The sequence below is a fragment of the Tasmannia lanceolata genome, unplaced genomic scaffold (assembly GCF_043159265.1).
Source record: "Tasmannia lanceolata isolate RefF3 unplaced genomic scaffold, GAP_Taslan_0.1 ptg000037l, whole genome shotgun sequence".
Lineage (NCBI taxonomy): Eukaryota > Viridiplantae > Streptophyta > Magnoliopsida > Canellales > Winteraceae > Tasmannia > Tasmannia lanceolata.
This window is the reverse complement of record NW_027518714.1, coordinates 16873394-16945269: the sequence shown is the minus strand read 5'-3', so window position 1 is coordinate 16945269 and position 71876 is coordinate 16873394. Positions and strand designations below refer to the sequence as shown.

The following is a 71876-nucleotide window of genomic DNA, read 5'->3' as shown; positions in this document are numbered from 1 at the left end:
CTGGCTGGTATAGGGGGCCTCCTTAGAGATGAATTGGGTATGACTCGCTGGTCCTTTTTTTTCTGATTGGGATTAAGGAATCTAACGAAGTAGAGCTAAGGGCTTTTTTGCAAGGTATCAGATATTTAGTGAGAGGCAACTTGGATAGGCTTGTAGTGGAAGGGGACTCCTTCAATGTGATAAGGTGGCTCAAGGGGAGCAGCTCCTACCCTTGGAGATTTGCAAACTCAATTGACGAGATTTGTGATAGGATAGAAGAGTCCATGGTTCGATTTTGTCATATTAAGAGATCAGCGAGTATCGAGGCAGACCGGCTGGCCCGATCAGGGTGGACTATGCTTCTCTGGAGTTTTTTTATTTCCTTCCACCTTGATTGTATTTTTCCGGTCTGGTTGTTGGCTTTGTTTATTTTGGTTTCTTTGAGTTGTACTGACCTCCTCGGTCACCTCTTTTTGTTATTATAATTCACCATCTTTCAAGAAAAAGCATGCGAGACCGTACCAGTATTTAGTTACTAGAAATTTCAAGATGTAGGGGGCAAGAGCAAGGTTTTAAATTTTGGTTTCGGAATGTGTTTGGTCCTCACCGAAACTGGAATTTCAGTCGAAATTTCGAAATTCCGGATGAAATCTCTCAAAATCAAATAACGTATTATTTTATCCGCTAAAAAATTTCGGCGAAATCGCCGAAATTTTAGTAATTTCGGGATAATATTAAATAATGAATAAAGCTCAGATTTTTTGGTGATTTTCCTTAAATTTTGGCCCGAAATTTCGAGAAATTTCACTCCAAATTTTGTAACGTTTCGAGTTTACCCCATTTCAGTTTCGGTCTCAACCGAAACCCAAAATTTCGGACCGAAATTTCAGATTTCGGTCGAAATGTAAAACCTTGGGTAAGAGCAAGAACAACGAGTGCCTAGAAATTGTGAGATTCTGAAGAGCTGTGGTTATGCCTAGGATTAAGGGCTCATAAAAAAATTCAGACTTAATGAGGGAACAACTCTTCTCAAAACATGGGTTAATACTCAATTGAGTTTAAATCAAATATTATTCGGTACTATGAATCTTTGATTTTTCAAGACGTTGACTCAAGTTTTCAAATTCCAGCTACGTAAGAGTTGAAGTTTGAATCATATTTAGGCAAGGCTCTGACTTTGCATTTTATAACATGTTTTAGCCTTCCTTTTAGAAAAATAACATGTTTTAGCATTACCATTAAAAAAAAACATGTTTTAGCATTCTGGGGGATGTCTTTTTGGAGGGTTATTCTATATTTCACAGCTGTTATCAAACTTTGATGGGCACCACCAATGTGAAGAGAAGGGAACCCAAGATAAGGTGTGTTAACATATGTTCTAGTGGGGCCCTGTAGCTCAATAGTTGAGGCTTTGTTTCTCAACCTTGAGGTCACATGTTCGATCCCGGCTTACCTACCAAAAAAAAATGTGGGGCCCGCATGGAGCATCCACCCACTGTTAGGCCTCGAGTTGAAGTCGCAAGAGCAGATGGGGACATATTTGCCGTCTTGACTAGTTTTACTTTGGCCAACAACCGAAAGGGGGAATTTCCTTTTTCCTCGGGTTTTCATACCCACTAGGACCCACATGAGTTGCTCGCATTAATTTAGTTTTATTTTGTAAAGTTACTTAAGTTATTGATAGTTTTTTTTTATGACATAGGGTATCCCCACCCCAATTTTAGGGCGGGACTATTCCCTACGGATGCGCGTGATCACCCGTAAACCATGCGCATCAGGTAAGCCTGAGAGAGGAGGGGGGGTGGGGGGGGGGGGGGGGAGAGAAGTATGGTTTTTTTATTTTTTAGAAAAAAGGTTAATGTTAAGTTAGCTCCTATTTGAGTTGGTCTTGTTTTAGTTAATTGAGTTGATTAGATAGTATCATAGTTTCCTAATTCAAATAGTCTTGTTAGGAGTCGTAAGGTAGAAGTCTCGGGAGGAGCTTAACAACTCAAGGTTTGGGAGTAATATGCTTCCAATTTTAGGAGGGAACTCCCTACGCAAGTCGAGGGAAACCTGTATATGTAGGCTTATCGTCATTGCTTTTACATGATGAATATGAATAAAGAATAATGCTTGCAAAATCTTGGATGCTATATCCTCAACTTCTTTACATGACGAATATGAATAAAGAATAATGCTTGCAAAATCTTGGATGCTATATCCTCAACTTCTTGGTGTGATGTCTTGACAGCCGTAGTGATGTGATGCGCTAGGTAGACCTTGGTGTGATGCCTTGGTAGTTCTATCCTTCTTCTATTCCCTCTATCAAAGGTATATGTACATTCCTCTTTAAGCTTGTATCATCTTCTTGCTTCTGATCCTGGCATCTTCTCTAGAATTCTAGTTCACTTACTTGACTGGACTGTTCCCTAAGGTTTTCTTTCAATCTTTGAGTGTTGAATTTTGTTTCCAATCCTCCGGTTAGATTGAGGATGGTTTTCTGTTCTCTCTAGATATCATCTCAACTTCGAAGGTTAAGAATACTGTTTTGCTAGATACGAACAGATTTGGACGCTCGATCAGGTCTAGAATTCCTGGTTAGTTCAGATTTGCCTTAAAGATTCCTAATCATCCATTAACAGGCCTATATGAACTCTGATTTCAAAATTCCCTACAAATTGTTTTGGATTCCATCTAGTTTATCTTTCTATTTTTGTTTCCCCAGTCATTAATCCATATAGTTTATGAAAATTCCCTCCCATTGATCCAACCTATAACTAACCTTTTGGTACCCTTTCTCACATTTTTAAGTTCTCGGTCCTATTACGGATCGCTGGCTAGAGATTTTTGGATTTGCTTGCAGTCAAGTTCTTGTGTGAAATTAAGTGCACTGTGGCCTAAAATCATGTGCGAGGAAGAGGAGAGCTCCTATAAATGGCAAGAAGCAGGCACAGTAGCAAGAGCAAGAACTGCAAGTGTAGAAATTCTAAGATACCAAGGCAAGAATGCACTTGTATCCTTGAAAACCCAGGTAGAAATTCTAAGATACCAAGACAAGAATGCACTTGTATCCTTGAAAACCCCAGACTCGGGTACATTTATACCTGCCTGTGTATGCGTTGTATTTTTATATAACAATACTTCATTTTCGTGCATAAATATAAAACTTTAGGAATGATGCAGAGAAATGAACGGGAAGAGAAAAAATGTCATTCTGATGTCGTAGTGTGGCCCACGCAGTCAAACAAAATGGCTAATGTCATATGGGTTGATGGGAGCACCGAAGTGTTTCTTTTAATTTTGTTGCATCTCACAAAGTCATTTCCCTATAAACTTATAACCAATTATTTAGGCCACACATTGATCGATTTTCTGAATGCCGTGTTGATATTAATACCACTGTTTAAAAACGTGGATGCCGGTCAAAATGCGGCCCAGAAACATCCTTGCCGACTCGGTGCGGATTCGGCTAAGAATGCGGTTGAAGCAGCTGAGTACTCCGTTGACGCGGTCATAACTCGGGAGATTCGAAGGAGCTTTTATTGACTCAATAAAGCAAAACACGGAACGCGGCCGAGGCAAAAGGGAGTCGACTCTGGGGAGTCCACGATGACACGGGGGATTTTTGAAACTATTATCAGTACAACTGTTGACTGGAAGTCCTTCCATCGACTGGAAATCCTTCCCAGAAGAAAAGAATATTGTTCAAAAAACCTCCTTCCAGTTAACTAGTAGTCCTTCTCGAAGATTGGCATGGTAGAGAATGCGGTTACCACAACTTTAAGCGTCGTTTGTAGTGCAGATGGTGTCAAAAAAGGACCAGCTCTGAGAAAAGACGATAACTAGTTTACGGGATAACTAGACTAAAGAGGGTCGTTGCTGCGTTGGAATATTTATGGAGCCCTCCTATTTTTGTTCAATTTTTACATTGAAGGATGTTGATGGGAATCCAACATCGGCCGACCTAAGTGATTGTAGGGGCATCTGCTCTCTAGAATCGCCCGGGAATCTTTTTGAAAATTTACCTGTCCAAGTGAAGGAGAAAAGGGGGACCACCAGTCAAGAAGAGGGGTTAGTGGTGTATAGTAAGCAGGACATAAGAGAGGATCCACAATCATCCGAACTGAGGTTGGCCTTCCTAAAACTACCAAAAAACGAACCAAGAAACATTGAGGAGTAAGACCTGTTAGAGATAGACATGAGAGAGACACCCGATGCGGCACTATCTCCGTCGAATCAGGGACACTCCAAGCCTAGCCAAGATCCACATATGGTTCCGCCAATGTCTCCGTATGTAGCAACTAATCCACACAATACACCCATCCTTAGGCCTAGCATGTCTCCCCAATGCATTACAACATGACTGTGCACCTATCACAGGAAGTTGTTCAATTTTTCTGTAAATTTCCCCCACCTGATACTTCTGCATTGAGAAATCTCTTCCACAGCTCCATGATAGTAAACTATTCGGCCTCATTGAGAACATATCTCTCTAATTTTCGTTCTTTGACAACTTGGTTTTTCTCACCCAATCTTGTCCCTCCAGCACCGCACACTGCTAAAAACTCTAAAATCATCGTCTTCTCTTCAACTCCTCAAGTCGTCATCAAAATCACTGGTTCAATGCCCTTTGATCTTCTTGACTTTGCTTCATCACCAGTTCCTCCTCAAAGTAATGTTGGTTTCCACTGAACATCATCAAAGTAAGAGGGTTGAGCGGCCTGACTTGAATTCCTTTAAGCAATCGACTAATTCTCTTCAACTTCACAATGGTTGAGCGACCTGACTTGAATTCCTTTTAGCAATCGACTAAATCTCTTCAACTTCACTAAGGTTAGAGTAGTCATCATAAACACACTTACTCGACTTCAGATCCAACCGATGCAATCATTTGTGCATTCTCAACTTTAAGACCTCTTTGGTGCTTCTCGCCTCAGAAATCATTAACCTCTGCCTACCCTTAAGACAAGCCCAAAGAACCACCCCAATGGTCTTAATGAGTCCCCGTACAGGGATCCTCAACTCCACACTTAGCCTTGCATCCTTCACTAAAGTGTTAACCTTCTTGTCTGAACACACCAACAATCACTAATGGTATTCTTGGGCACTTGATGACTCATTGAATTTCGACGCCTTCACTATTTGGAATGCTTTTCGGATCTATTTTCACTCACACTACTAGCCCACCCAAGTCTTCCATCACTTGTATGAAAAGTTGTGTCTGCTTCATGTTGTAGTACATCGAACTGGCAAAAAACACGAGCTAATCACACTGTTCTATACACCAACACAACTAACTCACCTGCTGAGCTAAGCGCCTCTGAAGCACACATCAAGACCTCCTTAAGAGTATCTCTCATGGTCAATTCATCTTGCAAACTGCCACCCAAGTGCCTCAGCTAAAGCCCTGTTTTTCAACTATGGGATGTATCTTTAGTGCCTTGAGATAACGGGCACCTTCACCCTTTTACAGCTCTGTGCCTAATTGCCTCAATATTCTCTTTGTTAAGACAATCTCAGTTCCCTCAGCTGATGAATATATATTATAAATTTATAAGACACCGAGGCGTTGGCTCTTCGGCAGAAAGTCACGGGTTTGCTCCCTGTTGACGAGTGTTCGAATCCCGCCCCCGACTTACCTGATACACGTGGTGAATGGGTCGTTGCGTGTATCCGTAGGGACTAGTCCTACTCCCCAAGGGGGTGGGGACATCCTACGTCATCAAAAAAAAAAAAAAATTATAAGACAATATTATTTGTAATTTCTTACAAGTAATATATATTATAAAATTATATTTACTTTTTTGAATTATACATTTTATTTGTTTCTATGTTTGGTTTCTTTATATTTTCTTGATAAAAACATCAAATTTTAAAATTACCCTGATAAATATCCACGATGATAAATTGTCAAGAGCAATAGCTATGATTATGGTAATCTAGGACTGGCAATTAGTACTTAGTGATAAGAGCTCTCTCGGAAAACCATTAATCACGGAGCTAATGTGGATCAAGCAATTGTTTGATCGTTAATCATTATTGTAGGAACACTCGTGCATGTGAAGTACACATACAGCTCCACTTGGTAGTCATAAAAAGTAAGGAAGTAAAAAGGAAAACAGGGGAAAATTGCATTTTTTTTTTCCAAGAAAAACGGTTGAATGGGTGTTCGGCTATCAGTGAAAGTAATGCTTTAAACGCCGTTATGTTTCGACCAGTTGTCGGTGGCACCGAAAATGAGCATCCAATTCTGTCTAAATTTATTGGATTTAGGCTCTCTCTCTCTCTCTCTCTCTCTCTCTCTCTCCTCTTTAAATTGAAAGGAGATGACTATTAGGAATTAACAACGCAACAGAATAACGATGCAAAGATAAAACGAAAGATCACACACTGAACACACAGATTTACGTGGTTCACCCAACCAGTTTGGTATGGGCTACGTCCACGGCAGAGCGACAAGCTAACGATTCCACTATTCTGAAGAAAAGATTACAAACCCTCACACCTCTCTATGGTGTCTCCTGATATCACATCCCTTTTATATGGTGTTCAGAAACGCGTTACAATAAGGAAAAATCCTAATTCATGAAAGTACAAAATTACCCCTAGTATAAAAATAGCTTAAAAAATTCGGAACCGCCGCTGTCAGGGTAAAGTGTACAGTACTTTCCAGATTAGACTGAGATTAGGCTTCACCAATAACAAGGACATGCTGGACTAGAATCTTTAATGGGGGTTAGTCGAAAGGGATTTCAGCGACATTTGGCGGACTTGGCTTGTCACCTGTTAGTCGTGGGCGTCAATTTTCGGGAACTATGAAATCATCCGTTAGTCGCAAATTCTCCAAAAGCGCGAATTTCTAACGGGACGGGACCTTAAAGTTCCGCATATAAATAAGAGCGAGCAACCAATTGTCACGTTGAAATTGAAATAGGTGGTATTTGAAAGATCCCCACCTATCGACCATTTCCTTCCATCTTCTCAAGCCTCAGCGCCCTCTCCCATCCACCAAGCTGAACAAATCATTGCTCTCTTTTCTGGGTTGGTGAAGTTGAGATTTCTCTTTTTCTTCTCCTGTTTCAAAGCTCTAGACTCTGAAACCCTAATTCCCTCTTTCCCTTTCAGTACTTTTTTTTCTTCTTTGATTCTCTTTATGTTTGAGAGAGAAACCCTAATTCCTTCTTCTTGGTTTTCCATAGGGTTTTCCTCCTTAGTTTCTCTAATTTTTTGAAATTTGCCTTTTTCATTTTTAGGATTTGGTTTCAGAAACCCTAGATTATTTATTGATGGAGGCTTGCACCGATCAAACAACACAAAATGAAGTAGCAAAGTGATTTGCACTCTTCATCCAACCTAATTCGATTTTATACCTTCTTCCTCTTTTATTCTATCTGACTGTGCTGAAATGTATCATTATACATTAGATCTGGGCCAACATAAAAATCAATAATTTTTGGCAAAATTTGATGATGGCAAGAACCTCTTTTTCTTAAGTAATCATTGACTAGCTCTTTCTAATGGATTGTTTTGGACGGCTTGGCATCCAATTTGGAGACAAATAAAGAGACAAGCATATTATAAATCATGAACTTGCTACCAGCAACCCTCTTCTCAACTAGTTGAATCAGAGCAAATTTTACCTAACAAACAAGTGTCACGGACAATTTCCAGAGCCTTGATGTCTGCACATTCAAAGTCCAAGTTCTCAAGTGTCACAGACAATTTGTGAGAGGTCACACAACCTTTAAAATCCTCCATGACTAAGCCCCCCTTAATAGATTGGTTAAATTGCTTTTAAAACCCTCAAGTTGTTTATTACATCCCTCTTCTTATGCGCAATATAACAATATTGGATAAAAGGAAAAAGAAAGAGAAGTAAAGAAGATTAAGTTTTTCCCTCTTGAAATGCATAGAAGGAAGAGGAATCCATGCCTTCCAAACTCTCCAGACAAATCGGTTTCAGAAGAGAGAAGCAGCTTTCTTTTAGACCGAGAAAAAGATAATTCAAAACCCCTAGCTCTATTTGGTTGCCGGGTTTTTTTTGTTGCTGGGAGTTATGTGGGAGAAAAAAATACCCTGGGAGATAGGTGGGGAAAAAAAAGTCCTAGAAGTATCCTGGTAAAATAAAAATCCCATGTTTGGTTGACCGGATTGACCGGATCATGGTGGGAAAAAAAAAACCTTTGTTTGGTTGCTTGAACTGTTGGGTAGAAAAAAACTCTTCTCAAGCTTATTTTTGGTTCCTGAGTTTATTTTTGTTCCTGGGGTTATCTTGGGATGGGATGAAAAGGCAATCATTACAAATGTGGGATTAAAAAATTCACCCCACAAGTAATCATTACAAGAGTGGGATTAAAATAAACCTAGTGCTAAAAGGCAACCAAACATGGGATGGGACCAAAATTTAACTAACTCTCCCACATAATTCCCAGGAACAAAAAAAACCCGGCAACCAAACTGAGCAAGGCTTTAGAAAAATGTGGGTTTTGTGACCCTATCGGTCCCCTTTACATTTAGATGAAGCTAAGTTCAACCCCAACCCCCTCCATCTTTTCTTTTCAACATTTTAAATGAAGCTCCTACACATTTAACGAGAAGCCAAAGTAGAAACGAACGCAATTCTGGTGGGTCAGTTTCCTCATCTTGTTTGTTATTTTGATAACCCCAGTTTAATGGATTGGGGCTGCTCCACCACCCTTCTTCATCTTCAGCCTCCTCCAATCTGGTGGTGGTGGTAGTTTCCATTGCGACTGCCCATGTTCTCAGTTTTGGTGGAGAGAGTGTGTGATAGAGAGAGAATGGGTTGGTTTAATAAGGTTTGTGGATAGATATAGATATAGATATAGATGTAGGTATGTGCCTGGCTCCCAGCGTGCCATTTCCAGAGCATCGGCATATCGATTGCTTCCACGGATGGCGTGCGAGAAGCCATGCATATTGCAACTCCATATACTATACAGGGCCTTTTGGATACAAGGATTTTATAATCTAGGATTTAGATTTTACAAGCTAAAACCTGGATTATACATTTTCAGGATTGTAAGATCCAAGTTTTAACTAATAAAATCCAGGTTTTACCTTGTAAAATTCAGGATTGTTTTTTGCTAAAACAATCCTAGATTTTAAAATCCATGTTTTCCAACAGTCCCCCTATTTCGAATGCATTTTCATTTGGGTCGCATCTCTCTCTCTCTCTAGCCAAGTCCATGCACCTACAGCTTGATCTACGAGCGCTCTCTTCGATCCTTCCAGTTTAAGACCTTCGCTTTAAGACCAAATTTTTAAAAAGCAGATGTTTGGCTCAATTACAATCCATACTCATACTTGTTCGTTGGAGGTGACAATATGGTCTTGGTCTCCTACCAAACGAACATCCGTTTGTAGGATAAAATCAATGGTTTAGGATACGTTCTTCAACTATTCTCATTCTTTGTCATTTACTGAGAAAGGATATGGATCCCCTCTCAACCGCAAATCCCTTGGTGTTGCTCAATCAAACCATATGAGGCCATGTGGTTATCATCTCAACATCTCTCTCTTGGCCAATACGGCCGACTGGATTCCTTTTGTGTTTAGTTTAGTTTTTTGCAATATAATTGGTACTGTCATATGGTGGGGCATTTTATGGATGGACAATGATTTAAGAACCACATTGACCATCCTTCAATCTAACTCTTACAAAAGAGATTTGATCATCCTTTCTAAATATCCGTTATCAATTAGCTTATCCAACCGATGAGATATTTGGTCATTTTTAAAATTTAGTAGCTCAGTAATCAAAGAATAAGTTACTCTCTAAAGGTTTTAGAGAGATTGTTTTCATGAAAAAAAAATGGGAAGAATGAAGGAAGGCTTGGGATTTTAAAATTAAGTTTCTAATCTCTATCTACGGTCGAAATTAGTTGTCTCACTTGGCACTTAAGTGGGATGTTTCTTTCTTCTCATATATAAGGTTGGTGTAGGCAAGAAAAGAGCATTTAAAAGGCAAGAAAGGGGTTTTCCATATACTAGGGAAGAAAAGAGAAGAGAAGAGAAGAGAAGAGAAGAGAGGAGAAAGCTATGGCAAGAAAAGAGGGGTTTTCTCTTGGGCTCTAGAAGGGCTTTTGTGGAGAAGCAAAAGCAACGTTCATCTACTGAAGGTTGAAGAGGAAGATTAGGGCAACAAAAGAAAGTTTCTCTTGGTGCTCTTGGAGGGATTTTGTGGCATAGCAAAGCAAGTGTTTTTCTTCTTTTTCTTGGCTGCTTAAGGTGTGTTCTTCTTTCATTCTTCTTCTCCATTGAATTTTTTTTTTATTATTTGCGTTGGAGGATTTTTCAACTACTTCTCGAAAGGGGTTTTATCTTTTTACCCGGTATAGAGAATTGGAGGCTATTTTGTGGCTACATAGAAGGTTGGAGAAAAGGGTTTTCGGATAGATTTTACCAGTGGAGGTAACATTGTACTATTGGTTCTAAATAGTGGATTGTGTGTTGTCTTGTCTGTGGATGTAGCCTATTGTAGTGAACCATATATATTTTTGTCTTCTTTTGGTTGCTTGTTTTGCTTCCCTTTATGGTTGTGGTTTGTTGGTATATATTTTCTCCATCTTATTTGTGCAAGATCTAGGATTTTTCCGTGTATTCACCGGTGGACGATTGACTAGTGTTATTGGCGGTGAATTTTGGCCACTACAATTTACGCTCTTGATTTCATTATATAACCTCTAATATTTGGCAAATGTTCTCCCTTACCTCTTGATTTCATTATATAACCTCTAATATTTGGCAAATGTTGTCCCGTACTCACTTGCAATCCCCTCTTCAGTGTCTGAATGAATGTGAAAAGAAGTTGTCGATTTTGGGAAACTCTTCATATATTGATAGGATTACATATATCACCTCTTTTCAGCATTGCCACCCGCTCTTGTTTGTATTTTCTTAAAAATTGTTGCTTTCTTACCTCCTTTTTTATGACCTAGGGTATCCCTACCCCAATTTTTAGAGCGGGACTATTCTCTACGGATGCGCGCAATCACCAATAAACCACGCGCATCGGGTAGCCCGGTGGGATTTGAACTCATGTCAATGGGGATCACGGCCATGACTTTAAGCCAAAGAGCCACACCCATACGGGTTTTTACCTCTTTGTTTGTGTTTTTTCTTCAATTTAAGGAAAAGACAAAATAAAGGGGATGGAAATTCCGAAAACGGGTAGGGTATGAAAATGATTCACACCATTTCACATACATGTATGTCAGTAAGCATATATGAATACATGTATTTAACTATTTATTGGAAAAAATATATTTTAGAGCCCAAAGTAGTTGAGACATGGAACCTACTTCTTCCTTCAATCATTCAAATGGCATGGGGGATTCTATTTTGCTACTTAGAGATTGGTATAAAGTTAAGAGGATAAATCTAAAGATTTATGCATTGCTTGGTTGGTAGTGAGTCATAAGATTCATAGACTAAACAATGGAGAAACTTTTTGTTCCCTGTCAAATCCGTGCTAAATGTTGTTCATTAGAAGGAGCTCATACCGACTACCGCCCCGAAAATTACTTCCCAACTTGAAATGCTACTTGCTAACCTTTTAAAAGCTTGTACACAGATTTTTTTTCCTTTTTCTTTGGACGGTTAAAGCAAAATGCATAATAACTAAAGTGGGATAGCTGTGATACCCATTAATAAAATGAATAGGTATGGCTCACAGGTGCAACAAGTTTGTCAAGGACTGCTCAGCGGTTCCTTTTTGTTGGCCTGGAATAGTCCTTTTTAAGCTAATGGGCCTGTTCTCCATGGGGATAGAAACCCTTGGATAAGCTGTTCCTGGATTGGCTACCTCACTTGGATAATTTTATCTTGAATAAAAGCCTATGAATGGTTACCCTGCTTGTATACCCACTGGGGCTGTTCTCGACATGAAAGGAGGATAGCAAGCCTATCCAAGGATAACATGTTGGGATTTATAAGAATTTAATGTTTTTTGTCTTTTGGTTTGACTTTTGAATCAAAGTTTAATCTTTATATTCGTTCCATACACCTTTTATTTCAGCTGTTACGTATCTTAACATTGATCACATAAGTTTAACCAAACGTAGCATCAATGAAACACCTTTTTTCTTTAATCAAGGGGAGATCCTATACTCACATGAAGACTGGTGAGCTAGTATGATGGTGACCCACTCGAACAACAGCCCGGGCCATACAAGTGATCTTTGAAGCACTCTCATCGAAAACCGTCGATTGTCCCGATGACATATTGATAATGGCACGACCATGTTTATATAATGAGGCGAGCTCACCTTGTTATTTATTGTTTAACCAGTTGTCAAAGGCTATTACAATTCCCAAAAAGCTCTCACCAGCCAATTTAAATAGTGTAAGACAAGGTGAGCTCGCCCTATGATCAAAACATGGTTGGTTAGATATCAGTAGCCTTCCTATGTAGTTTAAATAGAAAATTGCCCATCAACTAATTCAAGAACTGGGCTTGATTTTCTGTCTGATCAAATAGGATAGACTGAGTTTTAGTCATTCAAGGACTCGATTGCTTGTTTCGTTCTCTGCACACTCATGAATGCTTGCAAGCAATTTCTTGACAGTGTAAGCTGCATATAATTTCTCCGAGTCCTCTAATTCTCATTGGTAACATCCAATTAGTGATAGGTGGGTCCCATCACTCACCAATGAAGGTGGACCCACTTGTTCCCCATAAATTGAACATCTTATGCTATCAGAACAGCCTCTCCTTCTCCAACTTTGCAACTGAGATGGGCCCACTTCATGTGCTGTATCATCAATGAGAGCTTGAATTGGGTTCATGAAATAATCAAAGTGAGTAGATTTCCATAGATTGGAGAAGAAGAAGAAGAAGAAGAAATCTTGTGATAATGTGAGTCGGTAGATGATGGAAATTTGGATATAGACATATATAAATGATATTATAACCCTTTCTCTATCGTTTCATCATTGATATAATTGCCCTTTCCTCCACCCCTTCCATAAACATCCATTGATTTGAATTCTTTCTATATTCAACCATTAACTTTAGGGCATGAGTGGATGAGCAGTTTAATATTATTTTTTTTGTGGTGATATTCTTTGTATTTTATATGGATGAACAATAAAATGTTATTTTGTAGTGATATTCTTTGTATTTCATACGCTCAAAAAATATAATATATTAAAAGTTTTTTTAAGACGGTTTCTTGTCCTAATCATGGACGATTAATTTATTTTTTCAATAATTTATCATTCACTATAGTATATTTTGGGAAATGACCAATGATAATAGACTGATAATAAACCGCCTCTCAAAATAATCATTCTTGTAGTTAAAAAAAGATAAAAGAAAAAATCACTGATGCTTGAGCATGGTGCAAGATGTACGGGTATCAAGATGAAAAAGCGGGAAAAGTAATTTTTTTTCTCCGTTTGGTTGCTCGAGGTGGCTTGGAGAGTAGGGGAATATGAAGTCAAAAGAAGTCCAATGGGAGGAGACAACTATTTTGAATTGTCTAGAATTACCTTGGAGCATAGTGAAGCAGTGTTTGATTGCACGGCATATCATCGAATAGTAAGAAAATAAGTACAGGTGTAATTACCAATATAGGGATAGAGGAAAGAGAGAACATCATTCCCTAGAAAATTCAACCAATTTTTTTTACTTTTGGAAGGATTTACTTTAAGAGGGGACAAGGAATCTCCAGATAAGTAATTATTACATGGGAGAAATCTAAGGGAGTCCAATATTATTTTGGAAACCAAAAATAGAATGGCGTGCCAAATCCAAACGAAATTCCGACGGCTGCCTAGCTTTTATGCAACCAAACGATTAGGGAAGGCAATTGGATTGAAGAGAAGGAAAAAACATACAAGGAGATGGATTAGATGTCTAGAAAAAACAGAGAAAACAACATGATCAGACTCGATTTCAAGGGTTAATTCTTAAGTGAAGGACAGGTAGAGAGTGGAAGCTGATTTGGGCTGCACTTTTATTTATAACAGGGACCCTTTTTTTCTTGTTTTGGTGATGACATTGTCAATTGTGAAGGCTATCGACAAAGAGAAGGGGTGTTCTCATAAAGAACAAGGAGTGGGAATATCAAGGCTTCATCATTTCGTATATAACAACCCACTGCTAGTCTTCTTACTGTGTATGGAACACTTTTTCGTCATTCCCGAAGTACCCCCAACTTTACTATTAAATGGTTTCATAACGGCATAAACATGGGACTCAGTCAACGTTTTAACGAGGGTATAAGTGGCAAGAAAAGTCCCATGCCAAGATGCAATCTGAGTTCTACACTAGTACTACTCTGTGGCAAACACGAGGGGCCCGCACGAGATCACAGTTCATAGATGGACGACACGTATATCAGACAGCAGCAGTTAAGTCTCGCAGATGAAATTACAAAAATGTCCTTCTCAAAGTTGGCAATGGCCTTCCACCTTATAATTTCTCCTGTAATAAATGACCAAACTATCCCATTTGAGGGACGAAAATTCACTGATGAAGCGAAATGACGAGAAACTCCTTACATTTCGAAGACAACCACGGAAATGCCATTTGAGGTACGAAAGTACATTTGAAAAAGTGCCGCACTAACCGACTAACGTTACTGTCACAAGTTTCATCTCTCCACACCTCTTTTCCCCATAAATGAGTTGACATTTTTGAGGGTATATTCGTCACTTAATTTCTTTAATAGGTCCAGGGGTACTATGCTATGACCAAGGTTTTAAATTTCGGCCCCGAAAGGATTTCGGTCAAGACCCGAACCGAAACGTTCCGAAACCGAAATTGTCAAAATTTACCAAATTTCGGTCGAAATTTCAGATAAAATATTAATATTTTAATCCTTCACAAAATTTCAGCCAAAAAACCGACATTTCAAGGAACTTCGGCCAAAATTCCAAGATTTCGGTTCAAATTTCGGTTTCGGTGAGGACTGAAATTAACCCCGAAATCGAAATTTAAAACCTTGGCTATGACAAGCCTTATTAGAGTGCCCACCCACGAGACTCATCCCTTCATCTGAAGAACGGAAAATCCAAACTCACATAGATGATCCCAGCCATACAGATGGTTGATCTAGATTGAACGGTAGGTCCCACAATGAAGATTAATCTGATTTTCATCCGATGGCAGGCATCGCTTGACATTTCACTGGACGGCTACGATCATCCATTGGCTTATTATTCAGATGGGTCCCACGGTGGCCCACCAGAAAAACAGCCTTCGCCACCAACTACTACAGTGTTGCCCATTAAGTAAAACGATCATGCAAAGAAGTCAAGACTGTAACAATCCGACAATAGTAATGCGTGTATGTAGATAAAAAAATCGTTGTTTTGTCGGAAAATGAAAAAGTAAAGTGGTTTTATCGGTTCTTTATTTTGAGATTTTATCCATTTGTCCTATTTACCAACCTCTCACTGTTCTCAGTGGAGCTTTACGCAATCCCATTATCGAAAGAGCCCAATATTCTTCTTCTTCTTCTTCTTCTTCGTTCTCATTTCTTCTGCTTTCTTTCTCCTAAACCCAAAATTCAAAACCCTAATCACATCAAATCTCTGTTCAATCGATTTTTCTTCAGAATTACATCTCTTTCATTACTAGGGTTTTATATATTATAGGGTTTCTCTTCTTCTACAAAGGAAGAACTCATTTATCTATTCACCGACAGCTCTTGAATGCTGTAAAAACAAGAAGAAAAAAAGGAGAAATTTCCGTCAGGGTTTTAAAGGTTTTCTAGGGTTTCTTTTCTTCCTCGAGCAAAAAAAATAAAATAAAAAATAGAGGAGGTAAAAATAACTTATAGTAATCTCTACCCGTTTCATGCATATTTAATTCAATTACTTTGTAGAAGGGACAAGAAAGAAAAACGAAATTCCTTCAAAGATTAGGGTTTTCTGGGGACAATCGTTATGCTGATAAAATCCATTCTTCTCCTTCCTGACATCTCTCTTATAAGGGAGAACAGAAAAGTAGAGATTTTTTCTTCCAAAATTAGGGTTTTAGAGCTTATCTAGGGTTTTCTTCAGGGTTTCTCTCCTCCCCTCACAAATTTTCTCCTACCCAACATCTCTCTTCTAAGGGAGAACTGAAAAAGATAGAACTTTTCTTCCAAAATTAGGGTTTTAGAGCTTTTCTAGGGTTTCTCTTCTTCCCCTCAAGGAAACAAAAAAAGAAGAAGATGGGAAACATTGGAAGCAGCGGTACTCGCCACCGGAGAAGGAATTCGCGCCACAATAACCCCCCTCCTTCCCCTTCTCCAAACCCTAACCCTCCAGAAAGCACAGGAAGCCGTTACGTTTTTGCCGCAGCAACTCCTTACCCAACCCCATACCCTAACCCTAACCCTAACCCTAACCCTAACCCTAACCCTAACATGCCGCAGCAGTACTACCAGTACCCAGGCTATTACCACCCACAGCAGCAACCCATCCCGTTGCCCGCCCCCATTGATCACCACCACCACCATTTGATAGAGCCACGGTACCCTTGCGGCCCTGTTCCACCCCCTCCCGCCCCTTATTTCGAGCACCAGAAGGCTGTTACGATCCGCAATGATGTCAATATCAAGAAGGAGACTCTTCGGATTGAACACGATGTGCAGGAGCCTGAGAAGTACCTTGTTACTTTCACCTTCGATGCCACCGTTGCCGGAAGGTGAGGTTTTTCAATTGGGTATACTTGAATTGCTGAAAAAATATATAATTTTTATGGTCAAAATGTCAAATGGTAAAAAAATGATTGAATTGCAAGAATATTGGTATAATGCTTGGATGTTGAGGATTGTATTTGCGTTTCCTTGTATGATTTGGGGTCTTATGATGCAATTTATAAATTAGCATGAACCATTTCAAAAAAAACATGAACCATTATTGATTATGATATATGGGTTTCTCCCTTATTGTAGCAGATCTCGTTGATTAGAATTGATGGATTTCTTATAATTTTTATTTGTTTATTTGTTTATTTGTTGTTAACTCAAATTATGGTTTTCCTAAGATATTATAATTCGTGATTAAGTCAACTATAGGCTTCTGTGAAGCACATAATTCAATCTGAGAGTTGTTGCTTTCCTGTAATTTGTGTTAGTTATTTGAGGTTATCTTCTGTGGAGAAAAATTATAGTTCTTGGTTGCTTTCTTTTTATATTTTCCCTCAGTGGTGTTATATTAATTCTCGCTAATATATCTAATGAATCTCTAGAATTAGGGAGTTTCTTTGTGCAAAAGATTATGGAGTTTCTTTGGGCACCAGGATCCGAATAACATTGTGGATTGGTAGGTTCTGTAACCTTTTCACCAAAGTTTCCTGGCAATAAAACCTACCCCGCAGGTGCAGCTGTCCATGGAGAATGGAAAGACCTTGCACATTAGAAATGATTTTAGAGAGATTCCAAGCTTGCACAGATGGAGGGTAGTATACTGATTTGCAGCTTAGAAAGCATGATGTTACCATTAGAAAAGATGCCAAACCGACGTTGGATGTTTGCTTAGAAACACTAATTTGCAGCTCTGTTACCAAATTGGCGTAGGACAGATGTATGAAAAGGGCGTTAGGGGTGAAAAAGATGGGTAAAATTTGGGATTTTGGGTCCTAATATTCTAATATCCTTTTCCAGGCCGGCTTGTTTATGCGATGCGAATGAGGCAGAGGTATCAGCCCTCTTATTCAGTTTGCAATGGTACTTGAATCACAGTTTTGGTACTCTCATTGTAGAAGGCGACTCTTCTAAGACCATTGCGTGGGCCTCGAATAAGATCTGCGGCCTGCGGCACCTTGCATTTAAGATTGATGAGATTAGGGACTTGGTTTCTATCATCCATCCTTCGCTTAAGCACATGCGTCAATCGGCAAATGGTTTGGCTGACGTTTTGGCCAAGGAGGGTGTCGACTGGGACTCTATGTCCGTGATTATTTACCCCGGCCCAGAGGGCTCTTAGTTTTTTTCTGTTTTTATTTGTCTGTTGGACCTTATGCATGGTCATCGTTAGTCTTGGCGGACGGCTCGTCCCTATGTAAATGACTTTGATTTATGCAATATATCTTGTTACCGTTTTTTTTTTTTTTTTTAAATTGGGATTTTGGATCCTAAAATACGTGATTAGATTGGAAAAATATTTCTACCAGGCTTATGTTAGGTTTGGAAAGGTGCAAACGTATGTCCGGGAAGATGCAAACACAGGATTTGGGAGAAGATTAATGGACACAGGACTAATACTTGTCCATGCACTTCACAAAAAGCATATTCCTCCTAAGTTCATAAAAAAAATATCACAATTTCATGGTCTTCTTGGTCTACGGGAAATCAAGGTGCTTTGCTTAGCAGCATCTTCAGCGGAGGGTTTCAGCCCTTGGAGCCACAATGCTCATCAGCAACCAAAGTTGAAAACATGCTGTAGTAGATTCTTGTCGATCCACCTTCTAGCCCAATCAAAATGACTCAGCAACTGTGCCAAATCTAGGGACCCCATTGAGTTACCATTTAGAGAATAGTTTTAACTTCTAACCTGAATTCAGTAATGCTCTTTCAATGATAAGGATAAGATTGCATTCACAGGCGTCTCCACTCCATCATCAGATTCAACTGCCCATAATGAATAGTATTCTTATGTATATAGCTACTTCAACATCCCGATACTCTTAAATTGCAGTTCTCTGTGAACTTGTAACTTTTTGTCAAGGGCTTTTGTAAACTCCAATAGCTGATCATAGTGGAGCCTCCTTTGGCAAGCAACTGTAATGATGTTTGGTGGGAAAGCTTGCCAGCTTGGGCAAGTTCCCTGCAAATGCTTCCATGGGTTGGATTTTATTCCTTGAAGCTTTCAATCTGTAATAAGAAGGAAAGTCTATATACAAATGCATCCATTGATCATGGACTTAGAGCTGCTTACCTTTCTTCGTTCTTTTAAAAAAAAAAAAATTACTCTGCTTACCTTTCATGCCACCTTGTTGGTCGCTAGTTTTGACGATTACCGCAAATAGAATTACACAGGAGAGAAGGCGAAGTTTTAATTCTATATAATGCTTTCACAATACAATACGTACTCGAGTGAACTGGGTAACTCTGATTTTAACAGTTGCTCATAAACAGTCTGTTGTGAACTCCAACAGCTGATCATGGTGGAAGTAGAGCCTCCTTTGGCAAGGCATCGTGCTGCTTGGCTTGGGAAGTATCCTGGAAATGCCCTGGTGGGTTAGAATTTATTTTTTTAAGCATGTGACACTTACATATTTCTCTATGGGGTTTTACGGTTTTACCCAATGTCAGACTACAGAATCAGATAAGTTTTTTTTTTTTTAATATACCAGAGGATGGTTAAATAATATATCAACTTCAGTAATTGCTGCTGAGGAACTCATTGCTTGATTCTTTTTATCTGTTTATCTTTTGTTGAATCATTTTCACCCCAGTTTTCATTAGATGTATCTTCCAAAACTATATTTATACGATGGGATTTGCTAGCTTCCATCACAAAAGGCATTTCGCAGATGGTCTGTTGCATGTCAGAGCAGCCACACAGGCTCACTTTTCAGCAGCCTTTGTCTTCATTCACGAGGTGGCTGGTATGACATGCGACAGACCATCTGCGAAATGATTTTTGCGATGGACGCTAGCAAATCCCTTATATGACAAGTGAGTCTTTTTATCGGATAACTTTGTCCTCACTTGGAGAGAGAGAGAGAGAGAGAGAGAGAGAGAGAGAGAGAGAGAGAGGGTGTTGCGGGGGGTGGGTTATCAAAAGTGTATAACCATTAAAAGGTTCTCAAAAGTATGCCAGTCAAAGCGATAGTCGAGGGGACCAGCTGGCTTGTTTAAGCGAAGTGCAATTTAAACATTAAACTGTGGTAACTTTCTTTGGCAAAGTAGTAGACTAGTAATTCACTGGGACCAGCTGAAAGTGTGTTGTGTATTTGTGGGTTTCGTATTGACTCAGGCAAGTTAAAAGATTTTTTTATTGAAGCAATGGGGCCAAAACCGAGTTGACTCGGGTGAGTCACTGATTGACTTGGAGAGTTCCCAAACCGTGGTTTAAACTTTCAACTTAATATTCTTTGCAAAGCTTTACTGACCTGCCAGCTGCTGAAAGTGTTAGGTGTATTTGCAGATGGTTTGCCATCTTTTTCTTTTCTTTTTTCGCCAAAAAGGTCTCATTATTCATTGAAAGTCTCATCTTATTATCTCTATATGTAGTCTGCAATTAAATTAGATCACCAGAAAATAAACAAAATTGTAGAAACATCAATAATCATAAAAACCTAATTCTGTTCCATTCTTGAGTGAATTGCAACTAGTACAATTTTTTTCCTCGGGTGGGATTGAAGTATTGGGAATTTTTCTTTATGAGAATTGAATCATCACCACATTTGCATTGTAGGTGATTAGGTTTTTACAACTATTGCTCTTAGCCTTTGTAAGGGTTGGTTGTGCTTCTCAACTGTTGTAGGTTCTTTATCCTCTCCTTTTCTCATCGAAGAGCGGAGTCCATTTATACATGTAGAGTGACTCATTGGAGTTCAATTTACAGAGACTTCTAGCATGCTTTTTTTTTTTTTCATGTGTTTGTTTTGTCTCTTATAAAAGAGCCACACCACAGCCAGTGTACTTTTCTTTGTTCTGTAATATTTATCTGAAAATCTTCAGCCGTGCCTTCTTGTCCACAGCGTCACCATTATCTTCTTTGCAAAAGAAGGTGCTGACTGTAACCTGACACCGATGAAGGAAAGCTTAGAACCCATCACGGTGTCTTTCTTACAGGGCCTAGGTCAAAAGTTTAGGCAACCACCAGGAACTGGGATCAACTTCTCGATGTTTGAGGAGTCGGAGTTGCTGAACGTTGGTGATATGGAAGTATATCCGCTTGCAGTTAAGGCAGAGTCATGCCCAAATGAGGGTAATGATGGCTCCGTGGCTGGAAATCCATTGCCAGAAACTCTAAATTCGCAAATCACACAGGCCATATTCGAGAAGGAGAAGGGCGACTACCAGGTGAGGGTGGTGAAGCAGATCTTATGGGATAACAACACCAGGTACGAGTTGCAGGAGATTTATGGGATTGGAAATAATTCAGTTGACAGCAACTTTGATGGGAGTGACCCAGGGAAAGAATGTGTAATCTGCCTATCAGAACCACGGGATACAACTGTTCTTCCTTGCCGACATATGGTAAATTCACTTCTTATGCTTTTCTTTCTTTTTGATATGTGGGGGGGGGGGGGGGGGGGGAGAACTGGCTTGAACCTGATCCAGGCAGAGTAGTTCAGAAAGAAAAAAATTGGTCAGCCTAATTAAGTAATTAATCAATGAAAATAATAAAGAATGCAGAACTTAAAGAGTTTAGTGGGAATATTTACTTTCTTTTGCCTCGTTAACTATATTAGAAGGAAAAAAAATGGGGAAATGATAACCCCCCCCTCTCCTTTAACGATATTAGTTAAGTTTTAAAGGCAAAGCAAAACATTGAAGGGGGTGAATTTATCCTCAAGCAGTGAACCATTCTCACAGAAACTGTTAAGAGGAGGATTTTATCCATTTCGCACGCGCAGGGGTGGCGTGGGGTATTCTTTCCCAAAAAATGACATTTAATTTTAAAATAGGATTCTAAGGAGAGAAATGTGGTAAAAGTACACATTTAATGAGGTTGGTTTGGTCTTTCTTGTTGTGTTATACTTTTTTTCTTTTGTAGCCTTCTTTAATGTTCAACTATTTGGAAACCCACCGACCACCAATGAACAAAAATAGAGAGAGAGAGAGAGAGAGAGAGAGAGAGAGAGAGAGCAATTCAGTCAGCCCACTCAAATGAGTTCAGTGTTTCGCTAAAACTGCTGGTTTCGAATAAAATGGTCAAACCAGTCGGTTAGGTTCAGCTCTTACGGACAGTACCTGGAACTTTTCCAACTGGTGGTTGTAAAGACTTTCACCCATCATAGTCTTGGGTGCATGTCGCAATTAAGGGGTATCAGTGGTTATGCAAACTAGGCCTAATCCATTGTTACCCTTACTTAACGCATCGTGACACATCTTTCATTTCCACAGAGTCTAGATATGGTTGGTTCTTTTTTTCCTTGGTTTTTGTATTGCGCCTTGTGATATTTAGCAGCGGGTGTCGAACTGTATGATCTAATGTTTAACTGTATCACCCTTAGGCAGCTCACTGATTAAAAAGCAATGTTGGGGAATTCAGATTCGGAAATTGGTGTTCCAATCTTTTGACTTCTCTACAGCCTTGTCATTGAAATTCTTGCCAAATAAATAAAAAATTCACTCTATCTAAGCCTTGTTGATCTGACCCAGTTTTGAGTTAAATGGCCAGTATTTGTACATGGGAAAACATTGAATTTTGGCTCAGATAATCTAGAAGCGCAGCACTGGTAGAGCATGTCAACGAAACCTTTTCATGTGGCTAACATTTGGGTGCTGGTTTTGATGCAGTGTATGTGCAGTGGATGTGCAAAGGTACTCCGGTTCCAGACAAGCCGATGTCCAATATGCCGGCAACCTGTCGAGCGGCTCCTTGAGATCAAGATAAGCAACAAACCTGAAGAGTGAGAGAGATACATTGCCATAATAGACTGCAGGTTTCTTTCTGGGTTTTCAATAATCAGATGGGCAAAATGGTAATGCACTAAGCTTATGATGCTGTGGGCATCACATCACATGCTGCGGGAAATACTGCTACTAAACTTATGTAATGTTTCACATGGGTAAGAGGGTTTGGGGGTGAAGTTTGATCTTTCAATTTCGTCAGACTGTATTATAATGTTTTGATTTATAGAAAGATACTGGTCCTGTTCTGTTTTTTCTCGTCATTTTGGAAGAACTTAATTTGTTGCAGCTGTAGGCATAAATACTATAGATTGGTTTCTTCTTTGCAAATCATATCATTTCAATTTCATCTTTGCAGGGAGAAGGGATATTTAGGTCTCTTTGGAAGCCCTTAACTATTTCATTTCTAAGCTTCAAAGTCGTTTTGAGCCAAAGATTATACACAGATAATTTTTAGGTGTATTCAAAGAGGCTCTTAATGGGTAACCTGTAATTGTAAGAAACCTGTTGTATTGTTTATATTCTTATTCTGTACTTTTGTACAATGTTTACCCAATTTCAAAAGTACCCTTCTCTAGCAGACCTTATGAATTGTTCTTAAAATGCCTTACAACTAAGACACATGATTGGCTGCTGTAGTCTTTAATTAGAAATTAACTACACACTTGGTGTGCCATAGATGAGCAACCTATAGCCTATAACTAAGGGAAACATATGTCGGGAATTTTTACCGGCTAAAGGTTTAGGGATTTGCTAGGGACCATCGCATAAGGCATTTCGCAGATGGTCTGTCATGTCAAACCAGCCACCTCGTGAGTGATGACAAAATCTGCTGAAAGTGAGCTTCTATGGCTGGTCTGACATGTGACAAACCATCTGTGAAATGCATTCTACGATGTGATGGTCCCAACCAAATCCTAAAAATTTATTATAAACCTAAGCTTTGAGCTCTGATACCAATTAATGCAAACCCTAAGTTTTGATACCAAAATGGTACTAGGGTTCATGGGTTCTCTATGTAGAACAGCTCAAAGTGTAAAATCAGCATTAACAATTCCAAATCAGATTAACAGTCAGAAATTTGGTCAAGTATGAATTAAAGTCTTCACATTGTTAGCTTTAATGACAAGCCATCAACAAACTAAACTTAATTCCATCCGAGTAAAGCATGCAACAATAATTTCACATAAAATGAAATCAGATCAATAGATAAGGCCCACCGTGTGATAGGGTTTATGACAATTCAAAATAATACAGAGTAAACATGAGCAGGGCCCAACACTTAACTTGGGAAGAGTATGATAATGTCAGAACAGATATGGGGCGAGCGGATTGGGAGAATCAAATGGGTATGGCATCAAGAAATAGACAATAATATCAATAGCCAAAAGTGACTATCCGTGTCATATTTTTAGGTCTACAAACGAGGTATGCAGGGGCATCTATGGGAGCAACACAGTTGATCTTGTAAAACATCATGATGGGACCACATGGTCTTGGGTCCTTTCCGAATGTAAAGGACTACAAAAATCAATCTCTCAGCTTTTCTTGGCAGAACCCTAAATGTGGGGTCATGAAGGCTTACAATTAGGGGGTGCAACTTTTGGGTTGGGCTCAACCCGAATCCAACGGGGTTCAACCCAATTTTGGCTCGGGTTGGTTGGCATTTCCTCGGATTGAGTTGGGTTAGTGTCGGGAAACGCCAACTCGATTTAATTTCGGGTTGGGTTAGGGTTGAGGCCTTGGCAACCCGATATGACCTGAACCCGACCTCCGCCCTCTAATTTTATCTTGATTTTCTTTGGGTTCATGTATTTTTCTCTCTTGCCCAAGGTGAATCGAAACCAACCCGACCCGAGTTGCACCTCTACTTACAATTGTCTTATCAAGGTTGTCTCCATGGCATTGGGCAGCTTTACGGTTTCCATTCAGATCAACGGATCTCATTCGGGAATGGGATAGAAGTAAGCCCGATAAGTGTCTTTTACATGGAGCATAAAAGTGACTTTCATTATAGATGGAGCCCAATAATTTAGTGTCCAACAGTTGTGGGTCCTAATTCGAACCATAATTGTCTTGAAGTCGATGCCTTTTATTATAGGAGGACTTCTAGACTGAAGGGAGCTCTTGCAAAAAAGAGGTGAAAGGGCTCTCCTATTAGCTGAACATCACCATAAAAAAAGAGGTGAAAGGGCTCTCCTATTGGCTGCACATCACCATCATGGGCTCTCCTATTAGCTGAACATCACCATAAAAAAAGAGGTGAAAGGGCTCTCCTATTGGCTGCACATCACCATCATGATGGTGATGTGCAGCCAATAGGAGAGCCCTTTCACCTCTTTAGGAGAGCCCTTTCACCTCTTTTTTGCAAGGGCTCCCTTCAATCTAAACTTCCTCTTATTGTAGAGGGAGCCCCATTATTTGGTGTGAGTATGGGTCCTAATAAGAACCATACATACAGGCAGTGATAAATCGACCCACCAAAATGATAAATCTAGGCAATTCGAAGAGGAGTGGAAGAGGCCCGTATCTCGATAATGAGCTAAACGACCCCCTAAAATGATAAATCGACTCCCCATGTGTCTATCTCTCTCCTCTTACTCTCACTAACCCGGAGGAGAGGAGAGAGAAAGACACATGGGGATTCGATTTATCACTTCCCCATACAAACCCATCAAAAAAAATAAGGGCAATACTTGTACGTGAAGTCCTTGTCGTTTTCCGAAAGAGGAATAGAGATGTGATATCTTGCCTATAGATAAACCCAAAGCTACTATATGGATACACCCAAAACCAAAGGCTGATATAAGATATCCGTCTCTTTCCTTCTCCGTCTCAGCTCTTTTCAATTGTTCTCCAAACATCTATGGCTATGGCGTTGTGGCTCTCTTCTAAGCCTTTCCTCAACTCTAAAAGAACCGACTATGGCTCTGGTCTAGGTTTTCAGCCCTCAAATCGCACTAGATTATCTGTTCCATCAGACAGATCTCCATTGGACGATGCAACAATGCTTCAAGAAAGCTTGGTGAGCTCTCTCTCTCTCTCTCTCTCTCTCTCTCTCTCATGTTCACACATTTGATGCATTTAAACCAAGATTTAATATTTCATTTGTTTCTCATATTTCGTCTGAAGTGTGAAGCTAGCGTATGATTTTACTTCTCTGGATTAGCTCACTGTATGTTTTAGGGAAATGATTTCAGCACTTCAATGTTTTGATAAACATGCGCTCCACTTGTTTGTCGTGTAGTATTTAAGGGCTTTAAGAGCTTTTAAAGAACCATAATATTCCTCTCACAGCCCGTTAAATACGCATGTTTATCAAAACATTAGAGCGCAGAAATCATTTCCCATGTTTTAATGTGAGATTTCTAATAGGGAGATGATATCAGCACAACCATGTTGTAATAGTTGCACAGTCCCAGCTTGTCTTTTCTTTTTTATTTGGCTCGTGAGAGTTTTTTTGGGAACAATGACCTTTTGACGGCTCTTTAAATACTAGAAGACAAGATAGGTGAGACACCATTTTCCTAAGCTCTAAGACCCAGATAATATCAAAACATGGTTGTGTTGATATCATTTCCCTAAGCTCTAAGACCAGATAATCTAATTTGGTACCTTATCCATATTGTGCCCATGTCTGATGCTGCACTGTCTGTCTCTCTGGGTATAGTGGTCCAAGTAACAAGTTCTAAGATATTGTAAGGGAAATGATATCAGCACTGCCATGTTTAGATATTTCTACTAAAGCATCTTGTCTTTTAGTATTTAAAGGGGAGATTATTATCCCCTCTCGCAGTACACATGCAGACCTTATAACATGGTTTGACGTGAACAGTGGGCAACTTTTAATGCTTTTTGACGTCAAATCACGTTATGGGGGGCGCATGCGTACTGCTGGGGGGCTTGTACTTGCCCTCTGGATTTTCATCTTGTGATATGCCTTTTCATTCAATCTTGTTCTCTTCATAAATCAGTTTCTAGCTCTTATATCATATATTCTGGGATCAATTACTGTTGCATGCTGGACAGTTGAAAAAATGACGAGAAAATGTTGAGTTTTGAAAAAATACGAACAAATGCTACTTTATTAAAAAAAGGACTTTTTAGGACGAAAATACCCCTCAACTTACTTTTATCTTTCTCTTCTTGGTTTTACCTTTTACTCTTTTACTTGCAGGTTTTACTCCGACGCATTTGTGTGAAACGGCCTCATTTTCCGGCGATAGAAGCCTTCTTCTCCGGCGAAACATCGTCATTTCTCCCGCAAAACCTACTCTTTTCTCCGGCAATACGTAACATGATAAGCCTGAAATATCATTCTCCCTCTCTCTCTATATTTCTATTTTTTTTTCAAAACTTCATCTAACATCATCTCCTTCTCTCTCTCTCTCTCATTTTTTAGGGTATTGAAAGGTTTTTTTTGCTTGAAGTGCACAAAATTGGACCCATCAGCCTTCTGCCTAGTCAAATCTTTCTCAAAAAGGGTTTCGAGATCTCCCCCTCTTTTTTTCAATGCAAAAATCACTTGGTCGAAGTGAAAAATGTGTTTCCTGTAACATTCGCCGTTGTGTTTTTCGCTTCGATTTAATTTTTTTAGGCTTCGAATAACTGGTTTTTTTGCTTCAACTAACATGTTTTTTGCTGGGACTAAAACTTTTGAATTCCAGTAACATTTGGAACTTTTTTGTTGGCTTCGACTATCACGTTTTGGGCTTCGACAAACTTCTTTTTTCGCTTTGACTAACACGTTTTGGCTTCGACTAAATTTTTTTTATCTTCGACTTCTTTTTTTGGCTTCAACTAACTTTTTATTTGCTTCAAGTAACTTTTTTTGCCTTTGAGTAATTTGTTTTTTGGCATTGACTAGTTTTTTGGCTTAAGGAAATTTTTTTTTGCCTTTCACTATAATTTTTTTTGGCTTCGACTATCATTTTTGGCTTTGAGTAACTTTTTTTTGGCTTCAACTAGTATTTTTTGGGCTTCAACTATCATTTCTGCCTTCAAATAACCTATCAATTTTGGATCCGAGTTACATTTTTTTAGCTTCAAGTAACCTATTTTTTAGCCAAACAGTATAAGAGGTGGGTTTCTCCCCAAACCCACATAATCAAAAGCCACAAATACACTGATATTAATTTCCTTTTGTAGAAGCAAAAAGACCTCAGCATGAGAAACCCAATAAAAGAAAGTGCCAAATGTCTAGATGAATGAGAAGATTATAAACCCTAAAAAAATATTACAAACCCTAGACTGAGAGAGGCAAAAATAAGTCCAATAAAAAATCAAAGTTATAGGATTACAAAATAGAAAAGGGGAAATACTTACAAAGATAATGAGATTTTGGATATTTGGAGGAGGAAAAAGAAAATGAGAAAGGGGCATCTCTAGAGAACTCCTTCTACCCTCTCAAGACAAATGGGCATATGCCGGTGAAATGACGATGTTTCGCCGGAGAAGAAGGCTTCTATCGCCGGAAAATGAGGCCGTTTCACACAATGCGTCGGAGTAAAACCTGCAAGTAAAAGAGTAAAAGGTAAAACCAAGAAGAGAAAGATAAAAGTAAGTTGAGGGGTATTTTCGTCCTAAAAAGTCTTTTTTTAATAAAGTAGCATTTCTTAGTGTTTTTTCAAAACTCAACATTTTCTCGTCATTTTTTCAACTCTCCAGCATGTAACAGTAATTGATCCTATATTCTGTTTACTTCTCTATCGGTGTTAGACTTGATATGTGTCATTTGCTAGTTTTATTTTTATTTTTGATAGTTTGCTACTTTAGTCTGCATTTCATTCTGATTTTACAAGTGAATTGTTTTTTCTTATATGTTTCTTTTGAAACACCAGAGATAAAGGCGGGTGCTGGAAGTTCATTTGGGACCTTGTTTCGTGTTACGACCTATGGCGAATCTCATGGAAGTGGTGTTGGATGCGTTATTGATGGATGTCCTCCTCGAATTCCCATTTCAGAAGCTGAACTTCAAGTAGACCTTAATAGGAGGTAATTCTTTGGCATAATTATTGATGGTAGGGCCGTGGTTTTAATTTCGGTTTCAGCTAAAATTTCAGACTTATCCAAAATCGAAATTTCGGGTGAAATTCTATACTTGCTAAAGAAATGCTGTTTTTTTGGGACGAAATTTCGGCTTCGGCAATTCCGTACGAAATTTGCTAACAGAATAAAAATTAATACTTTATAGCAAATTTTCCCGAAATTTCGACCAAAATCTGGTAAATTTCGTCGGCTTCGGTTTCGGTGTCGGTCCTCACCGAAATCCGAAATTTCGGAATTCGGTCGAAATTTAAAACCATGGGTAGGGCAACCAGTCTTTTCCTTTCAAAGTTACTTAAGTTTTTTGAGTGATGAGTGTTTTAAATATGACCTACACATGAATTACGGGATTTTTAAGTATAGAGTATGTTTTTAAGTCATTAGAGGGTATTTTAGTCCAAAAGGGCTAGTTTTTTGTTTAGCGTTTTAGAATTTTCTGTTTCTCTTTCTTTTCTTATATGTATGTATCATCAAAGCACATTTCTTTAAGCCATGATGAAATGAATGGATGATTGAACAAAGATTTTGAAAGCTTCTTCTCTTGTGTGGATGTGATGTCTACTCCCTGCCAACGTATGATGTCTTGATCTTCTGGTGCAATATCTAAGAACCGCTTGGTGTTATGCCTTGGGTTTTGGTTGGTGTGATTTCAACCTTGCTCTCTCCCCAGGAACAAAAACGTTTCTTTTCCCTTGCCTAAAACCTCAAAACCCTAGTTTTTTCTTCTTATTCTATACATCCCATCTCAGCTTGAACTCTGTGTCCGTTAATCTTTCCCAAAACCTTTGCCTGCACCTAGACCTGGCAAAAAGTGACCCGGACCCGCGGGTCCACCCAGCCCGCTAAATTGGTGACCCATTGAAATTTGACCCGGTCCGTACGGGTCCCATCAAAACTGGGCCACGCAGGCTTATCAAAAGTGGGCCATGCTTGGTAAACCCGTGGGTGCCCGTAAAAATCTAAATGATCCAAATTTTATATTGTGTAAGCCCTGATAGTCCCGTATTTTTCAGAAGGTACTGTACGGCCCACATCATAGGATGATCTAAACCATCCATGTGATGGAACACAATGTAAATAGGTTGTGCCCCAAAAATCATTTTCATAGGATGATCTAGCCCTCCGATATATAGAGGTTTCCAGAAAGAATAATATGCAATTCCTCCATAGATTAGAGGGCTAGGAGCATCCTATGGAAATGATTTTTGGCCACAACCTATTTACATTATAGCCTCTTGGTTTGGATCATCCTATAGTGTGGGAATAAAAACAGGAAAAAAAAAATTGGGTGATCTACGGGTCCACCCGGCCCATATGGGCGGGGTTTGGGTTCACAAAATAGTGACCCATAAGATTTCAGGTCATTTGTGACCCGGCGCGTACCAACCGGACCCGTACGGGTTGAAAGAAACCCGGCCCGGCCCACCCGTTTGCCAGGTCTATCCGCACCTTCCGGCATATGTTTGCACCTATCCGACATATGTCTATACCCTTCTAAACCTACTCGAAACCTAGTAGAAATATTTTTTCAATTTAATCACATATTTTAGGACCCAAAACCCTAATCTTTACCCATTCTTTTCACCCCTAACGTCTCTTCTATAGATCCATCCTACACCAATTTAGTGTCAGAACAAAGTATTAATCCATCCTTCTATGGTAAAAATTACAAGGTTGCCAGAGCAGGAATCGAAAGCGGGAATCGAAGAATCCTACTCAAGGTTGCCAGAGCGAGAATCGAAAGTGGGAATTGAAACGGGAATCGAAGCGGGAATCGAAGGCTCCCAGGGAAGAATCCTGCTTCCTTGAAAAATAGAAGTTCAACAGCCGATCGTCCTGCATCAGTTATTCTGTCACATACTGCTACAACTGTATGTAGTATTAAGTCTTTGTGTGAATTGTTTGCTTCATTGATTGTACATACACCTATGGAGAGAGTAATATTGTTTCTGGTGATCTATAGTTAAACTATTAGATGTTACATTATGTATGGTCAATAAAAGCAATTTAAGGCCGCCCTTACAATAAATAACGACAAAGAGACGACCCATTCCATCAGTATTTATGATTAATAACTAAAATTCTTGTATTCAAAATAGTATAGCTATTGTTCATATTTATCGATGAATATAGTGGGACAATAGCCATACCTTTTTCAGATTGTAAAATAACCAGTTACATTTGACTGATACTTAAAACCATGATTGCGGCATTCGGTTGCCTCATACCTTACCCGATTACGCCATCTAATAAACGTGTTGTTGTACCCAGGAGACCAGGGCAGAGTCGAGTAACTTCCCCTAGAAAAGAGACTGATACATGCCAAATTCTTTCAGGCGTTTCTGAAGGTTAGATCATCCTGGATACTCCATTTTAGTCATTGCCTCCTCGCGTAATCATCTCTCTTCTGCAAAACATGCATTGTATATGATCTTCTTCTCCCATCAACACAATTGAACTGATGCAAAAGATGTACTGCAGGAATGACTACAGGAACTCCAATTCATGTCTTTGTACCAAATACTAATCAAAGAGAACAAGTGAGTATGCCCTATGAAATGGTGTTTCTATAATATGAGGTCCTAACCCAAGTATCACATTATCTATTTAATTACTATCGTCATGGTGCTCTGTAGGCTTGAACCGTTTCCAATCCTCATTTAAATTTTGCAGGATTATACTGAAATGTCAACAGCATACAGGCCTTCTCATGCTGATGCAACATATGATTTTAAATATGGAGTGAGATCAGTGCAGGTACCCTTATTTTCCTACCAATCAAATTATGGTTTCATCATCAGGATTGAAGACAATTTTTGGATTTAATTGAAGCTAAATCACTAAATTCTTGGATGTGAGAACATAATTATAAAAAATTTGGATTTAATTGAAGCTAAATCACTAAATTCTTGGATGTGAGAACATAATTATAAAACATTTTTCATATCTGGAGTGTAGGGTGGCGGCAGATCTTCAGCAAGAGAAACCATTGGGAGAGTTATTCCTGGAGCTATTGCAAAAAAGCTCCTCAAGCTTAAGTCAGGAACTGAGGTGGGATTATTACAATGTGATTGGTATAACATCTTATGGAAATGATATTGGGTTTATATCTGAGTTCTATGCATTGTACCCTCTAATTACCTCAGATCTGAACATTTTCAATAATTAAATTACAAATTGAAACATCTAGCCTTATATGCCTAATAGTGTTTGATATTGTACATGCATGTGGAGCTATTATGCATGTACTAACCTTTACTACATGTGTGTGACTGCTGATATTTGTTTTTATATAATGTCTCAACTCAACTCAACGAAGCCTTTGTCCCAAACAAGTTGCGGTCGGCTAATGAATCCTTTAGAAATGTATCCCAGGGGCAATTTTGTAATTCTGTATTTTAGGCTATTGATAATATTGTAATCCACTCAGTTTTTGAAAACTTGTCGATTCAGCTCGAAACTCGGGTAAGTTGATGTTGAATGGGATGAACGAAATTTGAGTCCAAGATGGCCAGGGCCCAGGGGTCAAAGAGTTTTGGGCAAGTTTATCCTTTTCATAGACATTATCCGACAAGGTTTTCCGACTTTATAGCGCATAGATTTGTTTTTCAAAAAAGCAAAATATCCAAACCTAATGTGCTGTAAATCTGAGAAAAAAAAACCTGAAATCACCAATGCATCTACTGGATTACATACATAATCAGTATAAGTGGACTTGGTCACACATAACTGTTCTTTGTTTCATTTAATCTTTTGTGTTTTTCAGGTTCTTGCTTATGTTTCTCAAGCGCATAAAGTTGTACTCCCGGAGGGAGTGATCAACAACGAGACTGTGACACTTGAGCAGGTGCGTTAACAAATATTGGTTTTATCTTCTGGGGGTTTTCTAATAGTGTCGTTTTGCAAGTTAACAAGTCATAAATTCTTCCAGGTTGAATGTAATATTGTTAGATGCCCAGATCCTGAATATGCTGAGAAAATGATTAGTGCCATCGATGCTGAACGTGTGAGAGGTGACTCTGTCGGGGGTGTTGTGACATGTGTAGTGAGGAATGTTCCGCGTGTAAGACTTCAACCCAATTGGACCTGAATATGTTTCGATGTTCTGACTCTCTGCATGTTATGAAACTTTATTACAACAGATCAAACAATAAGAAGAATTGCCTTTTTTTATTTCAGGGGCTTGGCTTACCAGTCTTTGACAAGCTTGAAGCTGAGCTTGCTAGAGCTTTGATGTCAGTACCTGCAAGTATAGGATTCGAATTTGGTAGTGGATTTGCAGGTATAGAAAGCTGCTCTTTAATCATTTGTTGCCTTGAGTGACTATCTTTAGATGATATTTGTTGTAGTCTGTGGTTTCACATTTGGGTTCTAAACTGTTTGTGTAAACCTAAGATCATGGTATTCAATCGAACAAAGAGAATAAAAAGAATATGCCGTGATAACAAATACAAAAGATCTAATCGAAATCAATACTATTGATCTATTAGTCTGAAGATCTAACCATGCAATTAGACTAGAATACAAAAGAAGGGATTAAGAACTTATCTCGATCGGGCATGGCAATGATTGATCGGGTGGATCTTCTACTGCCTCTCTGTTCTGCCTGATCTCTGATCGGAGAGATCTCCATTGGTTAGGTTAGAGGATAGCAGAGACCAAGCCCATATTTATAGAAAAGCCCTCGTAGAGTTCCACCCACAGTAGAACTTTATTTGGCTTAATTTGGTTAACCAACTACAGTATCCAGACTAGTTGATGTAAGTTGGGTTACACTAACCATCCATGTCTCAATAGGGATGAGATGCCCCGATTACCCTTACAGTCTTATACCTTTTACTATCACTATGGTCAATGGGTAACTAGAGTCATTTCACGCTTAATCTCATTCTTCAATCTAGACCGTCGATCTTTGATCAATGATTGTCCACATAAGATCCTACACTTTGTCCATGTCAATTAATATAGGTGCGTTTATGACGGGGAGTGAACATAATGACGAGTTCTATACAAATGGGCATGGGAGAATCCGAACAAGAACTAATCGATCGGGAGGAATACAGGTAATTTTTTTTTCATATTTCCATTAAAATGCCAGTGTTTGAGTTGGATAGGCTTACATTGTTTTTCTTATGCGCGCAGGGAGGACTATCTAACGGTGAAACCATAACCATGAGAGTAGCTTTCAAGCCAACTCCTACAATTGGAGTTAGTGTGAATTTTCTTTTTGTACTGCATTTCTCGGACCTTTTTTTTTTTTCATGTTACACATTGAAAACGGCCTCATTTCTGGTTGCACCCTTTTCTTTTCTTTCTTTTTTTTAAATTTTGCTTGTCGGGGTGTTATGTGATGATTTGCAGATAAAACAGAGAACGGTAACCAGAGACAAACATGAGACTGAACTCATTGTACGGGGTCGCCATGATCCATGCGTGGCACCTCGAGGTATGTTTCCAAAATTTCTCTACAGAGAAGCATTCCAGTTTATTTTTTGTCTCAGAGAAAGAGATTGATGTGGAATCCTGTTTGCTGGTGTTGCAGCTGTGCCGGTCGTGGAAGCCATGGTCGCCATGGTTATTGTGGATCATCTGATGTTGCATTACGCACAATGCGAGCTTTTTCCCATCAATCCAGCCCTCCAGGAACTCCTTGAGATGCCAAAGCTTGAGGTTGCTGGACTTCTTATTTAGAGGTGTGTTTCCAACTTGCTCCCATAATGTATCTTGATTTGAAATCCTCTTTGTGCTGAATAAAGGGGGGGAGATGTTGTAATAATAGTTCCCCTTATGCTTAGAAAAGCAGGAGGGAGAGATGTTGTAATATTAGTTTGTTATGTATTGTGTCTACTTTTATGTATGCTGATTTCAAATCCATTAATGCTTAGAAAAGCAGGATGGAGAGATGTTATAATCTTAGTTTGAAATGTATTGTTTTGTGTCTACTATTTTAGGAGGCATCAAGAACACAGTTGCGTTGTAATAGTAATATTAGTTTGATAAACTGATGTCTCTCCGTGCACATTTCATAAACTGATAGATATTAGTGTATTGGGCTATATGTTTTCACAGCACCAGCTGTTTTGCAGTAAGCCCTTTCGCGGCTAACTTTTGCATGGGAGAACAGCCAGACAGGCTCACTTTTTAGCAGATTTTGTCTTATTCATTTAATTCATCTGAGATGGTTCTCTCCGCAGACGCAAAAATAGCTGTCTACAGAATTACCTAGCAAAACCCTAGATAATGAGGATAACAATCTACTTTTGTTTTATTAATACTATTCCATATTTTGGGGTTGTTCCCAATGGGGATAGAAATCATTGGATAGAGCTGTTATTGGGATTGATTGGATAATTTTGTATTGAAATTATATTGTTCGATGGTCACCAATATTCTTATGACAATGTTTTATGCAAGAATAATGGTCGACATGAACAGAGGATAACAAAGTCTTAACTGAGTATAAAATAAACCTGGCTATCCCCATGCTGTACAGCCCCTTTGGGTCTAGTTAAATCTCATATTTATTGTGTGTCATGTCTCGAGGAAATGATGACAACACCTTATAATGGTTAGGTGCCTCCAATTGGGTCGAACTGAAACTTTAATTTACTATTTTTCAGCTGTTTGTTTACACATGAAAAAGATAACTAGAACTGGTTCAATTTTTAGTTGAAGGGACCTTCAATTTATGATGATATCCCTCTAAATAAATCATAACCATATGATTTAACTCAAAATTGTGGAGAGATGTGAAATTTGACTCCTGATTTCTTTTTCATCATATTCTTCTTCTATGTTCTACCGATGTTACAATATGTATTTTGGACAACATTTTCTAAGAAGGTACTCTCTTATATATCATTGGATTTTTTTTACGGAAATGATATCCTCCCCCCCTCCTCTAATGGTTCCTGTGAGCATGGTTCATCGCTCGAGGATAAATTCACCCCCTTAACGTTTTTTCTTGGCCTTTAAAGCTTAACGGATAACATTGAAGGGGGGATTTTATCCGTCAGAGGGGGGAAATATCACTTCCCTTTTTTTAATGGTAAACGAGATTTATATATCAATGGATTTTTGAAAGGGAAATGATTTCTGCACTCAAGTGTTTTGATAAACATGTGCTCCACTTGTTTGTCGTGTCAGAGGATATTACGGTTCTCAAAAAGCTCTTAAAGCCCTATACGACAAACAAGTGGGCGCATGTTTATCAAAACATTGGAGCGCTGAAATCAGTTCCCTTTTTAAAATTCGGTTCTATATATCGAGCAGAGTATCTCCGGCTAATATTCCAACACAAGCTCTTGCAAAAGCTTGTGTGGTTTCTTCTACCGGTTAAATGTTTGAATATAGCACCTATGCCTTGTTGTTCTCTTCGTTTATCTTGCAATGAGACAGCTAACAAACCACTCAAAATGGCCAAATCGTGAGCATTAACTCACCAGTCAGTCAGTCTCTCACTCTCTCTCTCTCTCTCTCTCTCACACACACACACACCCCAACCAATTAATCCAAACGCTTAAGCTGTTAGAATTGGTGTTATTTAATCATTTATGCATCTCATATGTGGCCCTTCTTTCTTTCTTTTTTAAGAGAGGAGGAGAGGTGTACATGTTGCACATGTGGCCTCTCCTTTGGGTTGACCAGGCACGTCGATTTTTAATATCAAGTGTTGTTGGGTTTTGAACTCGGGACGTGTTGTGAGGCAATAGCTCTAATACCACGTGAAACAACCAATTACTGCAAACGATTAAGCTATCAGAGTTGGCTTTATTTAATCAATTATACTTCAACACACTCGGCATAATTGGGTGTCGCCTTGGGTAATTTTTTACTACAGTGCAAAGAATGATACTTAGTGTATGATTGATGCCCAAATATCTCACTGATTAGATGTTGATTGAATCCTTTCTATTTTTAACTATTGGGTGCATTAAGATGTATATATACGCTGGCGAGGGGTGTACGACGACAAGCCATTTGCCAATAAAAAAGGCATTCTCAACTAGTAGGGGAATAGTCATAGGGTGAGAAGGAGAATCTCGATCTAGACCGCACTCACCGATTCAAGTTTGAACTGGTGACCTCAACATCGAGATCCCTACATCCTAACTACAGGTTCACATGGCTCAATATCCGACATCAGCTTCTTTTTCATGTCGTGATTGATTAACAACCCATAAACGTGGATTATTCATGATAATAATAATAATAATCTATGTCCTTGTAAGAAGTTAGATTCCAATCATCAAGCAAGCAGAAGTGCTCGCCAACACACTTCTAGCCTTTTCAAAAGTCTTTTTAGGCCTTCTTTCCAAACCCTATCCTATACTAATGTTGGGATTAGAGTTGAGACTTTGCCCTAAGATAACTAGAGTTCAATCTTAAATCCTATATGATAAAAGTATGTGGGCATAGTTTTTTAAGTGGATTGGAACAGTTCAATGTCCAAAACATGCTATTTTTAAAGCAGAGAAAGATAAAGAAGATTCCCTAAGAAAAGGTAGACAGTCATGAGGAAACAGAAACTAGGTAATAATTGATGCACATATATAAAAACAATAGGCTAAGAGGCTATTTGTCCACATTACTCTACAAAACTCCAAAAGAAAAGGTAGGCTCCCCAACATTGAGAATATGGTTCACACCAAGCTTAGGTGAGATAGGAAATCCAATCCTGCTTTTTGTTATAAAATTTCTTAGTTTGGTAAGGTAAGCTAGTTGAGGCAGACCAGAACAAGTTAGAAGTCAAGACACATACCGAAAAAAGAAAGAAAAATGGCCATAACTCGTGTAAGAAAAAAGAAAAGTATTAGAGTAAGCTAGTTGAGGCAGACCAGAACAACACCGTTTGGATGCCAGAATTTTTTTGGTTCTTAGGACTTTTGTGGAATTTCCGCAGGAAACCCACGTTTGGTTGCTAGTTATATAGTGGGCAAACAAGAATCCCACAAACCAAAATAACCCCGCACGAAACCCAAAACTGGAAAAAAAAATCCCAGGAACCAAAATAATCCCGCACGAAATCCGAGGAACCAAAATAACCAAAAGAAGAACTTTTTTCTTCCCAACAGTTCAAGCAACCAAACAAAGGGATTTTTATTTTACCGGGATTTTTTTTTTCCACCATAGTCCGGTCAACCAAACATGGGATTTTTATTTTACCGGGATACTTCCAGGGAGTTTTTTTTCCCACCAATCTCCCAGGAAGTTTTTTGTTCCACAAAAATCCCAAGAACCAAAATAATTCTGGCATCCAAACGGATTGAATTTTGAGAACTGATTTTGAGTCAAAATTGATTATTGAACTTGAAATTACTAATTTCTAGTCTAGTAATCAGTTTTGGACTCAAAATTCAACACAAACAGGGCCTAAGAAACTCCTCCCTTCCAAATTAGTGAGCATGATATTACAGGAAGATGTATGCAACACTTGGGTCCACCACCGAGAAATCTATTTGATCAGAACCTTTCAAGCCGTAGGCCCCACTGGAGAAAATACACACAACTAAGTGGGAGAGAGAGAGAGAGAGAGAGAGAGAGAGAGAGAGAGAGAGGTTTCTTCTTGGGTATTCTCTTGTGATGAGAAATTGAGAGTTCTTTTTGTTTTATGTACGACTTAGCTACGTGTTAGTGCGGCTTTAATCTTCTCATTTATTTCTCATAATATAAGATCATGTTTTCGGACATAGATATCTTGGCCAAACCACGTAAAATCTCAATGTGTGCATCTTGTGGTTTGTTCGTTTCTATTACTTTGCACATTATTGAATTAGTTTTTGCTATTAAAATATATGACAGATAAAACCTGAAATGCGAACTAATATGACTATCCTAACCATTTGTACTATTTGACCTGTGGGTTAAAAATAAAGCTGTTAAGAAAATCAAAACATCAATCCAAATTCAGTGAGATGCCTCTTCAAGTTGAAGTCCCACAGAGAAAGATGCAGGCAAAGGACACCTAAACCTGACCCGTAGTTTTCAGTAGGGCTGCAACTTGGGTCGGGTAAAGGTTTTACCCGGCCCGAAAATAGCTTGGGTTGGGTTCATGTTTCTCGGGTTTCGGGTTGAGCCAAGTTTGAAGGGGCCCGACCCGAGTTACATAAGTTATAGTATGTATTTTTTTTTCTAAAACTTTGTACTTTAAAAGTGAAAACTTAAAAGTAAAACTCACACACGCACGCAATCACAGGGGCTCTTTCCATCTTCTGTTCGTTTCCCCCTTTTAGCTCTAAGGTTTCAAGTTTCAACTAAATAGTTAATGCACTAAATAATTTGTTGTTTATCTCATATGAGTATAATCATTTTCATTTGGTAATGCATTAATTTATTCTCTTTATTCTCTTTGGACTAGTTATTAGTTTATGCACTAGAGAGTTTGCCATGCTTGAGTTTTTCTACTACTATCAGTTGAGTTGCCTTGCCAAGCAAGAGTTTTTCTTAAAAAATCGCGTCAACATAAAAAAACCCAACCCAACCCGACCCGAGATTTATCATGGGTAGGGCCGGGTTTGGGAATCGTGGGTTTTCCAAGAAAAAACCCGACCTGACCCGCCCGACCCGAGTTGCAGCCCTAGTTTTCAGAGCCATATTCAATTGGGCGGCATCAGCATGAAATGTACATTACAATCTTATTCTCATGCAATTTCGAGGCACCTTCCAAATGGCACCCTTGTCACCATCATGGAACAAACCCATCGTTTTCGATTCAGGAGTGTCATGATTTTCTTACATCACGAAAGAATGAATGCCCATGTGTTGGTAGCATAGGTTGAGACATTAAAGTTGCAATCTTGAGGCTATCCGTAGGGGTTTCATTTAACTTAGTAAATATAACCAAAAATAAAAAGCACGCGCACAAAAAAGAAAGAAAGAAAAAACTTATATCACTCCTCTTTAACTCCTGAGATTAGAAATTAAGGTAGTGATCAGAAAAACAACAACAACAACAACAATTTTAGACTTTACGTGTTTTCACGGCCACCCATCATATAAATTCTCGTTTATGATATCACCTATAGAATATATAGCAACAAAGAAATTTTTATTTGTAATAGGCATTGAAAATGTTATAATTATATGATATTTTCACCCCCTTTCCAACATTTCCTTCCCCCTTTCTTTGTCATTCTCTGAAAAGGCAAACATAAAATTAGCGTAGAGTAAAATAAAATTCATGCTCAATTCTAAGTGGAAAAATAGAAATCAAATTTGTTTTTTGCACCCATTCTACATTGGGGTAAGGCTATGTTTCTTTTGACGTAGATGGGCATAGCACAAATTTTAAGTTCATTTTTAAATGGAGAAATGAGCATAAATTTTCTTTTACCCCCATTATCAGTCGAAAGAAACAGAGCCTAAAAAAAAAAAACTAAGCAGATGGAGGTGGAATTATCATTTCCCATATATGTACATAGAGGGGAAATAAAGAAGTTTGGTGTGACTATGATAATGATCCAATCGAAAGAACTAGAGCATATTTAACACTATTCTCTGTTAAATCCCGAGGATATCAATCCCTTTTATCTCTCATGGGTGTGGGGTCACACAAGGTACGAAAAAAGCTAGCATGCAGACACCACAGAAGTTAGAAGGCTTGAAGTCCTGCACAACAACAACCATCCCCTAGTTTGGTAACGCGGAAACAAAGCTTAATGAATACAAACATTATAAAGCACCCACCACCAAACATTACAATGTGACAATCATAGTAAAATGAAAATCCAAAGGGCCTAAAAGCTGAAAAAAGAAGAAGAGAAAATTACAATGGTCCGCCCCTCCCTCAATCCCCAACACTCTCACAAAACTCCAAACCCATTAAAGGCCTATCCATGTTGTCCAAGAGAAATGTCGGTTTGCCAAAAGGATCCCACCACTCAATCTCTTCTGAAAATAAAAAAGACCCCACCAAGAAAACTTTTTCCTCGTGGGAGGAGGACCATGACTTTTGGCAGGGTACCCTACTGAAAACCCTAAGAAAAGAGGCTTCTTCTCGATGCACATGAGCTAATTTCCTTTTGAAGGCAGATAGATTTCATTTTGACTTAAGAAAATCTCTTCGTTTCTTGGGGACCGTCAAAAGGAGATATAACATTGCCGGTTGTAGAGGGAGAAAAAAATCACATTGATATCTGTCTTCTTCTAAAAAGTAAAGCTTCCACATTACTCTGCTTTTTTCACCTGCAATCCCACTACCAGTGGTAAGTAGAATTTAGGGAGGTTAAATAAGTAAAATAAGACATAGTATATCATCTTTCCATAAAGAAATAGTACAACATCACACACAATATTTGCTAAAGAGGCGGAGGGGCTACAACACAAAGTACCTTCCAACTGAGACTACATACCTATATAGAGAAAATGAAGACCCACGTTACAAGGGAAGATGATATGTACCTAAGAAAAAATGAAGACCTGTACAAACACCACCCACCCTAAAAGGGAAGATGCATGATATGAACCGAACTTCTGAAGCACCACCTACCCTATAAGCCATCATTTCCTTAAAGCTTCAAGCATCATCTTCTTAAGCAAAAAATGAGCTTTATCTGAATTACCCAACAAAGAGGAGGGTAACCACTAACTAGTACTCAGCCATGGTAAACCGTTCAGGTTTGCAGAGCACGTTATTTTTCAATGTTAAAGTGGAATTACCTCGAGTGGCAAAAGAAGCCAGTGGTCCAGTCTCTAAACTCGAGACTGTAGAGACTGATGAAAGTGGGTCAAGGAATTTAGACAGTCAAAACCAAAAAGAACACAAAACCCCGAATATTGGAATACTTTTTACGGACTACGGACGGGGTCTCTCGAGTCTCGACAAAGCAACGAACACTAAAAAGACCTTTTCATTGGTTGGTTTAAATGAAGAAAATACCCATGCCTTTTCTGATTTCCCCACAATAACCAGAGTGCCCTCTGATTTGTCCCACAAAGGGGACTTGTTTGCACACCGACAACAGGGCCAACGGGACTTCACTGTCCCCTTTAGTTCTAGAGTGACCGGTTGTTTGGAAATGTGAAAAGCTCCAATGTGAAGGGGTCTCAAGAGAAAATGACATAAAGAACACCATAGCCCTACATGGGATTACGTGATCTTATACAACTCCAGACTCACTCCTCAGAAACCAGTACATATACTTGAGTTACATGATGATCGTTTCAAGCCGAGTTTGAACAGGGGATCCGCCTTTGCACTCGTTCAGTTTAATTCACATGTACTTCGGGTTGTCTCGAATGAGTTGGACTCGGGTTTTAAGATATCGGTGAACTGTCTCAATCTAGTCAAGTATTGTTAGAATATGTGAGATCTCTCACTGTTGGATTCGGTTGAGATTCACCGTTGGATCATCTCGGATGTAGATTACGCAAGTTGGTTAACGGAGTTAAATAGATTATGCAAACATATTTGATTAACAATCTGGTTAGATTAGAATATTATATTCTTGTCTTTTTCAAGTTTATGTTTACAGCATTCATTGATTCTCCTTGTAATTTATCAAAAATTAGTGGAAATCCCTAGTTTTATCATGTATTAGACCCTCGTATTCAATTTCAAGACTTTTCTTGAGTTCCAGGAAACTCAGGTTAAACTTGACCATCCGAATCTACAAGCAACCAAAAGTCAAAACCGGATTTAGGCCCAGTTCATTTAAGACTATGAAAACCGATTGTGAGTGCCAAACCGATTATTGGATTCAATTTTAAGGCCCTGTTCGTTTAAGATTATGACAACCGATTTTAAGTGCTAAACCAATTATTGAACTCAAATTTAAACGTAGTTTTGAGTCCAATACTCGGTTTGGCACTCAGAATCAGCTGTCATAATCTTAAACGAACAGAGACTAAACATAATTTTGAGTCCAATAATCGGTTTGGGACTCACAATGGGTTGAGATAATCTTAAACAAACAGGGCCTTAGTGTAGATTTTCTTTGTAAAATCTTTTCTTTTGATGGATAATCTGGGATTGAACCCACAAAACCCCACGGTTGAAACATAAAGCAAAGTCTAAGACATGGCAGTTCAAACCTAAGATGTGAAAGAGCATTAAAAACAGAAGCCAATAAATGGGGGATTGGAAGAAGCTACTTACTTTCCACAAATTGGGAGATCTAAGTTGGCTTTGGAGTTACTTGCTTGAATGCAACAGTGGGAGCAATCCTGCAACTCCTCCTCTGATGCTCTAGTACTAGTTCTCCAGCAAACCAATCCAGCTTCTCAAAATTCGTCTGCTCCCCAATCCTCTTCCCTCCAAATAGCACAGACTCCACATTCTTCTGTTTAAGCATCTCCTCCGCAACTCCAATTAGCATCTTCACATTGGTAGGACTTGGGTCAGAGTCTATATTGGCCGCACATCGGCCCAGATTGGGCCCGTTTGCCTGTGACAATTGCAGGTGATCTTTACTTCAGCAATTCATAAAACCAAATCTAATAACTTCTTTAATTTAGTGGGTTATTCTATTATCACTGTGGGTACAAGAGCAAGGAGGATTTTTTTCAACAAATCCAAATGATTCAATTTGAAGAGTAGGAATTGTTGATTTCTTCAGACTAAACATGTCAATCCCAGTCGACTCCCAAACTAAAAATGAGATTATTTTATTTTCTGGTAAAACGAATAAACAACCCAAAAAAAGCCCCTTCTCCTCACCCTTCGATTTGTGGAGGTTAAAAATAGACAGATTTCTGGTAAGTTAGACATGAGACAGACCTGAATTCGGACATAGTTACTACTCCGGCTCTGGCCGAAAGCCATGGCTACAGCATGGTCCACCAAATCAGCAGCACTATCTTCAGCAATCCTCGAAATGGGCTTAGCCCATTCCTTACCCTTCCAACCTTTCACCTCTTCAAACTCATAACCCCCATCAAGAAACTGACCACTACCCAAAGACAACACTAAAAGATCCTCCACCCCTCGCACGAACGGGAACTCCTGCTTGTTATGCAGCACGTGCGTAATCGCGGCCCCCGCCGGATTACTCATCGCCAGCCCTCCATCCACCGCCAAACACCTCGTCTGACCGTCTACTGACCTCATCGCCACCGGCTCAAACTGAGCCGGCTCAGCCGCCGTGGCTCTACACACCTCCCATAGCCTAAAATCAAAACTATCCGTCTCCAACGCATCGGCTCGCGAGAATAGAAACGGAGCCGAGCTGGATAAATCATAGCACGGTATTAAAACCGGCTTCAACGTGTCCTTCAGTGTCAGATTCCGTCCATTCTCAGTGAAAATCTCTTTCATCGCTCTCACCATTCCAGCAGTCCCGGCGCCGGAGTTCGCGCCTTTAAATAGTCGCCGGAAAAAGTTTCCGGTACCGGAAGCAGACGACCGGAAGAACCGGTTCCCTTGCTCCACCAAGAACTTCCACGTGTCTTCTGCTCGGAAAATCGGCCTGTTTCCGGCTTTGGTGGAGAAAAGCATCGCAGTGAAAATACCGCCGATTCCGGTTCCGGCTGCGACGTCGATATAATCGGCGATTCTCGCATTCGGATCGCCGGATTTTGTCCTGAGAGCTTGTTCGAGATAAGCTAGGGCTTTTCCTGATACAATCCCTCGCATTCCGCGTCCATCAATGCTGAGAATGCATACCTTTCCTCTCTGATTCTTGATCGCTCCGACTCCGTCTGTATCGGTAGCTGTTGCCGGAGCTCCGGTGTCGGCATCGGATTTTGTTTCAGGTGTTGGCGGAGAGATCTGTTTGGGGATCCAGAGCTTCTGATCGTCATAACCAAAGAGGAATTTGCTCTCGAGAATAGAAAAGATTTCATAGCTGAGCTTGTCTGTGTCTATGCTTGGTTCTTGCATTTCAGATGGATTACAGGCCATTTTCTTTGACTTATTAAGAATTTCTCTCCTTTACATGCTTCCTTTTAAGATTCCACCTTTGAATTTCATCTACAAGAACATTTTTTGCAGATCTAGGTCTTGATTATTTAATCCTACCAAGATTTTCTCTTAAGATTCACCTGTTAACACCGAAAAAATCTTCTCCTTCTCTCCCCCTTCTCTCTTTCCTTTTTTTAGCTTCGAATCCTCTTGGCCTTTTTCTACAGAGCACGCCAAACTACCGCGAGATAAAAACGTACTGCTGACGAGGCAATATTGATGCTGTAGTGTTTCAGAGCATGTCTGCTCGCGTTAAAATCTCCAATTTTCAGGCCTTCACATTCTCTCTCTATCTCTATCTCTCTTATAACTAACCATGGTTAGGAGTCTAAGGTCACCGACGTAACCTGGTCAAAATGTGGTCCCGGCATCTAATCCGACGGCCAAGATTCTTCACCTGTCGTGCTCGCGATGATCTTCGAGACAGAATGTAACGGTCGAGATTCACCAGTCGTGCTCTCGAGTTCAACGTAGGAAGTTTTAATTCGCTGCCGCCATCATCGTTACGTGTTGGGTCGAAAAACGGTTCGTTAGGAAAATGGTGCGCACTAATTATGAATTTTTTTTTAGGACGAAAATACCCCTCCGTTGCGGTAATTGCGGAGCGCCCCTAGCTTTAAGTATGTTTGTGAGTTTAATCGCCACCGTTAATAAGAAGCGTCTTAGCATTTAATAACTCGATTACCTAAAAAGCGAATTGCATTACGTCTGCCGTCAATCACGTTGAAATTATATTTTTGACTCCGGTTAGTGTCAGAGGTGTGAAAACTGAAAAGAGTCATAGACCTGGCCAACGGATGGGCCGGTACTGGTCGGGTTCCCGACCCGTACGGGTCCGTGTAAAAAATGACCCGTAAAATTTACGGGTCACTAATTGTGAACCCGGACCCCACCCGTGCGGGCCACCCAGGTTTTTTTTTTTGCTGGTCTTATTCACACACTATATGTGATTCCTACATAGATCAGAGGGCTAGGACCATCCAATGGAAATGATTTTTTGGGCTCAACCTTTTTACGTTATTGTCCATCACATGGACGGTTTAGATCATCCTAAGATGTGGTCCGTACAGTACAATCTTAAAAGTAAGGGATTATAAAGGCTTACACCATATAAAAACTAAATCATTTGGGTTTTTACGGGCACCGGCGGCGGGTCCACCCAACCCTGCCCAATTTTGACATGACCCGTACAGGCCGGTCAAATTTCAAACGGGTCAATAACTAGTGACCGGGACCCGTAAGTTACGAGCGGGTCAGGTCGGGTGGACATGCGGGTCCGAGTCACTTTTTGCCGAGTCTAGAATAGACCGGAGGCGAAGAGTCAATATATAAATCCAAAGGATCCGGATGGACAGCATTCAGGTACGGTAGCTGGATCTGAATTTGTTCATTGGTTTCATTATAGTTGGGTCTGAAATTATTTTGGATGGTGACTCAGCCACAAAATCAAATAGAGAACGCCCTAGATCCGAATAACGGAATAAGGGCACCAATCTAAAAAAAAAATTACCCTTCATATTTTGTTCACTTATATGTTTATTCATGGAGGAGACCAGCATTAGATTTGCTTGGAACTAGCCTCGTTGGATAGTGGTAAGTCTAGCTTCGTTGGATAGTGGTAAGTCGTGTTTCGTTCTCAACCTCGTTAGTAGGGAGTGGCATTAGATAGAGAGGAGAGAGAGAGAGAGAAGCATCATTCTTAAGAAATCCAGGCAAAAAGGCACCATTTCTTAGGTTTTTTACTTGGATTTCTTTAAAAGGAGATGAGGGTGACACATCAGCAAACAAGCAGTGATTAACCAAGAGATGTCTTGTAGTCTCCGGGGATTTCACTGCTATATTGGCAACCAAAGAAGGAGTTTTAATGATGTGGCAGCTAAATGCCAAGGAAAAGCCCTAAGCCATCCCGGCTTTTGTGCAACCAAACAAATAATAATGGTGTTCAACTTAAGTTGGACCTAGGAAACTCCGAAGGACAGTCCGGTTCGAAATGGATTGTGACCTAGGGTTGGAAACTAGGATCCCAAAAAGAATATCCGATAGACACAGGGATTTGAATGGAATGAGACCAAGAATAGTGCTTTTTGCTACACAGGGAATCCTCTACGTACGTTTAATCGTGGCTTTTAAAATTGTGGAGCCACCCCTCATGGTCCACATTCCCAAGATTGAATCCATAAGAATACTGTGCCTCCGAGCTTAAGAACGGTAGAGTGCAATGTTTTATCTTAATAGAGAAAAAGACAACAACACACATGCAACATTTAAATGTACTTTCATTGGATGCTTCGTATGGTCTAATCCTATGCTAATTTTGGTATGGCTTATCCATGAGGGGCCATTAGGAATGAAAAAACGCTCGGCTATGCAACGTTGCGTAGGAGGTTCCTGCGCAACGCATTAAAATACACAGTAAAAGCGGGGGTGTGGCAATATCAATTCCATTGTTTGGTATTTTTCACACCCTGTGTTTGATATTTCCACACCCCATGTTTCCTCTTTATTTTATGGCGTTGCGCAGGAGGTTCCTACGCAACGTTGCAGAGCCAAGTTTTGTTCATTAGGAATGGCCTAATCGGTGTAAAATTGCCATCTAGAAACATTTCTGTTAAGGTAGAACCAAACGTCAATGAGCTAGAAAAAACCCACTACAGGGACATCAATGCTCAAGGAGGTAAGAAGTCAAAAACCTTTGACACCGATCTAGTTACTCTAGCCAGTGCTAGACGGTCTGCCCCTCCATTCACCGATCTCAAGACCTGATGGAAGCGAACTAAATGGCCCTTCACACAGCTCAAGATCTCATCTATGAACTCTGAGAATCTCTAGGAATGTGAAAAGGACAGGTCCTTACCCAGAAAAAAGATTAATAATGTATTTTGAACACATAAACAAACGGGAAGGGCCGTTAAGAACATCCAACACATTGAATCTTCCCCTCATCAAACAAAACCTCTTTCATGGTACGATCTAAAGGGCTGACGGTAGCCCACAAGATCAACAGTCTTGATTGCACATTCACTTTCTGGCTTTCTTCTCCCTCTTTCGCCGTACATTCCGTTCAAACGCGGTTAGTTCGACGAACGGAATATTGGTAGTCTCCGTTGGGATTTTGGATAACGAGATTAAAAGTTTTAAACCCCAATAAATAAAATTGTGTGGTGATAAATTCACAGCCTCTGTAGGATGATTCACATCACTGTGAACGTGAATTGACGTCAAAAGGTGTTAAAGTCTGACTTTTTTTTTCTTTTTTTTTTGACGCTTTTTGACTGTCATTGCTAAGAGGATGTGAATCATCCTACAAGGGGTGCGAATTTATCATCTCCCCTAAAATAAAATAAAATAAAATAAAGGAAAACACTTTTGAAAACGGGACTCCGTGTGGAAAATTAAAACCCACGCGTGCATTAACCACTTTATTCCCATGACCCAGCAAACATTCGGCTAAAAATCAGCCCAATCATTGCCCAGCCGTACGGCTATAGATATTTTACACGTGGCAAATCTAATTACTGCCACGCGTCGTGATCTTATGCATCCATATATTTATGGCTTTTTTAATAGCAAAGTGACCTGACGTTCAATCCATTCCGTCAATCACGGCTTTTTCTTTAAAGTTGACGAGTCTTGAGTGAAGAGGGAAAAGGGACCCGCAGAGAGGGATGGTGGGTCCCTCTTGGCTCACCACCGATTCACATTGGTGTGATTGGTGGGGCCCTCTTGCAATACATGAACAATCCGTATTGTCTTGAGTCTCATGGATGAACCTTGAAGAGGACATAACAAAGAGAAAAACAGAGGGAAGTGAAGTGATACATTCTCCCATTTTCTTTCTTGGCCAAGACTCTCTCGTGTGTTAATGGATGCCCCCGGTAAGAAAAAGGGGGTGAATATATCATTTACCAAAAACGAGACTGTACATCTGGCGAGGAGGACGTCCACCGTCCAAACTTCTTACAAATAATAGTGGTAGAAATGGGACCATGACATGTACAAGACCGTCTCAACTTGTGGGTGCAACTGGGGTCCATGTTTGGGATTGAGTATTTACGATAGAATCTGGTCTTGTTGATTCCAATTCAATTTTGAGCAAAAATCTTAATACGACCCAACCCAAATTGAAGAGGAAGATATGACAAGACTAAGACTAGCCCTCTCATCCGTAGCTGACCCTAACTTTGTCGCATATGTCGGTATCTCCATAACGGTGTTACTCCTCAATCCTCATCTCCCTCTTTTAATCGATGTGACAGAAGGGTCAAATCCCCATTCCCCCACCCACACTGTTAGAGCCAGAAAAAAAGGGGAGTTAAATGGGTACCCTTAAAAAAAATTTGTGCACCACTAGGTTCATGTCGGAGGACTATTGGCCTAAACAATAAGGCCCTGTCTGTTTTGAATTGTCAAAACCTCCTGTGAGCCCAAAACTGATTATTGGACTCAATTTTATGTTTAATTGTGGACTCGGTTTCCGAAATCGAAAACAAAACTGGGCTTAAACATAAATTTGAGTATGATTAAAAGCAAGTGTTTGTATGCTAACTACAAATTGGAATGTTAGAATCGACCAGTGATCGCGGGTTTTGCTTCATAGCCCATTCATATTATTATTAATGCTCGAGCAATAAATGGTTTTGATCGTAGAGCTCGTGGCCCACACATATACTTTCTCCCGCTTATGTGTTATCTAGTGCTCATCGTGGAAGAATCCTCACCAATGTACTGTTAACCTGAGTAAACAAAATGATTAGCGGAACATTACCTCCAGCCATAGCGATTAGATCTTCACACTACTGACAATCCAATCAGTTGATTGTGCCGCTCCTTCATCTGTAAGGAGATGCTTTTGATCTTATGAAGGACTTATGGCTAGATTGATGGAATCACATGTAGAATGGGGAAATGATAGTGCCTACTTGGTGCCCACATTGTTCAAAGATCCAAACCGTTCATTTGTCGGTCTTTCCCCCAAATTTTATCTCTAAACGTGGTTAGAATCATCCTTTAGCCACGATTTTTTGGTGGAAAGCTTATTTAAATCAAGCTCAATAGAGAAAAGTACGGTATGTGGGCCGATGTTTAGTGAAAATACGGAATTGCGGGCACCTTTTAAAACAAGAACATAAAAAGGGCTAAACTTCAAAATCGGGTGGTCAAAAGACCCTGATACCCTTAGAGTCTTCCTTTTTCATTAATGCCTCTTAAATTGGCCCGATTCACAAGACTTCTTTTGGTTCATTTAATTGTGTATTTGAACTGAGAGAACCTTGGGTTCGTTTCTATCTTGGCCGTCGAAAATAACTAGAGACAGATGGATCTTGACACGTGTTGGAAAACTTTTTGGAACCCCGACATTTTTGTACTTTTTGGAACACTGACGTTATCTTTTCTCACTTATCTTTTGGCTTAGAATGGTAGATGTTATCTTTTCTCACTTATCTTTTCAACACGTGTCAGGCATCCATCCGTGTTTAGGTATTTCCGACTGCCAAGGTAGAAATAATGGGTACACCGGCTGAAATAATGGGTACGCCGATGGAAATAATGGTTACAGAGAGGGAAATAATGGGTACGCCGGCGGAAATAATGTATACGCCGATGGAAATAATGTATACGCCGATGGAAATAATGGGTACGTCGGCGGAAATAATGGGTACGCCGATGGAAATAATGGCTACAGAGAGGGAAATAATGGGTACGCAGGCGTAAATAATGGTTACGGAGAGGGGAATACCCGCTGACGAAAATAATGGGTACGCCGATGGAAATAATGGTTACAAAGGGAGGAATAGGAATAGTACGCCGATGGAAATAATGGTTATAGAGAGGAGAATAATGGGTACGCCGTTGAAAATAATGGTTACAGAGAGGGGAATAGGAATAATGGGTACGCCAGCGAAAATAATGGGTACGGCGATGGAAATAATGGTTACAGAGAAAGGAATAATGGTTACAGAGAGGGGTATTATTACAAGACGCCATCGTTTTATATTGATGTCCACGTGTCGTGGATCCGACCGTCTATTCATATTGGCGACGACCAAGATTCAAAGGAACCCTAGGACTCTGGGTTCACAGAAAGATTTCAATCCAAACTAAATCGACTATGTATAGAGCCGCTAGCATTCCAAAAAGTTTTTCAACACGTGTCAGGCATCCATCCGTCTCAAGGTATTTCCGACGGCCAAGATAGAAACGAACCCAAGGTTTTGTGACTTTTGTCGGTTCAAATACCAAACGAACCAAAAGAACCTCGTGAAACACGCTAATAATGAAAAATGAGGCTGAATGACGTTTCTATTGATGTCAGAAGGGTATCAGGATCTTTTTCCAACCTGATTTTGAAGATTAGCCCTTTTCGTTCTTGTTTTAAAGGTGCCCGCAATCCGTATTTTCACTAAACATCGGCCTACATTCCATACTTTTCTTAGCCCAATAAGAAGAAGCTGGGCCAAAATGATTTCTTGTTTTTGAAAAAAAAGTACGCTTTATGTGGTGTCTGAACATAGATTATGTTTTACTGAGAAATTATATGATGGGTAGCTGTACAGACCCGCATTTTTCAAAAGGTACTGTACGACCCATTCCATAGGATTATCCAAACCGTCCATTGGTTGGGCCACAATGAAAATAGATTGGACCGCAAAAATCATTTCCATAGTATGATCCTAACCTTCCTATCTATTGAAGTTTCCACATTGTGTAGTCCCTCTATAGATTTGAGGGTCAGGTTCATCGAAATGATTTTTTGGGGCACAAAAACAAATGGATGGTTTGGAACATCCTATGGAGTGGGGCCGTACCACACATTTGCAAAAATACGGGTTTGTAGGGACGCGTGCAAAGAAACTCGACTAGTACTAAGAATCTAATCTAATGAGAGTTTATACGATGGGTGGCCGTGAAAACATGTGAAGTCTAAATAAAGTAGGTACGGCCCACTTTTTTCAATGATCCATACCGTTCATCTTTTTGGGCACAACGTAAATAGGTTGTGCCCCAAAAATCAGTTCCATAGTATGATCCTAACCCTCCGATCTGTAGAAGATTCCATAAATGATTTTTGGAAATCTCCATATTCAGATCGGAGGGTTAGGATCATCCTATGGAACTATTTTTTGGGGCACAACCTATTTACGCTGTGCCCAAAAAGATGAACGGTTTGGATCATAAAATAAAGTGGGCCGTACCTACTTTGTTTTAGACTTCACGTGTTTTCACGGCCACTCATCATATAAATTCTCCTAATCTAAGATCTTAAAACGAAAAGGGTCTTTTGTTGCAGAAATCAAAACCCTTTTCATCCATGGCAGTTCCAGAAATAGAAACCCAAACTCTCCAAAACCTAACTACTACTCCTCTTGGCGAAGAAATCCAACCCTCTACTCTCCAATCAACGGTCAATACTGATTCAACTGAAACTCTGAAGAATGAAAACTCCAACCCAAAAGAAGAATCAGCAGCAGAAGGAGAAGAGAGCAAGAAAAATCCCAACAATGAAGAAATCAAATCGTCGAATATCCAATCAGAAGAAAGTGAAGATTCAATCAACGGTGGAGATTCAATTTCAAAACGTAAGAGAAAGAAAAACCCTGAAGATCCAATGTGGAAAACGAGCCTCTGCTCGTTTTTCAGACGTCAATCTGGGTCTTCTTGTAGCCATGGTGACACGTGTCAATATGCTCATGGCGAGGGCGAGCTCCGACCTCGGCCCGATAATTCGTGGGATCCAACTTCGGATAGGGCGAAAAAGCTTCTGAAATTGGAGATTGGTGAGAGAATTGAGGATCCGGATTTGGGTCCGAGAGAAGATGTTATTCCCTTTCTTAATGATTTTTCTTCAGATGGGTCTCTTGATAAATGTTTAGTTCATCTCCCTCGGAAATGGACTTCGGAGAATTTGAAAAGCTTCCTTGATACTCAGGTAAGTTTATGTGAGCTTCATCCTTTTATTTTTCGTGATTCTTATATAACTTATTGTTTTTGCTGCTAATCTATGTATATTCTTTTTCTTCACGAATTGGGTTTTATTCTATGATTTGTGGACGACACAGACACGAACTCCCAAAATTTAGAAATGGGGACACGGCTAAGATAAAAAAAAAAGTGCATATAATCATAATTTGTGGACACAGATTCGTGTGCCCAGTTTAGATTCGTGTGCCGAGTTTGGACACGGATACGGGGCATCTAACATGGAAACCCCTAAAAATCTAGAAATAGTGGCACACTCGTACACGTACATACATATAAAGTTACTAACACTTCTAGACGTATGCTTAAAAGTGTCTAAAGGAGTGTCGAGGTCTGCAATAAATTCAAGGTGTCGGCCAAATCATAGATTTTATTGCTTTTAGCTCTGTGACACTAGATAGGGTATCTTAAGTATCAAATTAATGGAATCTTTGTGCGGTTTCTTTTGTTTCTCTATTTGGGGTTGAATGCATACAGTTTTGATCATTGATTGAACAATTTGCATACCCAATTATTGGAATCTTTTCTTTTTAAGAAATGGGTTTCTTTGGTTTTTCTTGCAAATGCCAAGCTTTGATACCCATTACTGAAATTCCTGTCAGTTTTGTAATGATGTAGACTGATTTTACTTTGGGTAGCATAAGCATCTAACTGTCAGAGTCTTGTGAGGATGGGTTTACTTGATTTCTGCTTCTCAGTAGGGGTACAATTTGAGTTAGGTCGGGGATAAAAAGGCTTGAATGACTTTGCCTTTGGCCAGGGGTTGGAGGGCTTAAGTATCAATTACTGAAATTCCTGGGATTTTTTGAAATGATGCTACTTTTAAATTTTTCCTAACTTATTTTGACTAATTTGGGTTTGATGCTTTTAGCTCTGCAACATTGTTTGGATATCTTATGTAGATGATTAATGAAATCTCTGTACTTATAAAAACAGGGGTATTTTAAAATTTCTATAGTTGGGGCTAAGTACCTTTAGCTTTAAACATTGGTTGGACAGCTTGAATACTCTATTATTTTAATGAAAGATGTTTTCTATATTTGGGTTCAGATCTCAGATGCTTTTATCTTCAAACATTGGTTAGGTAGCTCTTATTTCCAATTGCCAAAATTACCTTGATTTTAAAGAAAGACATTTTATCAGATTGCTGAAATTTCAACTTATCAAATTGTTCGTAATTTTGCACTATGGATGGCAATGGGCGAGGTTCAGACTTTGGCTTTGTCAAAATATGAATGTCTGAGCTTGGGCCCATTCGATTACATAACAAGGTAAAATTTGGGTCTGAATAGCCTGTCGGGTTTGCAGCTTTCGCCTATGGAGTATGAATCTTAAAATCTTCTTTGGTAATGACATAAGAGGTGGACTTTTACCTGTGATTGTAGTCTGATTAGTGTCATTTCATGTGGCAGGGGATCCTTTATAAAATGGCTAAAAAGAAGAAGGGTATGACAGTAGGTTTTGTATGTTTTGCAACTTCGGAACAGGTTAATAATGCTATTGAGGTACCTCATATACTCAATCCTTTATCATAAACACTTTGGTACTTGCAAGTGCTTTCCCATCTGACTCTTTTATTAACAATGATAGGAGCTGGATGGAAAATCTATGGGTAACAAGCGTATAAAGGTTGCAAATGTCATTCCTAGACCAAATGAGCAGAAACCTAGATCAGCAGTCTCTCTTGGCCAAAGAAATGCCCAGGTTACCGAAAGTTGCTCGGCCAATGAAGACCCAGCTGAGAATGAAGATATCGTTGACAATGACAATAATTCAGTTGTCGGTTTGGTCTCGAGGACAAGAAGTGCCAGAGATGTGGTGACTCCCCTTGCTCATATGCTCTATTGTGATCAATTGGAGCACAAGAAGAGCACTTTATCGCAAACTCTTAAAAGACTTGTAAGAGAAATTTGTTTTTATTCCATGTTGTTGTTTCTTCATCAAGAGATTTGACTTTGTTTAATCTCAAATGGCCATGTTTATGGAATGCATCATTTCTAGATTTGAATTTCTGAGTAGTGCCTTCAATCGAATTGAACCACTGGGCTTTTTACTTGTAGACTCGAAATGCACGTAAGGCTTGTCCTGATGCTGTTCCGCTTCCAGAATGGATTCTTCAATCAAGAGAAATAGGTAATCTTTTTTTTTTGTCCGAGTCCTTGAGAAATATATTTTCTGGAGATATAATGTTTTACATCATGGAATATATGAAATTGGCACATGGGTTGCGAGAACTTTTCTACTCAAAAATCTCATCAGCCGGTTCCTAAAATAGATTATTTTCTACTTTTTTCCACCACTTCTGCACTCCTCTCTTTTCATATTGCTTTTGGTCACTAGGAATTCGCAATGAGAAAGACTTACACATAATAGGATGCAAATGTGGTCAATAATCAAATATGGAGCTGTTGTTATAAATCTTTCAGAGAATAAGATATGGTAAGCATGTATAGAGAACAGAAAAAACTTTATTAACGGAAATGATAGCAACCCCCCCCCCCCCCCCCTAACGGTTTATGTGAGAATGATGTCACTCCCTTTAACGTTTTTCTTTGCCTTTAAAACTTAGAGGGGGGGGGGGGGGGGGGGGGAGGTATCCTTTCAAAAACAAGATAGGAAATATGTTAAATGTTTTTCGTATATGACTTGTCTCTGGTAAGTTTTGAAACATAGTGACCTTGTTATGAAGATTATAAGTATTGCAATAATTTTGTCCACTTTCTTTTAAACTTGCAGGTGGTCTTCCATGCAAGTTAGAAGGCATACTAGAGTCGCCACTGATAAATGGTTATCGGAACAAGTGTGAGTTCTCAGTTGGCTATTCTCTACAGGGTAAAAGAACTGTCGGGTTTATGCTGGGAAATTTTAGGTCAGTACACATGCAAAATTTCCTTCCTATGAACTACAATTATACAAGGCACTTGCACATTTTTTTTCACCTTGGTATTTCAGGGAGGGTATGACAGCTGTTGAGGAACCTGTGGACTGCCCAAACGTTTCTAGAATTTCCTGCAAATATGCTTCCATCTTTCAAGAGTTCCTTCAGTCTTCAGACTTACCAGTATGGAATAGAATCGATAACACTGGCTTTTGGCGTCAGTTCACGGTAACCTCCCTTTTATCTAGGGAACACTGTAAATGGATACTACATTATAATACACTTGCATCTCTAACACTATTTATGGTAAATGGGGTTATCGAAGGGTTAGTCTCTCTTGTTCACTATGCATTTGATGTAAAATCTGTGTGTGTGTGTGTGTGGGAATTAACAAAGCATTTGATGTAAGATTTTTATATTAGGTTCGTGAAGGAAGGAGTCCTTGCCAAGATGCTGAGGTTGATAATTTAGAGGCCTGTATTGCTGAGGTCATGCTTGTTGTGCAGGTCTGTGTCTTCTATATTTCCACAAGCTTCCAATTCATGTTGAACAGGCAAAGGTTCTCTTCTTTTATTGAAAAGTTGTTTTGGCAACAGTGTTCAAAATTTCAAATGCTCTATCTAGTACTAAAAGAACTCACTAAATTTGACTCCCGTCAGTCAAGACTCACCTTTAGTCAAAGAGCTAGGTCAATTTTTTATTGACTAAAAATCATGGAATTAAGTACTCAAAGTTTGCACTTATGCATGCAAATTTGAAAAATCAAGTCTCATGAAAATCATTGAGTACTCCCAAGCTTCAAGCTGACTTGGATTGGGCATGCACTGGCTCCTAATCATGTTCTGCATTATTAGATCATGGTCTGAAATTTTAAGTTTGTAACAGTTTTTTCCCCTTTTCTGACTCATACTCTAATCTGCAGGTTTGCTCAGCTAGTGTCGATAATGAACTAGTTACAAGTGAATTCCGGAGAATGACTCAAGCTCTTGCTCATGGGGCATCTGCTTGTTCTCCCCCACTGCCTCTTACTGCATTAGTAGTTCAGGTGGATTTTTTTAAACTGACTGGTGGAAGACACTTTTAAAAAAATTTGTGGGTTATTCTAGTACCATTTGTCACATCTCAGTGTCTTGTCTTGATTTTTCAGTCGTTTAGTTCTATCATAAGCTATGATTTGGCCGACACTTCGAATTTATTGCCAACTCACGTGTCCTGCCGTGTCCGACACGACACGCATGTCCACACGTGTCGACACTCCTTTGGACACTTTTACTTGTATTGCTGAAAGTGTTAGACTTAATGTGGGTGTGTGGACATGTTTTTGTACTGTGTCAAGTGTGACATTTTGTTTTTTATTGAATATTGTGTTTACCTCATTTAGACAAACTCGTATCCAAGTCGAAACTGGACACACGAATCCATATCCATAAATCATGATTACACATACTTTCTATTTTAGCCGTGTCCCCGTTTCTAAAGTTTGGGGGTTTGCCGTGTCCGACACTCCGTGTCTGTGTCGACATGCGACACTTGTGTCCTTGTCCACAAATCATAGATCATAAGGGTTTAATAATGAGGTCATGTCTTTGTTTCAGATTATCTCTCTCAGGAATTTCTCGGCAAGGGAAAATCTCAGGATATATTAATCTTATTTCGTGAAAAATATCGTAAAAATTCCGTGATAGTCGTGATATTATCGCGGTAAATGAAAATATCGCTATATTTTTTTTGACTTCTCGGGATTATTTCGGGATTTTTTCGTTCTATCAAAATATCACAATAAAGTCACTATATTTTGAAAATAACGGAGATATTTGTGACATTTATTACAGCTAGTAGCTAAATGCATTTTTAAATTTCTGATTTTGATCTGTTTGGATATCTAACTGAAATACATAATAAAACAAGATTTCGTGATGAATGCTGATCATTGAATTACCCAATGTTTTGTTAAATTGGAATTTAAACTTAGTACTCAAAGCCTGGCAAATTGAGTTAGTTCACTCCAGTTCTGAGTCAATCTGGGCTCTAAGACATCGATATCTTTTGGGTTCTAAAAGGCATACCTTTAAAACATTGATATCTTGTGTTCTAAAAGGCACCATATGCAAAAGGCACCATATGCAGCAAATGCAGTCTTTTCAGTGAACTCAAAATTAAGTTTCATACAAATTTTCAACTTTTTGTATTTTTTCTGCTGTTGATTATTTATTTGATTTTGATCATTAATTCAAAGGCAACAATTTTTATCGAAACTCACACTCGAGACTGCAAGTTTTGTTTGAGAATTGAGACCATGCCCTTAAGAGAAATTGTCTATGGGATCCTATATAGACTTCATTCGAGACTGCAAATTTTGATCGAGAGTTGAGACCACATGATGCAGGTCAGGGAAGAGAAATAGAGGTAAGAGGAGAAGGGGAAGAAGAATAGGAATAGAAGAGAATAGGAACAAGAAGGAAGAAGAGATCTTTAGAGGAGCAGAGGAGAAATCTGTGGGGGAGAGGAGAATGAGGAAGAAGAAGAAGAAATCTGAAGGGGTGAAATATATTTATTCACTTCAATTCATCATCAAAACTAACTAAACTCTAATACATGGGGCCTATATATTGGCAATGGAAATGAAATTTCATGGAAAATAAAATTCTGTAAACTAAAAAACAAAAATGAAAATCCTAGAAACTAAATAACATGAAAATAAAAATCCTAGAAGCTAAATGACATGGAAATAAATCCCTAAGAGTCCTAATGGGCAAATATGCCTCTTATTGGGCCTACAATCCACATCATCACACCCTTAGGAGAATTGATCTTTAGGATATTCTATAGACTTTCATAAGATGTGTCTGCAATCATTCCTTGCATGGCCTGGGAGAGTGGGAGGTTTGCGATTGAGCCTTTACATTTCGTTGTTTAATTTGGTTACCTCAAATCCCCCCTTGTGCATATCTAAACTATATTCTAGGAATTTTCTGCCACCATAGTGACCCGCTACGTGTTGGTGCTGGTGTTGGAAGTGGACTTCTTCTCTGGCTGACCACATAAAACTTATCACGGGAGAGTATACCTAATCTTCCTGGTTATGCCATGGCTTTTCATGATTTCAGCAGGTTTGTTCTGCTGCCATCGCTGGACCAGTGGATAAAACTTAACCCACCACACTTGACAATGAGGCTCTTCATGTCAGCCTTCGGTGCATATAGTTTTCTATTAGCCCAGATGACTTCCTTAGTGTCATCAGACTAGTGAAACGAAGAGTGATGTTCTTTCAAGTATTTTTTTTGTCCCCTTGTAGAAATCTTGACTTGATTCAGGGATTTGAGGATGTTCCAATGTAGCTAAAATTCAGCAAATTCCTGAACTAAACATGGTGTTGAGGTCCTTTGGTGTTGTATTTGCTATTTCCTTTCTTTCAAAATACAAGTTTTGTATTATAAAAATAAAATAAAAAAATCATCTAAGATTCATTTTGTGTTTGAAACTTTTTTGGGCTTCACCAGGTTTTGCTTTCAAAGAAAAAAGAGAAAAGAAACATGAAAAAGAGCTATGATTAGCTATGATTTGTGGACACGGACATGAGTGTCGTGTGTCGACACGGACATCGGGCACGGCGAACTCCCAAATTCTAGGGGGACGCTCCTAAAATAGAAAGTACATATAATCATGAATTGTGGACACGGATTCGTGTGCCGAGTTTCAAAAAGGATATGAGGTATCTAATATGGCAACCCCTAAAAATCTAAAAATAGTGTCACTCTCAAACACATACATACATATAAAGTTATTGTCACTTCTAGCAGTTCACTTAAAAGTGTCTAAAGGAGTGTCGACACGTGTGGATACGGGTGTCGTGTTGGACACGACACGACACATGTGTCGGCAATAAATTCAAAGTGTCGGCCAAATCATAGAAAAAGAGATTTTAAAGTTAAAGTTTTTAAATTGTATGTCCCAGTTACTCAATTGTATCATGATGTCACGATAAATATGGAGTTGTGTGGCTCCAATTGTTTGTATTGAGTGCTAGAAACAAGCGTGGTAGTCATTTTGAAGACTTTGCACCCACGCTTCTTTATATTTTAATTTCCATGGCTCAAATTAATTAGGATCTAGGATACACCGTTAACTGATTTTTTTTTTCTTTTTCCTTTTTTTTTGAGCGATTCCTTGCATGTCTATCTATTGTTTATAATAATATCTATAGAAGCATATCAAGACTTTTAGGGGGGTCAGATGGGATTGTATTAACCTTTAAAATAAATTGCATCTATTTACACAACCGCATCCCTTTGCTTATGTAGTGCAATGATTCTCTTGTAGGACCACAAAGGCATATCAAATGCAGCGCCAGCTGATTCTCCATTGACTTCACTACCAATACCAAGGGTTAAAGACATTTCTACCCCCGAGGACTCAAAAGTCATTGAACCAAGGATTCATGATTATATAAGCAATCTTCGCTTTAGCATATCACCAACAGCGTTTTTTCAAGTTCGGAGCTCTACTACCATTGTTTGTTGTAATGAATTTCTTGCAAGTAAAAATCTATTTCCTGACTCACATGGCTGCAGGTTAACACTCTTGCTGCAGAAAAGTTGTACTCCCTTGCTGGTGATTGGGCTGGTCTGGGTCCAGATACCTTGCTTTTTGATGTATGTTGTGGGACGGGAACAATTGGCCTGACCTTAGCACACCGTGTTGGTATGGTAATATTCAGAACCCGATTCCATGTTCCATTTTAATCGAAAGTGTTGTGTCTCAAAATCTTGAATTCTTGATACAGAGAAATTGGCTAAGGTTTATCCTTCAAGATGGTTTTTTTTTCATTTTGGAGGTTTACAAACTTTAATCATGTTTCGAATTAAGGGGGTAGATTTGTTCTCTTAAACCCCAATAAAATTTGATCAAGTACTCAAATAACTCTAGCAACTACTAAAAAAACTCAATTGAGCACAGTTGGGTTGAGTGCTTCGAAGACTTTTTAAAAAGACCATTCTAAGCTTTTAAACTCAATAAAGCTTGTTTAAGTAATCAACTATGGCTGGAGCCAACTCAGATCGAACCTTTGTCTTTGATATAGCATATTCCTTGAGTAGATCTAATGGATTTTTCCTTTTGAATATCAAATTTCTACCAGGTTGTTGGCATTGAAATGAATGATTCTGCAGTTTTAGACGCTCACCGGAATGCAGAGATTAATGGCATTAAGAACTGCAGGTTCGTTTGTGCAAAGGTGAGAGTTTCTTATCATTAGAACTCAATTTAATATAGCTTGAGACTTTTGACTTGATACGCTGTTAAAGTTAGCGTAGTTACCCATTTTGCCTGGTATCAAAGCATCATTGGAATTTGGTTTAGCCCATTACTTTTGGCTATTCAGCATCCTCTCATCTTTAATTTCTTACTTGTAGGTGTTAAAGTATAAAAGGTAAATAACGCCTTTCTCCAACAGCTTAAGCTTTTGGAGAAGTTGGTAAGTTAACATGGTATCAAAGCCAAAGGTCTCGAGTTCAAACCTCCCGGATAGCAAAAATCTACATGCGATGGTCGGCCCAAAGTGGGACCACATGTGCCACGTGTTTGCCAAGTGGGCCACACGTGCGGGGGAGTGTTAAAGTATAAAAGATAAATAACGCCTTTCTCCAACAACTTAAGCTTTTGGAGAAGTTGGTAAGTTAACAGTAGGCATAGTTCAAAATATTGGCCGATATGGATATGTATCGGCAGGGTTCAATACGATATGAACCCCTTGTATCTGGCCTCATAAAAAATCGCAAGTGTATCAGCTGATACACTAGGAATCTGGGATGATATGGCCAATATGGCCGATAGTGGGTCTGTATCATGCCATATTCAATTGAATAGGTTGAACTTCATTTTTTCGATTTTTTTGTCATTTTCAAATGGTTTTGCTTGATTTAAGATTGTATGACCCATAGTTGCCAGAGTGGGGGGCGAGTGGGAGAAGCGATGCAAGAAGTGAGGTGTCTAGAAAAGAGAAAATGCGGGGAAGCAAAAATATCTAAAGAAAGTAAAGAGAAAGCTTGCAGGAAGCGTCATTGAAAGTCAACATAATGTATGCAATAAACATCAGTGGAAGCAAACAAGAAGTGTAGACAGAGTAGGTTTATAGTACGTCAGGAAGGAAAAGTAGGTTAGGAAGGAAGGGTTAATGTAAGCTATGTAGGTATGGATTAAGTTTTGATTTTGATTTTGGTTGCTACAGAAACAGAAACGTTCTGATTTAAATCCTGCAAAATCATGGAAACATATGCAAATGATAGAATTTATAGATGAAACTTCAGGGAATGCTAGAATAAGCACAAATACACACTTAGAAACCATCATATAAGCAAGAAAACCATCCACAATAGTTTAAAAACATCTAACACCTAGTGGCATGCATATTCGCAAATGTATGATAATTTAGTGCATACTAAATTTCACATGTAATTCATATTAGTATTTATACATGATATGTGGCCACATTTCGCATGCGATTCATATAAATGCTAAGCAAAATGATGGGCTCCACCCCGATGCATCTGTTTGGACTTTGGGTAGAGTTGGCCGACCCCACCTCATCAATAACATTAGGGGTTAAATGGTAGGCCCCACCCTATGCATATGTTTGGGTAGAGGTGGTGGCCCCATCCATTTCTAAGTTTGTATTTATGCTTATTCTAGCATTCGCCAGAGTTTCATCTTAAAATTTCATCATTTGCATATGTTTCCATACGTTTATGTGATTTTACAAGATTTCCATTGAAATTTCCAACTAAAACCTAAATGTTTTTGTCTCCGTGCACGGAAATTTAAAACCTTGGGCATAACTACCTCAGTCACGAATAGCAAGAGAGGAGAGATGGGTATAACTATGTGTGTGACACATAGTAAGAACAAATGAGAGATGGATATAATAACCTGGTGACACTTGGCAGGAGAAGATTGGAGATGAGTATAACTACTTGTGTTACACATGGCAAGAAAAAAAGGAGAGATGTATAATACTTCGGTGACACATGGCAAGAGAAGAGGGGGGATGGTTATTACTACCTGGATGACACATCGCAAAAAAAAGAGGTGAGATGGTTATAAGTACCTGGGTGCTCTCCTTTAGTGATAATTGGACACACGACACTGTTACCACATCACAACACATAATTACAAGGTTGCATAGAAACAATAAAATTGAAATACACAAGATACAATAAAGATAAAAAGGGTCACTTTGAATTGACGATTCTTCTCTTGACCGCATTCTTGTTGTGGATGGTCGCCCGTCAAATAGTTAAAAGAAGAGTTAAAAATAAAAGGAGAGTGAAAACATTATTTAATTAATAGGGACTAGCAGTTAATATTTTACATTTTATGCTTGACACTGTACAAAAACGTATCGATACACATGTCAGCAGTGAGTTCAAAGTGTCCAGTAAACCAGAGATTTTAGGTTGAAAGTTTCTATTTTGTAAGTGTAGTTGTAATCCGAGTGAAGTTAGACGTCTTCTAGGTCTGTTTTAAAGTTGGAAAGCACCCAGGATTAGGAGTCCTTACGTAAGGAATGTTTTGGAGTCATGATACGGCAAGTATATGGTTCTATATGAGGGATCTTTGGACTGGTTTTATAACCATTACGAAAATTGAAATTTCTATGGAAGTAATTGTGCCTTTTCTTTTCACTGTTGTTCTTTTCGAGACGACACCATATCGTACTGTCCAGGTCTTTATTGAGGTATTTGCTTGGTTTTGTTTTGGTTTTTGAATAAGTGAAAATTGTACTTGTTATTCTATTTCTGCTACACCAAATCTACTCGTTGATTTCTGCAAGTATTTATTTTCTGTACATAAACAAAAACTCCTCTAGTTTTGTGGCAGTATGCAGGCCAAGAAAGTAGCGAACTACTGATTTCTTGTGCAAATAGCCAAAAATATCTTTGATTTTTGCTTTGATCCAGAACTGAATAATAGGCTCAGTTCCTTTCAGAAGCTTGGCTAAATCCCATGAAAAACTCTGCCAGCTTACTTTTTCCTGAAAACCATAAATACAACAATTTTTTGGGAGTATGTTTGTACACCTTGTCAGGCACCAATTTTCCGGGATTTACCTCAACCAACACTAAACTGTTCTCCTACTCCCTAAAGGTTTTACATACTGTTAGATGCTTTGATGTAGATTTCATGTTTTTGTCCCATTTTTAATTAGTGTATTAAAAGAATGTCTGATGGTTCAAATTGTACACGGATGGTTTATTTGTTCCTTTATGATTCTCATATATTTTCTAATATGAGGCTGTCCTTGTATGTGCTCACTTGGGAGGTGACAGGCAGAGGATGTGATGGGTACTATACTTAGAGAATATCTAGATGTGCCACAAAAACATGATGAAATCTTGCATCTCCCTGAAAGCAATGACAAGGAAAATATCAGTGAGGGAGAGAATGGCACCCATGATGACAAAATACATAGTGGTGACAAGGGGATATTGGACTGTTCAGATGACATAAGCAGCAGAAATGTCGAAGCTACTCAGGTACCTAGGGACGGAGTAGTCTTGGTAGAGCCCACTGAAGGTAGTATTCTTAATGCCTCCAAATTGAATGAGGGCTCAAACCATGAAATGGCCAATGCCAAAAGTGCATCAGATTGTCAACATAATAGCCTTGGAAAGTGTGAAGACCCAAGTAAGAGGAATTGCATTTCAGAAGAGAATGGAACAAGTGCAATTCCTATGCAACAGTTTAAACATGTTGTTGCTATTGTCGATCCTCCACGGGTTGGACTTCACCCCATTGTAAGTAGCATCCCTCTTTTGTTTATCTGCATCTAATTGTATATTGCAATGGTCAAAAGCTTGCTGAAAAACTTGGATTTTGATAGAGTTAGTTTGGTTTGGCTCTGAATACCGACTCCAAAGTCTGAATTTATGACAAGTGCTCTATTTTAGAAAAGGCTACTGATATTGGCACTACAGTGTTTTAGTAATTGCACCCACCTCTTGTCTGTTATTATTTAAACAGCTTTCAAAGGTTATTAAAGTTCCCGGAAAGCTCTAAGAAGCCAATTAAAACAGAAAAAGACAAGTTGAGTTTGTGCAAGTATTAAAACTTGGCAGTGCAAATATCAATAGCCTTTATAAAACTGGCAAATTTATCATGTAATCAGAATTGAATGACTGATATTTGGGTTGAATAGGAGTTTTTGAATGCTAGTATGTTATATATCCCTCTGCAGATTGGATTTGGATGTCTTTCTTTCTATCTATTTATCTATATGTGTGTGTTTTTTTAAAAAAAAACAGTGAGGTCCATGTTATTGGGTGACCTAAACCATTCTAAAGTTGGGCCCCGAAGTAGATAGGCCATGCCCCAAAAACCTTCACCATTGGATGACCTCTTGTAGCGTCCTCAAATCATTTTCGCATTAATTTTCAAGTTGGGAACCTGTCTTTTCACAAGTTTTATTTCACTGTGGCAGTGAAACTTGCTAATTTAATAAAAGAATAATTCAATGGAAAACACTTATAATACCTTGGACTTGGTACAAAAAGCCCCTTAATCTGTGAGTTTTTTTTAGAACATTGCTTCCCTCAGCCTGCCTCAATGTTCGTATATACAAATGCTTCAATGACTGTTTGTGCATTTCAACTCCATCAAAGCGAGGCATATGAATTGCTCGCAACCTTCATCTCTGAACCAGATAAATACAATGACCACCTTGTTAGCATCTTTATTGTCCTGTTCCCATTATTATTACCAAGTCCGGGTTTTGTGGAATTTGGATTTTCGTACACATATTATACAAACCATCGTAAAAATTTTGAGGACTTGATGCTTATCCTGTTGCTAGTAAATTTGTGTTTCATATGAATGTAGGTACTCAAAGCTCTAAGGACTCATCCACGTCTAAGGCGGCTTGTGTAAGTCCAATGTTGAAATATCTTAATGCTTCTCATCATGCAATCCTTTTGCTGTTTTACAGTTCATTGAGCAACAATTGCTTGGTAGAATCTTCGTAAGTATTTTCTTTTGTGACTTTTTCAGCTACATCTCATGCAATCCCGAAAGTTTAGTAGCTAATGCGATCGAGTTATGTACACCATCTACTGATAAACCAGAGAAAGGGAAAAACAACAAGGGATGGAGGAACATGAGCAGTGCTGGTCTGGCCCGGCATAGGGCAAAATCTATGCCCAGCTCAGAGCATTTCCAACCTGTGAGAGCTAAGGCTGTTGATCTCTTCCCACATACCCCACACTGTGAAATGGTAATGCTTCTCGAGAGGTAAATACATCAGGTTTATTGAGCTAATCTTATTTATCTTTTTGAAGCAGAGGGGTGTTGAGCTAATCTTATTATATGCCTAAATTCCAATTTTTTTTTTAGGATTCAGAGCTACCTCTAAGATTTTGTTTTCTGAGAAAACTATTGTGGAGATTACTTAATAGCAGTTCGTGTAAATTACAATGAAAATTTTGAGTATTAATTAGGGGCATCACTTTGTTTCTTTGCTTTCTTACAATCCCCCACGCAAGCTTCTGAGCCCGTCGTTGAGCGGTGGAGCTTGGTTCAAACTTAAGCTTAGGAAAAAATGGAGAATTTCTATCACCCATTAGGGTTGTGGCAGTTAATCTGCTACCACATGCCCAGCTGCAAAACTTAATGGTAATGTTTCTTGGTAGGTAAACTAGTTGGGTTCATTGAACTGTTCCTATCACATGCCCAGATACTGAAACTTACCCTTTTTCAGCTCTGCTAGAAGTTTAGTCTCTCCAAGAATACAGTTATAGGCTTTTCATTTTTCTAGAAGCCTATTCATTTGGGACCCTACAGATCCATTCGTTTTCCTATTCAAAGATCAGCCTTCTGTCTATGTTTTTTTTAGCAAAAATCTTGTAAATGCTTGAAACGACCGACTCTTGAACATAGTTTTGAAGAATCACTGAAGGTAGGGGAATAGTTATAAAGAGGGGAGATTATAGACAGAAAGGTGATTTGCTGGATTTTTCTTTTTTCTTTTACTGCTTGTAACAAATTAAATGCTTCTCTCTACAGAAAGCCCAAAGTCTCAAATCAATGCATCATCATACAATATTTGGGTAAATTTGTTAGAGCTTAGGATCTACTGAATCTTGAAATCCCAGTTACTCAGTTTGCTCTAAACCCCATGAATTAGAAGAATAAGGATAAACACCATGTAGATTGAAATGACTGTGAATCAGACGATCATAGCTACCAAATTAGCCCACCTTTAACGGTTTCTGTGCGAATGGTTCACTGTTTGAGGATAAATTAACCCCCTTTAACATTTTTGTTTGCCTTTAAAACTTATCGAATATCGTTAAAGGGGGGGATTTTATTGGTCAGAGGGGTGAAAATATGATTGTCAAAGTAGATGACTGTTTCTGCAAATAAAGCAAATTTGAAGACTTGTTTTGCAAAAAACCCTTTTTAGTATAAGTAGGACCAAACCCATTCAGTCTTCAAGCAAAACAAAAGTTTCCCTGTGTATACTGTGCGTATGTATAGACGTGCAAGACGATAGTGCCAACACTAGAGAGTCGTCCAGCTATTATTGAGAGGAGGTGTTCCATTATAATAAACAATCATCAACTACTATTTCAGGAAAAAGGGAAGTGATTTACACCAACTACGCTTTGGATGAAAACAAAAGCAATCGAATGGGAGCCCTCTCCAACTAAAAAGGTGGAATGAATTGTCCAAGTTTAGAAAAAAAGGAAAAAAAGAATAGGAGCGTGTGAATTTGAAGAAAGTGGGAGTAAAAAAGAGAGAAGAGTCATCTTCATCACTCCGTGCCTTTCTCTCAACGAAATTAAAGAAAGGAAAGGAAGCTTCAACGTCGCTATCCTCCTTATCTTTATAACGATAGCCACAAGGGAGGCCATAGGAGACGAGATTCATAGCTGGTTTTGCAGAGGTAGAGAGATAAATCCCACCAGAAAGAGAGACTCTAAGAGCCACAAATGCTACTAAAGAACTCATTCTCAAAAGCCAAGAGGCTATTCAACAACACCCTCAAAAGCTTCAAGGACTTCCTATCCGGAGGATATCAAAAGCTCCCCAAAACCCCTCCCTTCAACCCCTTCTCTTGCGCCGACTCAAAAACCCACCGCAGTTTCAGAGAGCTTGATAGCTTTTACGATGATTTCACGTCTCGATGGGGAATTGACCAAGACATGAGGAACAGGAAGAAGAAAAAGAAAATGACGGGGAAGACAGAGGAGCCCACGAGAGATAAAAGAATGGGGAACAAACAAGAGATGTACGATGGGAGTTTTTTAAAGTTTGGTAATGGGTTTTCTCTACATGAGAGAGAACATCAAGACAGTGAAGAAGAGAAAAGAAAGAGAACAATCGCGGAAGAGAAAAGAAGAGTAGAGGAAGAGAAGATAAAGAGGAGAATTGAAGAGGAGAAAGGGAGAGTAGAGGCTTGTTGTAATGTGGCACGGAGGCTTAAGGAAATTGAGCTAATGGATGCAAGTAATGTGGATCATGTGTTAGACATTGAAGAGGTTCTCCATTACTACTCTGGCATTACGTGCCCTTTGTACGTTGATGTCTTCAACAAATTCTTCACTGAAATGTACGCAGAATTTCTTCCCAAACCTCTCGTTTTAAACACCGCTCCAGTTGGTGATTCATCAATTTGCTCTGGCATGGCAAAAATTTAGAACATGTTACGACTAGGAGGGAAACAAATTATCAGAATTTCTTGCAAAATGAACATCTACTTGTTTCTCTTGTGTGTTTGCTTCCGTTTATTTCTTTGATTTTATGTAATTTCTGTTATGATAGAGAGACTTTCTTGATTGTGTTTGGGTGGGAGGAGTTTGATTATATGCAGGTATGATGTTTCCTCGTATGTTGTTTTTTCAGGATTTCATGTTGAATTTTTTAGTCTTGTAATGGTCAAAACTGTTTCCCTACAAACCTGGATATGGATTCCAATCAGATTTAGTTATAACCCATTTGCATGTGGTGCAAAGCACATCGATCTTTTATTCTATGCCCCCATAAAGCACGACTTCGGAACACTCCTTGGAGGTTTTCCTTGATGGTTTAGGAAACCAGCTCCATGATGTTAGTGGGCACTCTTCCTAACTGCTCCCAACTCTAACCCCATAAATTACTGGCCCATCAAGTTTTGCAAATCCAACAAAGTAAAGGGTATAAGGAAAGAGGTGGATGGAGTTTAAGATTTGTCCTGGTTTTCATTAGAGCTTTTGAAGAACATCCATGTCATGCAAGTATTTATAGTTTCAGTTTTCATGTATATGATTTGGTTGATAAGATCTATTTACATTGAGTTAGTTTAAATAAGAAATATCATTTATAAATGAAGTTTCTGTTAACATTTCAGACAAAAATCAAGTGACCTTGGATTCTTATTTTTCCTTTCAACTTTGGTCAATTTTTGTGTACCTACAAAAAAGAAAAAGAAAAAAAGAGGTTGTTCAATCAAGTTCATGATTTCTAGAAATTTAACCCCATACCTATAATGTTCAACTGTGATATGTTTTCTATGTAGGCTATACAAAGCGCATTGTTTCATCTTGCAATGTGAATATTCCTCTCACAATTACTGTCTTACAAAAATACATAAATACTTAGGAATTTCTTGAAAAAAAAAAATCTCGATTTTTCGCCTGGTTTTAATCTTTCAAACATCTAGATAATTAAAAGGGGAAATGATTTCAGCGCTCCAATGTTTATCAGTTTTGATAAACATGCGCTCACTTGTTTGTCGTGTAGTATTTAAAGGGCTTTAAGAGCCTTCTTAGAACCTAATATCCTCTAACATCTCTTTAAATACTACACGACAGACAAGTGGAATGCATGTTTATCAAAACATTGGAGCCCAGAAATCATTTCCCAATTAAAAAATTCTTTCATCCTTGAACTTAGTAGGAATTTCGTGAATTATACTCAAATTTGACGAATAATTCATGAATCTCTCATATGATACTTGTAAATCTCGTGAGGAAGTCAAAACCAAAACTGAGCTCAGTTCCATATCTGGCAAAAACATGAACTTAGAGAGAGAGAGAGAGAGAGAGAGCAATATTTCGGGATTTTACCCGAACTCTTCAAATATATTTCCCAAGCTCTCTTTCTTTCAGCGAAGAATGGACCCAAATCAAATTTTATGCCCATTTTTCAGACAATGATCTTAAATTTTGTTTTAGGCGCATTTTACTTTGTAAGAAACCGCCCTTAAATATTTGGAACAGCGTTTCCATATTGGGAATCCAAATTGTTCCCAATTCGAAGTTTGTGACAACTTTAATAACACTACTAAAATGCCAGGTAAATGTTTGTACTACACACGGGGCCAATGATGCCAGCTCATGGAGTCCATGCCTCGACATGGCGCATAGCACTAGCAGCCCTAAAGATATTATCTTAAAAAAGGTAGAATATAAATATTTGGGAGCTTATTTTGGAAGCATGCAATTATTATGTCAATGCTAAAGTTTAGCTTTAAAAATAGAAGGGCCCATTTATTCATAAGTGGGTTTCTATTTGAATCTTCTTTCTTTCCCTTTTTCCTTGTTGAGGGATCTTTCTCTTGTTTTTCCAACATAAGACCACCCATTTCAATAAGATTTGTTAGTGGAAATATATAGTGCAAACAGTTTCTTTTCTTGTCCTTTTGTTAGAGAACCGCACAGTCTACACAGAAGAGAAGAGCCCTGCAGGACTTTTGTGGGCACCAAACTTTGTGACGTAGGTCACTGGCTGTAATCTTCTTGTTGTTAGCTTTGAGTCTCTTCGAATAGACGTACCGTCCCAAAACTGAAGAGGAAGTTGGACTTTTCTGGTGGACAAATTGACAATTGAGCAAAGAAGAAGAAATTGAAGACACCCCACTTAATGTGTAATAGACTTTACAAAAATACAGTTGTCCAATGTGTATGTGATGGTACCCGGAATCCGGCTGCTCGATCTAGCCAGGAAGAGCCTGTGATTTTGCACTCACGGATAAAGCGTTAGTGGGCCAAGAGGTGTTGCTATGGGCGGCCACTTCGATACTCAAGTCAAAACGGGCAACACAGACAAAAAAACGAAGGGAAGGTGATGAGAGCCAGAACAGATCACCAGAAAGATGGGTATTGATGGGGTATGAAAAACAGCAGCCAATTAGCTGTCGACACATGGCCCCAGGATGGCCCACCGCAAATCCAGCGTCGGCCCAGGGGTAGTCTAGTAATTACCTAAGAGTAGGTAAACTTAAACCCGTAAGAGGCCGACACCTGTCATGGCGTAGGTAATCCAACCACCCCAGGTTTCCCTCTATAAAAGGCCTTTCAGGGCTCAGACCGAAGGGTAATAACTTCTCAACCACCACTCTTAAAAACTCGCTCTGCACTTCTGCTCGTACTGACTTGAGTGTCGAAGGGCCTGTCCGGAGTAACGACTCCGGGTCGGTCTTCTGACCTCGTTTGCTCCTGTGCAGGGCTCACCTCCTTCACTTCGGCTCCTCGGGTCCTTCAGATCAGCTCTTACGTCACTGCCGTATCTGTTACCGATTTTAGGCCTAACAGGTATGAGTGCTTGCCCTTCTTTGAGTGTTTCAATGCCCTTTTATAGGAGGGGAAGCCCATGGTGACCACGACACCCATTATGCCTACGATGTCTCTGGTGTCTCGCGGATTTGGCGGTGGTTACAATCATGGGTGCGTGGTCCTAGGAATAACCAAAATGACCAAACGGAGATGGTGGAATGGCGATCGTGGCGGCAGCCCTCGATCCCTCTTTCCGACGTGGGGGCAGAATTCCAGTAACGGTCAACCGGATCTCCACCTTGCTTACTGGCTTTCCGCAATGGTGTCTTATTTCCAGGTTGGTTGGTACCGATAATATAGGGCTTGGGCCCAATATGGACAAGTCCTGGATTTGGGGAGAGGCCTGGGGTCAGTACCGAACATCCCGATTTTACCCCCAACATATTGCCACCCACCTTCTTCAGCTATTTTTTGGGTCGAGAAAGTAGTTCTGGATTTTCAAGATTATTCGGTACCTATCTAATTGACGGACTTTCTTGGCCGGGAGAGACCGGATGAGGAATGAATCTATAAGCCCAAGGGTTCCCATGGGTTCAATCATTCAACTTACCTTCTTGTTATGATGCTCGCAAACTCAAATCAATTAGCATTTGTGGACTAATGTGTTACTTTGAAGTGTTGTGCCTTATACAAGAATTTCACATATCATATTGTCATTACATAACTCATCACAACACATGGCTTGTAGATCCACACACACATGATCAAAGAGCTTGCACACACAGTGAAAATATCATTATTTGAAGATGTTCAAGTCAAGAAGCTCAAGATAAAGATCCCACAAGCATACCTAGCAAATGTCAAGAAGAAGCTTGGAGATGAACCTGCCTTGGTGACACCTCATGTACCTTTCAACATGTATTGAAGATTGGAGGAAGTCACAAGAACCAGATCAAGTTGAAGATGTCCACTCACAAGTTGAAGAAGTCCAAGAAAGTGCCAAGGAGCCAATATAATCCAAGAAGACTCAAGGTTTACTTTTTTAG

The 71876-nt window shown here is 39.2% G+C and overlaps 3 protein-coding genes and 1 pseudogene across 5 annotated transcripts; 3 read left to right on the top strand and 1 right to left on the bottom strand.

Moving 5' to 3' along the window:
• The first annotated feature begins 15417 nt into the window (after positions 1-15417).
• LOC143860869 (putative E3 ubiquitin-protein ligase LUL2) lies at positions 15418-22841 on the top strand. Its single transcript, XM_077371713.1, has 3 exons — positions 15418-16621; positions 20627-21128; positions 22395-22841. Exons 1-3 carry the CDS (start codon positions 16146-16148, stop codon positions 22509-22511), a joined length of 1095 nt encoding a protein of 364 aa, XP_077227828.1. The 5' UTR covers positions 15418-16145; the 3' UTR covers positions 22512-22841.
• A 2460-nt stretch (positions 22842-25301) lies between these two features.
• Positions 25302-34481, top strand: LOC143861990 (chorismate synthase, chloroplastic-like; annotated as a pseudogene). Its single transcript, XR_013240113.1, has 13 exons — positions 25302-25533; positions 28349-28502; positions 30825-30901; positions 31035-31093; positions 31227-31310; positions 31512-31604; positions 32320-32400; positions 32485-32616; positions 32733-32835; positions 33522-33616; positions 33696-33761; positions 33915-33999; positions 34096-34481. The product of XR_013240113.1 is annotated as a chorismate synthase, chloroplastic-like (transcript).
• A 5662-nt stretch (positions 34482-40143) lies between these two features.
• Positions 40144-44718, bottom strand: LOC143860930 (patatin-like protein 6). 2 transcript variants are annotated; one of them, XM_077371791.1, is made up of 3 exons: positions 43270-44718; positions 42649-42937; positions 40144-40747 (listed from the first exon to the last, which is right to left on the bottom strand). In XM_077371791.1, exons 1-2 carry the CDS (start codon positions 44389-44391, stop codon positions 42668-42670), a joined length of 1392 nt encoding a protein of 463 aa, XP_077227906.1. In that variant the 5' UTR covers positions 44392-44718; the 3' UTR covers positions 40144-40747; positions 42649-42667. The 2 variants fall into 2 exon arrangements, with proteins under 2 accessions (XP_077227906.1, XP_077227905.1); XM_077371790.1 differs by having other exon boundaries at positions 40144-40736; positions 43270-44716.
• A 6998-nt stretch (positions 44719-51716) lies between these two features.
• On the top strand, positions 51717-65813 carry LOC143859972 (zinc finger (CCCH-type) family protein). The gene is made up of 14 exons (XM_077370460.1): positions 51717-52378; positions 53841-53933; positions 54019-54327; positions 54489-54561; positions 55165-55297; positions 55381-55534; positions 55729-55812; positions 56229-56351; positions 59627-59797; positions 59878-60012; positions 60444-60539; positions 63631-64098; positions 65180-65223; positions 65348-65813. The coding sequence occupies exons 1-14, from the start codon at positions 51761-51763 to the stop codon at positions 65589-65591; spliced, it is 2745 nt and encodes a 914-aa protein (XP_077226575.1). The 5' UTR covers positions 51717-51760; the 3' UTR covers positions 65592-65813.
• Positions 65814-71876: the final 6063 nt, after the last annotated feature.

Bases quoted from the DNA above. Each gene is read 5' to 3' on its own strand.
- LOC143860869 (XM_077371713.1), top strand. From the start codon at position 16,146: ATGGGAAACATTGGAAGCAGCGGTACTCGCCACCGGAGAAGGAATTCG. The intron at 16,622-20,626 runs GTGAGGTTTTTC...TCTTGTCCACAG, and splicing joins GATGCCACCGTTGCCGGAAG to CGTCACCATTATCTTCTTTG. The intron at 21,129-22,394 runs GTAAATTCACTT...GTTTTGATGCAG, and splicing joins TTCTTCCTTGCCGACATATG to TGTATGTGCAGTGGATGTGC.
- LOC143860930 (XM_077371791.1), bottom strand. From the start codon at position 44,391: ATGGCCTGTAATCCATCTGAAATGCAAGAACCAAGCATAGACACAGAC. The intron at 42,938-43,269 runs GTCTGTCTCATG...CAATTGTCACAG, and splicing joins GTAACTATGTCCGAATTCAG to GCAAACGGGCCCAATCTGGG.
- LOC143859972 (XM_077370460.1), top strand. From the start codon at position 51,761: ATGGCAGTTCCAGAAATAGAAACCCAAACTCTCCAAAACCTAACTACT. The intron at 55,813-56,228 runs GTCTGTGTCTTC...TCTAATCTGCAG, and splicing joins AGGTCATGCTTGTTGTGCAG to GTTTGCTCAGCTAGTGTCGA. The intron at 59,798-59,877 runs GTTCGGAGCTCT...ACATGGCTGCAG, and splicing joins CACCAACAGCGTTTTTTCAA to GTTAACACTCTTGCTGCAGA.